This window comes from Gasterosteus aculeatus, chromosome 13 (assembly GCF_964276395.1).
Source record: "Gasterosteus aculeatus chromosome 13, fGasAcu3.hap1.1, whole genome shotgun sequence".
Classification (NCBI taxonomy): domain Eukaryota; kingdom Metazoa; phylum Chordata; class Actinopteri; order Perciformes; family Gasterosteidae; genus Gasterosteus; species Gasterosteus aculeatus.
The window spans coordinates 5344645-5416733 of NC_135701.1; the positions used below are offsets into that span (position 1 = coordinate 5344645).

The 72089-nt window shown below is 44.1% G+C and overlaps 2 protein-coding genes across 5 annotated transcripts; one reads left to right on the forward strand and one right to left on the reverse strand.

The window, feature by feature from the left end:
• Positions 1–26963: 26963 nt before the first annotated feature.
• LOC120830581 (golgin subfamily A member 7) lies at positions 26964–39765 on the reverse strand. 4 transcript variants are annotated; one of them, XM_040195335.2, is made up of 6 exons: positions 39602–39765; positions 38219–38344; positions 34895–35047; positions 34649–34750; positions 32315–32367; positions 26964–28020 (listed from the first exon to the last, which is right to left on the reverse strand). In XM_040195335.2, exons 1-5 carry the CDS (start codon positions 39608–39610, stop codon positions 32326–32328), a joined length of 432 nt encoding a protein of 143 aa, XP_040051269.1. In that variant the 5' UTR covers positions 39611–39765; the 3' UTR covers positions 26964–28020; positions 32315–32325. The 4 variants fall into 4 exon arrangements, with proteins under 4 accessions (XP_040051269.1, XP_077943229.1, XP_077943228.1 ...); XM_078087103.1 differs by having other exon boundaries at positions 26964–28858; positions 39602–39702; XM_078087102.1 differs by lacking the exon at positions 26964–28020 and adding an exon at positions 30412–30554 and having other exon boundaries at positions 39602–39702.
• Positions 39766–59784: 20019 nt separating this feature from the next.
• sfrp1b (secreted frizzled-related protein 1b) lies at positions 59785–70528 on the forward strand. The gene is made up of 3 exons (XM_040195334.2): positions 59785–60877; positions 63556–63636; positions 68996–70528. Exons 1-3 carry the CDS (start codon positions 60355–60357, stop codon positions 69319–69321), a joined length of 930 nt encoding a protein of 309 aa, XP_040051268.1. The 5' UTR covers positions 59785–60354; the 3' UTR covers positions 69322–70528.
• Positions 70529–72089: the final 1561 nt, after the last annotated feature.

Sequence of the window (72089 nt, forward strand, 5' to 3'; positions counted from 1 at the left end):
CCTGCCTTGTCCCGTCATCCCCTGTGATCGTCTTAATAGTTTACACCTGTGTCCAATCACCTGCACCTCCCTTGTGTATTTAAGCCGTGTGTCTCTTGTGTCACTGGTCGCGTCATTGTCTTTTGTCACGCAAGTGCTTGTCTCTTGTTGTGGATGTGCTTAGTTTCTTGCCTGCTGTTTTTCCTCCCGGTTCCTGTGTTTTTTGGCCTTTTGACTATTAAAGGCCTTTTGTTTCCCGCAAGTCTGCGTTTGAGTCCTGCCTCCCACCCGCATCCCCTGACAGAAAGTGCAATAAAAAGTTGTCCCTTAATGAATAAATAATCCTGATCAATAATCCTGATCAAAATAACCGTGATTATGATTTTGGCCATAATCGTGCAGCCCAAGTCCCTTGTCAGTTTGTTAGTCTTTTTGGGTTGCTGTTGCTGTAATCTTGGTGCACGCTTGGCCCTATGTATTCTATAGTCAACTTTAAATAATAATAATAAATAAAAGTTTCTTTTGATTTTGTAACCAGGATAGTTTGAGTACCGTTATATATTGTTTTTTAATTGTGATGTAACAAGATTGATAATCTACGTGTTTCTCAATCTGGTCTAATGTGTTTCCGGTCGTTGAGCATCAGTGTCAATCACAGCAGTTTTACATATATGCTTTTCATTTGTTATTTTGAGAAATGCAGACTCCCGATTGGGTACAGGAAAATGAATCCTACCCCTCCTAGAAAAATATCAGCGTGAAGGAGTGCTAACTTTTTAATAACGGATCAAAAATATTGATGCATTGGTTTAAAAAAAAAATAACGAGGAAATTGTGTTCATAGCATAGCGGTCTGAGATATTTTTGTTGATTCCTGAGATTCAAGTATAGTTCTCCTTTTTGTGTGTGATACAGTGGAGAAAATAAAGCATTTATTTTGCAGGAATGTAACCAAAGAAACCATTTTCATGACTGTGTGATGTCATCAAATGGTTGCCATGGTTACATGCGTGTCATTTGATCGTCAGGAATGTAACCATAGAAACCATTTGATGACATCCGACATCCGACAGTGTCATTTGACCACTGTGTGACATCATCAAATGGTCGCTATGGTTACATGCGTGTCATTTGATCTCATCAGTCATTCCTTTGATCTTTATAAGGCAAGACATTCCATAACTCATAACATAACAGAAGGGGCCACTGCAGAGCTCCTGAGAGCTGAAGTTGAAATGTTTTACCCCCAGTGCAAGGACTGATCTGCACAAGTCAGGTGAGGTTTTCACAAATATGGACAACTCCAAAAGTGAGGAATCATCTTGCATGGAATCCGACTGTGAATCTCCAACCTCATCGGAACCATTGCAGGAAAAAGAGCTTTTCATACACAACAAGTCTGTACAATACAAAGTATTGGAGTTTATTGGAGAAGGATGTTTTGGCAAAGTAGCCAAGTGTGTCAATATGAATACAAATGAGAATACGGCCATAAAGATCCTCAAAGACGTCAATTATTATGCAGAGGAAGTAGAAATGCTGGAAAAGCTCAGGACACTTGACCCAGAGAGAAACAACTTGGTGAGATTCATGGACAGTTTCATAGTCGATGACAAGTCTTGCATCGCTTTTGAGTGTCTAGACAGGAGTCTTTGGGATTTGATGTTACAGAGAAAAAAACGATTGACTCTTAATGAAATCCGTCCTATAACCCGTCAGCTACTTGTAGCACTCAACGCCCTGAAGGGTATCGGCCTCCTGTACACAGACCTGAAACATGACAACGTTATGCTCGTCAACCACAAAGATGAGCCCTTCAGAGTGAAATTAATTGACTTTGGTTTGGCCATGCCAGCCTCCGAAGTATGGGAAGGAATGATTGTACAACCTTGTGCATACCGAGCACCAGAAGTGTCCTTGGGCCTCCCCATATCTGAAGCCATTGACATGTGGTCACTGGGATGTCTCTTGGCATCTTTGTTTTTTTGCAAGAACATCTTCAAAGGACAATCATCGTACGACGTAATGAAAACTATTTGCTGTCTGCTCGGTCAGCCACAAGACCACCTGCTAGATGCTGGAAAATACACTCACCAGTATTTCAAGAGGAAACGCTGCACTCGCAATTCACGATGGAGACTGAAAACTTTAGAACAGTACAATAATCAAAATGATGACCAGCTGCAATTTTCAGAGTGGGAATTCGACCATATCGGAAATTTGGCTGACGCAGTGAACAAATATTCAAATGCAATTGAGGAGGTTGAAGTTGAAGACACAAGGGCATTCTTAAATCTCCTTCAAATGTTGCTCAATCCAGATGCTGAGATGAGAATAACACCTCAGCAAGCCTTGGAACATTCTTTTGTCACCATGAGTCACCTGGCTGACTACGCTCACAGAAGCTCTTATACACAAGCTGCCTTTGAGCTGATGGTCGTCTGCCCTGCGTGTGATTCAGACGAATATCATGAATATCTCAGCGATTTTGAAAGCAAAACAGAATCATCTGACTCAGGAGAGGTTTTCTCAAACATGGACAACTCCAGCAGTGAGGAATCATCCTGCATGGAATCCAACTGTGATACTCCAACCTCACCGGAACCATTGCAGGAAGACGAGCTTTTCATACTCAACAACAAGTCTGTACGATACAAAGTATTGGAGTTTATTGGAGAAGGAGGTTTTGGCAAAGTAGCCAAGTGTGTCAATTTGAAAACAAATGAGAATACGGCCATTAAGATCATCAAAGACGTCAATTATTATGCCTGGGAAGTAAAAATGCTGGAAAACATCAGGACACTTGACCCAGAGAAAAACAACTTGGTGAGATTCATGGACAGTTTCATAGTCGATGACAAGTCTTGCATCGCTTTTGAGTGTTTAGACAGGAGTCTTTGGGATTTGATGTTACAGAGAGAGGAACGATTGACTCTTAATGAAATCCGTCCTATAACTCATCAGCTACTTGTAGCACTCAACGCCCTGAAGGGTATCGGCCTCCTTTACACAGACCTGAAACATGACAACGTTATGCTCGTCAACCACCAAGATGAGCCCTTCAGAGTGAAATTAATTGACTTTGGTTTGGCCATGCCAGCCTCCAAAGTATGGGAAGGAATGATTGCACAACCTTGTGCATACCGAGCACCAGAAGTGTCCTTGGGCCTCCCCATATCTGAAGCCATTGACATGTGGTCACTGGGATGTCTCTTGGCAACTTTGTTTTTTTGCAAGGACATCTTCAAAGGACAATCATCGTACGACGTAATGAAAACTATTTGCTGTCTGCTCGGTCAGCCACAAGACCACCTGCTAGATGCTGGAAAATACACTCACCAGTATTTCAAGAGGAAACGCTGCACTCGCAATTCACGATGGAGACTGAAAACTTTAGAACAGTACAATAAGCAAAATGATGACCAGCTGCAATTTTCAGAGTGGGAATTCGACCAAATCGGAAATTTGGCTGACGCAGTAAACAAATATTCAAATGCAATTGAGGAGGTTGAAGTTGAAGACACAAGGGCATTCTTAAATCTCCTTCAAATGTTGCTCAATCCAGATGCTGAGATGAGAATAACACCTCAGCAAGCCTTGGAACATTCTTTTGTCACCATGAGTCACCTGGCTTACTACGCTCACAGAAGCTCTTATACACAAGCTGCCTTTGAGCTGATGGTCGTCTGCCCTGCGTGTGATTCAGACGAATGTCATGAATATCTCAGCGATTTTGAAAGCAACACGAAATCATCTGACTCAGGAGAGGTTTTCTCAAACGTGGACAACTCCGGGACTGAGGAATCATCCTGCATGGAATCCAACTGTGAAACTCCAACCTCACCGGAACCATTGCAGGAAAAAGTGCTTTTCATACTCAACAACAAGTCTGTACAATACAAAGTATTGGAGTTTATTGGAGAAGGAGGTTTTGGCAAAGTAGCCAAGTGTGTCAATATGAATACAAATGAGAATACGGCCATAAAGATCCTCAAAGACGTCAATTATTATGCCTGGGAAGTAAAAATGCTGGAAAACATCAGGACACTTGACCCAGAGAAAAACAACCTGGTGAGATTCATGGACAGTTTCATAGTCGATGACAAGTCTTGCATCGCTTTTGAGTGTTTAGACAGGAGTCTTTGGGATTTGATGTTACAGAGAGAGGAACGATTGACTCTTAATGAAATCCGTCCTATAACCCGTCAGCTACTTGTAGCACTCAACGCCCTGAAGGGTATCGGCCTCCTTCACACAGACCTGAAACATGACAACGTTATGCTCGTCAACCACCAAGATGAGCCCTTCAGAGTGAAATTAATTGACTTTGGTTTGGCCCTGCCAGCCTCCGAAGTATGGGAAGGAATGATTGTACAACCTTGTGCATACCGAGCACCAGAAGTGTCCTTGGGCCTCCCCATATCTGAAGCCATTGACATGTGGTCACTGGGATGTCTCTTGGCAACTTTGTTTTTTTGCAAGGACATCTTCAAAGGACAATCATCGTACGACGTAATGAAAACTATTTGCTGTCTGCTCGGTCAGCCACAAGACCACCTGCTAGATGCTGGAAAATACACTCACCAGTATTTCAAGAGGAAACGCTGCACTCCCAATTCACGATGGAGACTGAAGACACCAGAAGAGTATGATGACCAGCTGCAATTGTCACAGTGGGAATTCGACCATATCAGAAATTTGGCTGACGCAGTAGACATATATTCAAATGCAATTGAGGAGGTTGAAGTTGAAGACACAAGGGCCTTCTTAAATCTCCTTCAAATGTTGCTCAATCCAGATGCTGAGATGAGAATAACCCCTCAGGAAGCCTTGAAACATTCTTTTGTCACCATGAGTCACCTGGCTGACTACGCTCACAGAAGCTCCTATACACAAAGTATTGGAGTTTATTAGAGAAGGAGGTTTTGGCAAAGTAGCCAATTGTGTCAATTTGAAAACAAATGAGTATACGGCCATAAAGATCCTCAAAGAGGATTTTGAAAGCAACATGGAATCAACTGCACCCTGACCAGAACAGCCATGGTTTGGGTTCACGTCTTGTCCTATTGTGTAGTTTCATGCCTCTAGTGCTCCTGGGTTAACTTCACTTCCTCTAACCCTAATCACCATATAACCTAACCCCTAAACCCCCCTAACCCCAGAGATGATGTCTCTAAGCATTAACCCCCCCCCCAATACCCAACCCCCCTAGGACACCTGACTACTCACTTGATTTAAAAGATGTGCCAGTCAAGTCTACATTGTAAATGCTTAGAGATGATGGGCCTCATTTATAAACATTGCGTACGCACAAAAGAAGGCGTCTGCCCCCTCCCTCCCCCAGCCCATCAGGTGCTCACGCCTCTTCAACTATATCACCTTCCCCTCCCCCACCAGCAACGACCCTCTCTATTCTGGAGAGAGACGTTAACCGGCTCTTTAGAAGACTAAATTCCCGTAAGGCAGCCGGCCCGGACTCCGTTTCCCCTCACTCCCTGAAGCATTGTGCTGACCAGCTGTCTCCGGTGTTCACTGACATCTTCAACACCTCCCTGGAGACATGCCACGTACCAGCCTGCTTCAAGGCCTCCACCATCATCCCTGTCCCCAAGAAGCCCAGGATCACAGGACTCAATGACTACAGGCCCGTCGCCCTGACCTCTGTAGTCATGAAGTCTTTTGAACGGCTAGTCCTGACCCACCTGAAGTCCCTCACCGACCCCCTCCTGGACCCCCTGCAGTTTGCCTACAGAGCCAACAGGTCTGTGGACGATGCTGTCAACATGGCCCTCCACTACATCCTCCAGCATCTGGACTGTAACCTACGCCAGGATCCTGTTTGTGGACTTCAGCTCTGCTTTCAACACCATCATCCCGTCTCTGCTGCAGGACAAACTCTCCCAGCTGCACGTGCCCGACTCCACCTGCAAGTGGATCACAGACTTTCTGTCTGACAGGAAGCAGCACGTGAAGCTGGGGAAACATGTCTCAGCCTCTCGGACCATCAGCACCGGTTCCCCCCAAGGCTGCGTTCTTTCCCCTCTGCTCTTCTCCCTGTACAACAACAGCTGCACCTCCAGCCACCAGTCCGTCAAGCTCCTGAAGTTTGCGGATGACACCACCCTCATTGGACTAATCTCTGGTGGGGACAAGTCCGCCTACAGGTGGGAGTCTGACCATCTGGTGTCGTGGTGCAGCCAGAACAACCTGGAGCTCAACGCTCTAAAGACAGTGGAGATGGTTGTGGATTTCCGGAGGAACAGCGCCCCACCCTCCCCCATCACCCTGTGCGACTCCCCCGTCACTATTGTGGATTCCTTCCGTTTCCTGGGCTCCATCATCACCCAGGACCTCAAGTGGGAGCTGAACATCAGCTCCATCACCAAGAAGGCTCAGCAGAGGTTGTTCTTCCTGAGGCAGCTGAAGAAACTCAACCTGCCAAAGACGATGATGGTCCACTTCTACACGGCCATCATCGAGTCCATCCTCTGCTCCTCCATCACCGTCTGGTACGCTGCAGCCACAGCCAAGGACAAGGGCAGGCTGCAGCGGGTCATCCGCTCTGCAGAGAGGGTGATCGGCTGCAATCTGCCGTCCCTGCAGGACTTGTTCGCTTCCAGGTCTCTGAAGCGTGCTAAAAAGATCGTGGCCGACCCCTCTCACCCCGAACAAAAACTGTTTGTGCCCCTTCCATCTGGCAGGAGGTCCATCAGGACTAAGACCTCCCGCCACACGAACAGTTTCTTCCCGTCGGCAGTCGGGCTCATCAACAGAGCCCGGTCCCCCACTGACTGACTATAACATTCCACCGGTCACTCCCCTTCACACTGCACATGCCACTTTAACTGCAATTCGTCACTTTGTCGTCACTTGTCACTTTGTCGTCACTTGTCACTTTGTCTCTTGTCTGTTACTTGTTCGTTAGTGCACTTTATGCTTAATATTTTTCTTAACTTTTTAATATTTAAAATTTTTTAACTTTATTCCCTTGTTTTATACTAACCCTTAGCCGTATTCTACTAACCCATTGCATTAGCATTTCCATCCATCCATCCATCCATCCATCCATCGTCAAACCGCTTATCCTGCACACAGGGTCGCGGGGGGGGGCTGGAGTCCATCCCAGCCAACTTCGGGCAATTGACAGGGTACATCCTGGATTGGTCGCCAGCCAATCGCAGGGCCAACACAGAGACACACAACCATTCACACTCACATTCACACATCTACGGGCAATTTAAAACAAGGTTTCATTTCAACAGCAATAATAGTGGCATGTATTAATGGGTTAAACCACACTATAACTGCAATAATTACCTATGACAATTTTGGTAACAACAATATAGTATAAAGTGGCAGGTACAAGAAGTTGCAAACCAAGTAGAGATAAGAACCAAGGTTAAGATGGGGGAAACACACACAGTTTCTTTGTTCGAGCGCCCATGAGAGCAAGTTAACTCACTTCTTCAGACACAGCTGCATATGGAAACCTTAAATCTTTCTGCTCATCAGGGTCAAATACAGACACATGAGGCACGGCTTTAGCACAAGACAATGTTATAACATTTTTACCATTACACTAATGACATCAACCCAGAAAACTAAATCAGCGACCAGAGCTGTCAAAGGTATTCACATTCATTACTGAAGTAGAGGTACAGATACGAGGGTTTAAAAAGACTCCTGTAGAAGTTGAAGTACCGACTAAAGCTTTTTACTAAGTAAGTATAAAAGTACTGGTCACACAACACGTCAGTCTGTTACAATGTGACCCGAAGGTGCCTGCAGTTCATCGACCTGCCGTTGGGATGATGGAAACAACAACAACAACAACAACAGATGTATCTGACTTAAACAGATAAAACCACAACCCATTTTCCAGTGACACGAGTCACACACACGTTGTTCCCATTGATGAGGTAGACTGCAGGTTTACTACGTCATGGGGGGGGCTGACTTTTTACGGAGTGGGGGTCGCACCCCTGTTTATATTGATGGGAAACACTGAACTGGCAGCGGTCGGTTATCAAAACATCGGCCAAATAACCAGTATTTTCAGGCTTCATGAGCAAATACAGAATCCCTTTGTGTTCATTAATCAAGCCGCAGTAGGACACACATCACTTTATTTAATACGCTGCTTGCAAGTCGCTGTGTTGTGCCAGACTCAATAAAACTCAATAAGACTCTATAAAACATTTAGGACAAACCCACCATGAAGATGCTCATTTAACGTTACGTGGAATCTGCGTGAGGAAGAGGAGGAGGAAGAGGAGGAGGCTCCATGTCGCTAAATATCAACTTTCCACCACTTTTCCCACCCGGTGTCGCCCCGATCTGCCGGCGCATCGCGGAGAAAACCAACCGGGTGTCTGGATGCTAAATGTTTATATTCTCATCCAAACACAATCACATGCACTGTCCGGATAGCGCCATTTATCTATTATCTATATCTATTTTTTGTCTTTGTGTTGTTGAACTGCGACAAGCTGGAAGTAACAAGACTGTTTTTAAAATGTAAGAAGTAGAAAGTACAGATATTTGCGTGAAAATGTAAGGAGTAGAGTAAAAAGTCGTCTGAAAAATAAATCCTTCAGTAAAGTATAGATACCCAAAATGTCTACTTAAGTACAGTAACAAAGTATTTGTACTTCGTTACTTGACACCTCTGACAGCGACCCTGCATAGCGCAACAGCGTATCCATCCGCCACCCAAAGACACGCTGAAATAACGGATGCAAATGCATGTCATTTGGTCAAAGACAAGGGTCCAATAAATACAGTGAGCAATGAAGGCTTCAGAGAAATGGTCAAAAGACTAATTATTTTCATTTGGTTGCATATGTATTTTTAGTTAGCCCTTTATTTTGGTTAAAGATATTTTTTATCTGAAGCAAAATATACATAATAAGAACCATATAAGTTTTGTTTTGATGTGAAGACCTGTACATTAGCTGAAATGTAGCGCAACTTGCAAGATAAAGCAGTGTTCTTTTTTTGTTTAAACGTGAAAGTGTCACGGTGTGGTTCACTTCCTGTTGTATTTTGTAGTTTTCTGCCACTCGTGTCCCCGGGTAACTTCACTTCCTGCCTTGTCCCGTCATCCCCTGTGATCGTCTTAATAGTTTACACCTGTGTCCAATCACCTGCACCTCCCTTGTGTATTTAAGCCGTGTGTCTCTTGTGTCACTGGTCGCGTCATTGTCTTTTGTCACGCAAGTGCTTGTCTCTTGTTGTGGATGTGCTTAGTTTCTTGCCTGCTGTTTTTCCTCCCGGTTCCTGTGTTTTTTGGCCTTTTGACTATTAAAGGCCTTTTGTTTCCCGCAAGTCTGCGTTTGAGTCCTGCCTCCCACCCGCATCCCCTGACCGAAAGTGCAATAAAAAGTTGTCCCTTAATGAATAAATAATCCTGATCAATAATCCTGATCAAAATAACCGTGATTATGATTTTGGCCATAATCGTGCAGCCCAAGTCCCTTGTCAGTTTGTTAGTCTTTTTGGGTTGCTGTTGCTGTAATCTTGGTGCACGCTTGGCCCTATGTATTCTATAGTCAACTTTAAATAATAATAATAAATAAAAGTTTCTTTTGATTTTGTAACCAGGATAGTTTGAGTACCGTTATATATTGTTTTTTAATTGTGATGTAACAAGATTGATAATCTACGTGTTTCTCAATCTGGTCTAATGTGTTTCCGGTCGTTGAGCATCAGTGTCAATCACAGCAGTTTTACATATATGCTTTTCATTTGTTATTTTGAGAAATGCAGACTCCCGATTGGGTACAGGAAAATGAATCCTACCCCTCCTAGAAAAATATCAGCGTGAAGGAGTGCTAACTTTTTAATAACGGATCAAAAATATTGATGCATTGGTTTAAAAAAAAAAATAACGAGGAAATTGTGTTCATAGCATAGCGGTCTGAGATATTTTTGTTGATTCCTGAGATTCAAGTATAGTTCTCCTTTTTGTGTGTGATACAGTGGAGAAAATAAAGCATTTATTTTGCAGGAATGTAACCAAAGAAACCATTTTCATGACTGTGTGATGTCATCAAATGGTTGCCATGGTTACATGCGTGTCATTTGATCGTCAGGAATGTAACCATAGAAACCATTTGATGACATCCGACATCCGACAGTGTCATTTGACCACTGTGTGACATCATCAAATGGTCGCTATGGTTACATGCGTGTCATTTGATCTCATCAGTCATTCCTTTGATCTTTATAAGGCAAGACATTCCATAACTCATAACATAACAGAAGGGGCCACTGCAGAGCTCCTGAGAGCTGAAGTTGAAATGTTTTACCCCCAGTGCAAGGACTGATCTGCACAAGTCAGGTGAGGTTTTCACAAATATGGACAACTCCAAAAGTGAGGAATCATCTTGCATGGAATCCGACTGTGAATCTCCAACCTCATCGGAACCATTGCAGGAAAAAGAGCTTTTCATACACAACAAGTCTGTACAATACAAAGTATTGGAGTTTATTGGAGAAGGATGTTTTGGCAAAGTAGCCAAGTGTGTCAATATGAATACAAATGAGAATACGGCCATAAAGATCCTCAAAGACGTCAATTATTATGCAGAGGAAGTAGAAATGCTGGAAAAGCTCAGGACACTTGACCCAGAGAGAAACAACTTGGTGAGATTCATGGACAGTTTCATAGTCGATGACAAGTCTTGCATCGCTTTTGAGTGTCTAGACAGGAGTCTTTGGGATTTGATGTTACAGAGAAAAAAACGATTGACTCTTAATGAAATCCGTCCTATAACCCGTCAGCTACTTGTAGCACTCAACGCCCTGAAGGGTATCGGCCTCCTGTACACAGACCTGAAACATGACAACGTTATGCTCGTCAACCACAAAGATGAGCCCTTCAGAGTGAAATTAATTGACTTTGGTTTGGCCATGCCAGCCTCCGAAGTATGGGAAGGAATGATTGTACAACCTTGTGCATACCGAGCACCAGAAGTGTCCTTGGGCCTCCCCATATCTGAAGCCATTGACATGTGGTCACTGGGATGTCTCTTGGCATCTTTGTTTTTTTGCAAGAACATCTTCAAAGGACAATCATCGTACGACGTAATGAAAACTATTTGCTGTCTGCTCGGTCAGCCACAAGACCACCTGCTAGATGCTGGAAAATACACTCACCAGTATTTCAAGAGGAAACGCTGCACTCGCAATTCACGATGGAGACTGAAAACTTTAGAACAGTACAATAATCAAAATGATGACCAGCTGCAATTTTCAGAGTGGGAATTCGACCATATCGGAAATTTGGCTGACGCAGTGAACAAATATTCAAATGCAATTGAGGAGGTTGAAGTTGAAGACACAAGGGCATTCTTAAATCTCCTTCAAATGTTGCTCAATCCAGATGCTGAGATGAGAATAACACCTCAGCAAGCCTTGGAACATTCTTTTGTCACCATGAGTCACCTGGCTGACTACGCTCACAGAAGCTCTTATACACAAGCTGCCTTTGAGCTGATGGTCGTCTGCCCTGCGTGTGATTCAGACGAATATCATGAATATCTCAGCGATTTTGAAAGCAAAACAGAATCATCTGACTCAGGAGAGGTTTTCTCAAACATGGACAACTCCAGCAGTGAGGAATCATCCTGCATGGAATCCAACTGTGATACTCCAACCTCACCGGAACCATTGCAGGAAGACGAGCTTTTCATACTCAACAACAAGTCTGTACGATACAAAGTATTGGAGTTTATTGGAGAAGGAGGTTTTGGCAAAGTAGCCAAGTGTGTCAATTTGAAAACAAATGAGAATACGGCCATTAAGATCATCAAAGACGTCAATTATTATGCCTGGGAAGTAAAAATGCTGGAAAACATCAGGACACTTGACCCAGAGAAAAACAACTTGGTGAGATTCATGGACAGTTTCATAGTCGATGACAAGTCTTGCATCGCTTTTGAGTGTTTAGACAGGAGTCTTTGGGATTTGATGTTACAGAGAGAGGAACGATTGACTCTTAATGAAATCCGTCCTATAACTCATCAGCTACTTGTAGCACTCAACGCCCTGAAGGGTATCGGCCTCCTTTACACAGACCTGAAACATGACAACGTTATGCTCGTCAACCACCAAGATGAGCCCTTCAGAGTGAAATTAATTGACTTTGGTTTGGCCATGCCAGCCTCCAAAGTATGGGAAGGAATGATTGCACAACCTTGTGCATACCGAGCACCAGAAGTGTCCTTGGGCCTCCCCATATCTGAAGCCATTGACATGTGGTCACTGGGATGTCTCTTGGCAACTTTGTTTTTTTGCAAGGACATCTTCAAAGGACAATCATCGTACGACGTAATGAAAACTATTTGCTGTCTGCTCGGTCAGCCACAAGACCACCTGCTAGATGCTGGAAAATACACTCACCAGTATTTCAAGAGGAAACGCTGCACTCGCAATTCACGATGGAGACTGAAAACTTTAGAACAGTACAATAAGCAAAATGATGACCAGCTGCAATTTTCAGAGTGGGAATTCGACCAAATCGGAAATTTGGCTGACGCAGTAAACAAATATTCAAATGCAATTGAGGAGGTTGAAGTTGAAGACACAAGGGCATTCTTAAATCTCCTTCAAATGTTGCTCAATCCAGATGCTGAGATGAGAATAACACCTCAGCAAGCCTTGGAACATTCTTTTGTCACCATGAGTCACCTGGCTTACTACGCTCACAGAAGCTCTTATACACAAGCTGCCTTTGAGCTGATGGTCGTCTGCCCTGCGTGTGATTCAGACGAATGTCATGAATATCTCAGCGATTTTGAAAGCAACACGAAATCATCTGACTCAGGAGAGGTTTTCTCAAACGTGGACAACTCCGGGACTGAGGAATCATCCTGCATGGAATCCAACTGTGAAACTCCAACCTCACCGGAACCATTGCAGGAAAAAGTGCTTTTCATACTCAACAACAAGTCTGTACAATACAAAGTATTGGAGTTTATTGGAGAAGGAGGTTTTGGCAAAGTAGCCAAGTGTGTCAATATGAATACAAATGAGAATACGGCCATAAAGATCCTCAAAGACGTCAATTATTATGCCTGGGAAGTAAAAATGCTGGAAAACATCAGGACACTTGACCCAGAGAAAAACAACCTGGTGAGATTCATGGACAGTTTCATAGTCGATGACAAGTCTTGCATCGCTTTTGAGTGTTTAGACAGGAGTCTTTGGGATTTGATGTTACAGAGAGAGGAACGATTGACTCTTAATGAAATCCGTCCTATAACCCGTCAGCTACTTGTAGCACTCAACGCCCTGAAGGGTATCGGCCTCCTTCACACAGACCTGAAACATGACAACGTTATGCTCGTCAACCACCAAGATGAGCCCTTCAGAGTGAAATTAATTGACTTTGGTTTGGCCCTGCCAGCCTCCGAAGTATGGGAAGGAATGATTGTACAACCTTGTGCATACCGAGCACCAGAAGTGTCCTTGGGCCTCCCCATATCTGAAGCCATTGACATGTGGTCACTGGGATGTCTCTTGGCAACTTTGTTTTTTTGCAAGGACATCTTCAAAGGACAATCATCGTACGACGTAATGAAAACTATTTGCTGTCTGCTCGGTCAGCCACAAGACCACCTGCTAGATGCTGGAAAATACACTCACCAGTATTTCAAGAGGAAACGCTGCACTCCCAATTCACGATGGAGACTGAAGACACCAGAAGAGTATGATGACCAGCTGCAATTGTCACAGTGGGAATTCGACCATATCAGAAATTTGGCTGACGCAGTAGACATATATTCAAATGCAATTGAGGAGGTTGAAGTTGAAGACACAAGGGCCTTCTTAAATCTCCTTCAAATGTTGCTCAATCCAGATGCTGAGATGAGAATAACCCCTCAGGAAGCCTTGAAACATTCTTTTGTCACCATGAGTCACCTGGCTGACTACGCTCACAGAAGCTCCTATACACAAAGTATTGGAGTTTATTAGAGAAGGAGGTTTTGGCAAAGTAGCCAATTGTGTCAATTTGAAAACAAATGAGTATACGGCCATAAAGATCCTCAAAGAGGATTTTGAAAGCAACATGGAATCAACTGCACCCTGACCAGAACAGCCATGGTTTGGGTTCACGTCTTGTCCTATTGTGTAGTTTCATGCCTCTAGTGCTCCTGGGTTAACTTCACTTCCTCTAACCCTAATCACCATATAACCTAACCCCTAAACCCCCCTAACCCCAGAGATGATGTCTCTAAGCATTAACCCCCCCCCCAATACCCAACCCCCCTAGGACACCTGACTACTCACTTGATTTAAAAGATGTGCCAGTCAAGTCTACATTGTAAATGCTTAGAGATGATGGGCCTCATTTATAAACATTGCGTACGCACAAAAGAAGGCGTCTGCCCCCTCCCTCCCCCAGCCCATCAGGTGCTCACGCCTCTTCAACTATATCACCTTCCCCTCCCCCACCAGCAACGACCCTCTCTATTCTGGAGAGAGACGTTAACCGGCTCTTTAGAAGACTAAATTCCCGTAAGGCAGCCGGCCCGGACTCCGTTTCCCCTCACTCCCTGAAGCATTGTGCTGACCAGCTGTCTCCGGTGTTCACTGACATCTTCAACACCTCCCTGGAGACATGCCACGTACCAGCCTGCTTCAAGGCCTCCACCATCATCCCTGTCCCCAAGAAGCCCAGGATCACAGGACTCAATGACTACAGGCCCGTCGCCCTGACCTCTGTAGTCATGAAGTCTTTTGAACGGCTAGTCCTGACCCACCTGAAGTCCCTCACCGACCCCCTCCTGGACCCCCTGCAGTTTGCCTACAGAGCCAACAGGTCTGTGGACGATGCTGTCAACATGGCCCTCCACTACATCCTCCAGCATCTGGACTGTAACCTACGCCAGGATCCTGTTTGTGGACTTCAGCTCTGCTTTCAACACCATCATCCCGTCTCTGCTGCAGGACAAACTCTCCCAGCTGCACGTGCCCGACTCCACCTGCAAGTGGATCACAGACTTTCTGTCTGACAGGAAGCAGCACGTGAAGCTGGGGAAACATGTCTCAGCCTCTCGGACCATCAGCACCGGTTCCCCCCAAGGCTGCGTTCTTTCCCCTCTGCTCTTCTCCCTGTACAACAACAGCTGCACCTCCAGCCACCAGTCCGTCAAGCTCCTGAAGTTTGCGGATGACACCACCCTCATTGGACTAATCTCTGGTGGGGACAAGTCCGCCTACAGGTGGGAGTCTGACCATCTGGTGTCGTGGTGCAGCCAGAACAACCTGGAGCTCAACGCTCTAAAGACAGTGGAGATGGTTGTGGATTTCCGGAGGAACAGCGCCCCACCCTCCCCCATCACCCTGTGCGACTCCCCCGTCACTATTGTGGATTCCTTCCGTTTCCTGGGCTCCATCATCACCCAGGACCTCAAGTGGGAGCTGAACATCAGCTCCATCACCAAGAAGGCTCAGCAGAGGTTGTTCTTCCTGAGGCAGCTGAAGAAACTCAACCTGCCAAAGACGATGATGGTCCACTTCTACACGGCCATCATCGAGTCCATCCTCTGCTCCTCCATCACCGTCTGGTACGCTGCAGCCACAGCCAAGGACAAGGGCAGGCTGCAGCGGGTCATCCGCTCTGCAGAGAGGGTGATCGGCTGCAATCTGCCGTCCCTGCAGGACTTGTTCGCTTCCAGGTCTCTGAAGCGTGCTAAAAAGATCGTGGCCGACCCCTCTCACCCCGAACAAAAACTGTTTGTGCCCCTTCCATCTGGCAGGAGGTCCATCAGGACTAAGACCTCCCGCCACACGAACAGTTTCTTCCCGTCGGCAGTCGGGCTCATCAACAGAGCCCGGTCCCCCACTGACTGACTATAACATTCCACCGGTCACTCCCCTTCACACTGCACATGCCACTTTAACTGCAATTCGTCACTTTGTCGTCACTTGTCACTTTGTCGTCACTTGTCACTTTGTCTCTTGTCTGTTACTTGTTCGTTAGTGCACTTTATGCTTAATATTTTTCTTAACTTTTTAATATTTAAAATTTTTTAACTTTATTCCCTTGTTTTATACTAACCCTTAGCCGTATTCTACTAACCCATTGCATTAGCATTTCCATCCATCCATCCATCCATCCATCCATCGTCAAACCGCTTATCCTGCACACAGGGTCGCGGGGGGGGGCTGGAGTCCATCCCAGCCAACTTCGGGCAATTGACAGGGTACATCCTGGATTGGTCGCCAGCCAATTGCAGGGCCAACACAGAGACACACAACCATTCACACTCACATTCACACATCTACGGGCAATTTAAAACAAGGTTTCATTTCAACAGCAATAATAGTGGCATGTATTAATGGGTTAAACCACACTATAACTGCAATAATTACCTATGACAATTTTGGTAACAACAATATAGTATAAAGTGGCAGGTACAAGAAGTTGCAAACCAAGTAGAGATAAGAACCAAGGTTAAGATGGGGGAAACACACACAGTTTCTTTGTTCGAGCGCCCATGAGAGCAAGTTAACTCACTTCTTCAGACACAGCTGCATATGGAAACCTTAAATCTTTCTGCTCATCAGGGTCAAATACAGACACATGAGGCACGGCTTTAGCACAAGACAATGTTATAACATTTTTACCATTACACTAATGACATCAACCCAGAAAACTAAATCAGCGACCAGAGCTGTCAAAGGTATTCACATTCATTACTGAAGTAGAGGTACAGATACGAGGGTTTAAAAAGACTCCTGTAGAAGTTGAAGTACCGACTAAAGCTTTTTACTAAGTAAGTATAAAAGTACTGGTCACACAACACGTCAGTCTGTTACAATGTGACCCGAAGGTGCCTGCAGTTCATCGACCTGCCGTTGGGATGATGGAAACAACAACAACAACAACAACAGATGTATCTGACTTAAACAGATAAAACCACAACCCATTTTCCAGTGACACGAGTCACACACACGTTGTTCCCATTGATGAGGTAGACTGCAGGTTTACTACGTCATGGGGGGGGCTGACTTTTTACGGAGTGGGGGTCGCACCCCTGTTTATATTGATGGGAAACACTGAACTGGCAGCGGTCGGTTATCAAAACATCGGCCAAATAACCAGTATTTTCAGGCTTCATGAGCAAATACAGAATCCCTTTGTGTTCATTAATCAAGCCGCAGTAGGACACACATCACTTTATTTAATACGCTGCTTGCAAGTCGCTGTGTTGTGCCAGACTCAATAAAACTCAATAAGACTCTATAAAACATTTAGGACAAACCCACCATGAAGATGCTCATTTAACGTTACGTGGAATCTGCGTGAGGAAGAGGAGGAGGAAGAGGAGGAGGCTCCATGTCGCTAAATATCAACTTTCCACCACTTTTCCCACCCGGTGTCGCCCCGATCTGCCGGCGCATCGCGGAGAAAACCAACCGGGTGTCTGGATGCTAAATGTTTATATTCTCATCCAAACACAATCACATGCACTGTCCGGATAGCGCCATTTATCTATTATCTATATCTATTTTTTGTCTTTGTGTTGTTGAACTGCGACAAGCTGGAAGTAACAAGACTGTTTTTAAAATGTAAGAAGTAGAAAGTACAGATATTTGCGTGAAAATGTAAGGAGTAGAGTAAAAAGTCGTCTGAAAAATAAATCCTTCAGTAAAGTATAGATACCCAAAATGTCTACTTAAGTACAGTAACAAAGTATTTGTACTTCGTTACTTGACACCTCTGACAGCGACCCTGCATAGCGCAACAGCGTATCCATCCGCCACCCAAAGACACGCTGAAATAACGGATGCAAATGCATGTCATTTGGTCAAAGACAAGGGTCCAATAAATACAGTGAGCAATGAAGGCTTCAGAGAAATGGTCAAAAGACTAATTATTTTCATTTGGTTGCATATGTATTTTTAGTTAGCCCTTTATTTTGGTTAAAGATATTTTTTATCTGAAGCAAAATATACATAATAAGAACCATATAAGTTTTGTTTTGATGTGAAGACCTGTACATTAGCTGAAATGTAGCGCAACTTGCAAGATAAAGCAGTGTTCTTTTTTTGTTTAAACGTGAAAGTGTCACGGTGTGGTTCACTTCCTGTTGTATTTTGTAGTTTTCTGCCACTCGTGTCCCCGGGTAACTTCACTTCCTGCCTTGTCCCGTCATCCCCTGTGATCGTCTTAATAGTTTACACCTGTGTCCAATCACCTGCACCTCCCTTGTGTATTTAAGCCGTGTGTCTCTTGTGTCACTGGTCGCGTCATTGTCTTTTGTCACGCAAGTGCTTGTCTCTTGTTGTGGATGTGCTTAGTTTCTTGCCTGCTGTTTTTCCTCCCGGTTCCTGTGTTTTTTGGCCTTTTGACTATTAAAGGCCTTTTGTTTCCCGCAAGTCTGCGTTTGAGTCCTGCCTCCCACCCGCATCCCCTGACCGAAAGTGCAATAAAAAGTTGTCCCTTAATGAATAAATAATCCTGATCAATAATCCTGATCAAAATAACCGTGATTATGATTTTGGCCATAATCGTGCAGCCCAAGTCCCTTGTCAGTTTGTTAGTCTTTTTGGGTTGCTGTTGCTGTAATCTTGGTGCACGCTTGGCCCTATGTATTCTATAGTCAACTTTAAATAATAATAATAAATAAAAGTTTCTTTTGATTTTGTAACCAGGATAGTTTGAGTACCGTTATATATTGTTTTTTAATTGTGATGTAACAAGATTGATAATCTACGTGTTTCTCAATCTGGTCTAATGTGTTTCCGGTCGTTGAGCATCAGTGTCAATCACAGCAGTTTTACATATATGCTTTTCATTTGTTATTTTGAGAAATGCAGACTCCCGATTGGGTACAGGAAAATGAATCCTACCCCTCCTAGAAAAATATCAGCGTGAAGGAGTGCTAACTTTTTAATAACGGATCAAAAATATTGATGCATTGGTTTAAAAAAAAAAATAACGAGGAAATTGTGTTCATAGCATAGCGGTCTGAGATATTTTTGTTGATTCCTGAGATTCAAGTATAGTTCTCCTTTTTGTGTGTGATACAGTGGAGAAAATAAAGCATTTATTTTGCAGGAATGTAACCAAAGAAACCATTTTCATGACTGTGTGATGTCATCAAATGGTTGCCATGGTTACATGCGTGTCATTTGATCGTCAGGAATGTAACCATAGAAACCATTTGATGACATCCGACATCCGACAGTGTCATTTGACCACTGTGTGACATCATCAAATGGTCGCTATGGTTACATGCGTGTCATTTGATCTCATCAGTCATTCCTTTGATCTTTATAAGGCAAGACATTCCATAACTCATAACATAACAGAAGGGGCCACTGCAGAGCTCCTGAGAGCTGAAGTTGAAATGTTTTACCCCCAGTGCAAGGACTGATCTGCACAAGTCAGGTGAGGTTTTCACAAATATGGACAACTCCAAAAGTGAGGAATCATCTTGCATGGAATCCGACTGTGAATCTCCAACCTCATCGGAACCATTGCAGGAAAAAGAGCTTTTCATACACAACAAGTCTGTACAATACAAAGTATTGGAGTTTATTGGAGAAGGATGTTTTGGCAAAGTAGCCAAGTGTGTCAATATGAATACAAATGAGAATACGGCCATAAAGATCCTCAAAGACGTCAATTATTATGCAGAGGAAGTAGAAATGCTGGAAAAGCTCAGGACACTTGACCCAGAGAGAAACAACTTGGTGAGATTCATGGACAGTTTCATAGTCGATGACAAGTCTTGCATCGCTTTTGAGTGTCTAGACAGGAGTCTTTGGGATTTGATGTTACAGAGAAAAAAACGATTGACTCTTAATGAAATCCGTCCTATAACCCGTCAGCTACTTGTAGCACTCAACGCCCTGAAGGGTATCGGCCTCCTGTACACAGACCTGAAACATGACAACGTTATGCTCGTCAACCACAAAGATGAGCCCTTCAGAGTGAAATTAATTGACTTTGGTTTGGCCATGCCAGCCTCCGAAGTATGGGAAGGAATGATTGTACAACCTTGTGCATACCGAGCACCAGAAGTGTCCTTGGGCCTCCCCATATCTGAAGCCATTGACATGTGGTCACTGGGATGTCTCTTGGCATCTTTGTTTTTTTGCAAGAACATCTTCAAAGGACAATCATCGTACGACGTAATGAAAACTATTTGCTGTCTGCTCGGTCAGCCACAAGACCACCTGCTAGATGCTGGAAAATACACTCACCAGTATTTCAAGAGGAAACGCTGCACTCGCAATTCACGATGGAGACTGAAAACTTTAGAACAGTACAATAATCAAAATGATGACCAGCTGCAATTTTCAGAGTGGGAATTCGACCATATCGGAAATTTGGCTGACGCAGTGAACAAATATTCAAATGCAATTGAGGAGGTTGAAGTTGAAGACACAAGGGCATTCTTAAATCTCCTTCAAATGTTGCTCAATCCAGATGCTGAGATGAGAATAACACCTCAGCAAGCCTTGGAACATTCTTTTGTCACCATGAGTCACCTGGCTGACTACGCTCACAGAAGCTCTTATACACAAGCTGCCTTTGAGCTGATGGTCGTCTGCCCTGCGTGTGATTCAGACGAATATCATGAATATCTCAGCGATTTTGAAAGCAAAACAGAATCATCTGACTCAGGAGAGGTTTTCTCAAACATGGACAACTCCAGCAGTGAGGAATCATCCTGCATGGAATCCAACTGTGATACTCCAACCTCACCGGAACCATTGCAGGAAGACGAGCTTTTCATACTCAACAACAAGTCTGTACGATACAAAGTATTGGAGTTTATTGGAGAAGGAGGTTTTGGCAAAGTAGCCAAGTGTGTCAATTTGAAAACAAATGAGAATACGGCCATTAAGATCATCAAAGACGTCAATTATTATGCCTGGGAAGTAAAAATGCTGGAAAACATCAGGACACTTGACCCAGAGAAAAACAACTTGGTGAGATTCATGGACAGTTTCATAGTCGATGACAAGTCTTGCATCGCTTTTGAGTGTTTAGACAGGAGTCTTTGGGATTTGATGTTACAGAGAGAGGAACGATTGACTCTTAATGAAATCCGTCCTATAACTCATCAGCTACTTGTAGCACTCAACGCCCTGAAGGGTATCGGCCTCCTTTACACAGACCTGAAACATGACAACGTTATGCTCGTCAACCACCAAGATGAGCCCTTCAGAGTGAAATTAATTGACTTTGGTTTGGCCATGCCAGCCTCCAAAGTATGGGAAGGAATGATTGCACAACCTTGTGCATACCGAGCACCAGAAGTGTCCTTGGGCCTCCCCATATCTGAAGCCATTGACATGTGGTCACTGGGATGTCTCTTGGCAACTTTGTTTTTTTGCAAGGACATCTTCAAAGGACAATCATCGTACGACGTAATGAAAACTATTTGCTGTCTGCTCGGTCAGCCACAAGACCACCTGCTAGATGCTGGAAAATACACTCACCAGTATTTCAAGAGGAAACGCTGCACTCGCAATTCACGATGGAGACTGAAAACTTTAGAACAGTACAATAAGCAAAATGATGACCAGCTGCAATTTTCAGAGTGGGAATTCGACCAAATCGGAAATTTGGCTGACGCAGTAAACAAATATTCAAATGCAATTGAGGAGGTTGAAGTTGAAGACACAAGGGCATTCTTAAATCTCCTTCAAATGTTGCTCAATCCAGATGCTGAGATGAGAATAACACCTCAGCAAGCCTTGGAACATTCTTTTGTCACCATGAGTCACCTGGCTTACTACGCTCACAGAAGCTCTTATACACAAGCTGCCTTTGAGCTGATGGTCGTCTGCCCTGCGTGTGATTCAGACGAATGTCATGAATATCTCAGCGATTTTGAAAGCAACACGAAATCATCTGACTCAGGAGAGGTTTTCTCAAACGTGGACAACTCCGGGACTGAGGAATCATCCTGCATGGAATCCAACTGTGAAACTCCAACCTCACCGGAACCATTGCAGGAAAAAGTGCTTTTCATACTCAACAACAAGTCTGTACAATACAAAGTATTGGAGTTTATTGGAGAAGGAGGTTTTGGCAAAGTAGCCAAGTGTGTCAATATGAATACAAATGAGAATACGGCCATAAAGATCCTCAAAGACGTCAATTATTATGCCTGGGAAGTAAAAATGCTGGAAAACATCAGGACACTTGACCCAGAGAAAAACAACCTGGTGAGATTCATGGACAGTTTCATAGTCGATGACAAGTCTTGCATCGCTTTTGAGTGTTTAGACAGGAGTCTTTGGGATTTGATGTTACAGAGAGAGGAACGATTGACTCTTAATGAAATCCGTCCTATAACCCGTCAGCTACTTGTAGCACTCAACGCCCTGAAGGGTATCGGCCTCCTTCACACAGACCTGAAACATGACAACGTTATGCTCGTCAACCACCAAGATGAGCCCTTCAGAGTGAAATTAATTGACTTTGGTTTGGCCCTGCCAGCCTCCGAAGTATGGGAAGGAATGATTGTACAACCTTGTGCATACCGAGCACCAGAAGTGTCCTTGGGCCTCCCCATATCTGAAGCCATTGACATGTGGTCACTGGGATGTCTCTTGGCAACTTTGTTTTTTTGCAAGGACATCTTCAAAGGACAATCATCGTACGACGTAATGAAAACTATTTGCTGTCTGCTCGGTCAGCCACAAGACCACCTGCTAGATGCTGGAAAATACACTCACCAGTATTTCAAGAGGAAACGCTGCACTCCCAATTCACGATGGAGACTGAAGACACCAGAAGAGTATGATGACCAGCTGCAATTGTCACAGTGGGAATTCGACCATATCAGAAATTTGGCTGACGCAGTAGACATATATTCAAATGCAATTGAGGAGGTTGAAGTTGAAGACACAAGGGCCTTCTTAAATCTCCTTCAAATGTTGCTCAATCCAGATGCTGAGATGAGAATAACCCCTCAGGAAGCCTTGAAACATTCTTTTGTCACCATGAGTCACCTGGCTGACTACGCTCACAGAAGCTCCTATACACAAAGTATTGGAGTTTATTAGAGAAGGAGGTTTTGGCAAAGTAGCCAATTGTGTCAATTTGAAAACAAATGAGTATACGGCCATAAAGATCCTCAAAGAGGATTTTGAAAGCAACATGGAATCAACTGCACCCTGACCAGAACAGCCATGGTTTGGGTTCACGTCTTGTCCTATTGTGTAGTTTCATGCCTCTAGTGCTCCTGGGTTAACTTCACTTCCTCTAACCCTAATCACCATATAACCTAACCCCTAAACCCCCCTAACCCCAGAGATGATGTCTCTAAGCATTAACCCCCCCCCCAATACCCAACCCCCCTAGGACACCTGACTACTCACTTGATTTAAAAGATGTGCCAGTCAAGTCTACATTGTAAATGCTTAGAGATGATGGGCCTCATTTATAAACATTGCGTACGCACAAAAGAAGGCGTCTGCCCCCTCCCTCCCCCAGCCCATCAGGTGCTCACGCCTCTTCAACTATATCACCTTCCCCTCCCCCACCAGCAACGACCCTCTCTATTCTGGAGAGAGACGTTAACCGGCTCTTTAGAAGACTAAATTCCCGTAAGGCAGCCGGCCCGGACTCCGTTTCCCCTCACTCCCTGAAGCATTGTGCTGACCAGCTGTCTCCGGTGTTCACTGACATCTTCAACACCTCCCTGGAGACATGCCACGTACCAGCCTGCTTCAAGGCCTCCACCATCATCCCTGTCCCCAAGAAGCCCAGGATCACAGGACTCAATGACTACAGGCCCGTCGCCCTGACCTCTGTAGTCATGAAGTCTTTTGAACGGCTAGTCCTGACCCACCTGAAGTCCCTCACCGACCCCCTCCTGGACCCCCTGCAGTTTGCCTACAGAGCCAACAGGTCTGTGGACGATGCTGTCAACATGGCCCTCCACTACATCCTCCAGCATCTGGACTGTAACCTACGCCAGGATCCTGTTTGTGGACTTCAGCTCTGCTTTCAACACCATCATCCCGTCTCTGCTGCAGGACAAACTCTCCCAGCTGCACGTGCCCGACTCCACCTGCAAGTGGATCACAGACTTTCTGTCTGACAGGAAGCAGCACGTGAAGCTGGGGAAACATGTCTCAGCCTCTCGGACCATCAGCACCGGTTCCCCCCAAGGCTGCGTTCTTTCCCCTCTGCTCTTCTCCCTGTACAACAACAGCTGCACCTCCAGCCACCAGTCCGTCAAGCTCCTGAAGTTTGCGGATGACACCACCCTCATTGGACTAATCTCTGGTGGGGACAAGTCCGCCTACAGGTGGGAGTCTGACCATCTGGTGTCGTGGTGCAGCCAGAACAACCTGGAGCTCAACGCTCTAAAGACAGTGGAGATGGTTGTGGATTTCCGGAGGAACAGCGCCCCACCCTCCCCCATCACCCTGTGCGACTCCCCCGTCACTATTGTGGATTCCTTCCGTTTCCTGGGCTCCATCATCACCCAGGACCTCAAGTGGGAGCTGAACATCAGCTCCATCACCAAGAAGGCTCAGCAGAGGTTGTTCTTCCTGAGGCAGCTGAAGAAACTCAACCTGCCAAAGACGATGATGGTCCACTTCTACACGGCCATCATCGAGTCCATCCTCTGCTCCTCCATCACCGTCTGGTACGCTGCAGCCACAGCCAAGGACAAGGGCAGGCTGCAGCGGGTCATCCGCTCTGCAGAGAGGGTGATCGGCTGCAATCTGCCGTCCCTGCAGGACTTGTTCGCTTCCAGGTCTCTGAAGCGTGCTAAAAAGATCGTGGCCGACCCCTCTCACCCCGAACAAAAACTGTTTGTGCCCCTTCCATCTGGCAGGAGGTCCATCAGGACTAAGACCTCCCGCCACACGAACAGTTTCTTCCCGTCGGCAGTCGGGCTCATCAACAGAGCCCGGTCCCCCACTGACTGACTATAACATTCCACCGGTCACTCCCCTTCACACTGCACATGCCACTTTAACTGCAATTCGTCACTTTGTCGTCACTTGTCACTTTGTCGTCACTTGTCACTTTGTCTCTTGTCTGTTACTTGTTCGTTAGTGCACTTTATGCTTAATATTTTTCTTAACTTTTTAATATTTAAATTTTTTTAACTTTATTCCCTTGTTTTATACTAACCCATAGCCTTAGCCGTATTCTACTAACCCATTGCATTAGCATTTCCATCCATCCATCCATCCATCGTCAAACCGCTTATCCTGCACACAGGGTCGCGGGGGGGCTGGAGTCCATCCCAGCCAACTTCGGGCGATAGACAGGGTACACACACAGAGACATACAACCATTCACACTCACATTCACACATCTACGGGCAATTTAAAGTCCCCAATTAACCTGATGCCCAGAGCATGTCTTTGGACTGTGGGAGGAAGCCGGAGAACCCGGAGAGAACCCACGCAGACACAGGAAGAAGATGCAGACTCCACACAGAAAGGCCACTGGGCGGAATCGAACCTAGGACCTTCTTGCTGTGAGGCAACAGTGCTAACCACCACGCCACCGTGCCGCCCGCATTAGCATTTCATTCCACTTTATTTTATTACTTGTGCACTGTTGTCTTGTCTGTCTACTGTCGCACACTAACCGCCAAGACAAATTCCTTGTATGTTTGACATATTTTGGCTAATCGATGTTTCCTGATTCCTGATTCCTATAGGCCCCTGAAGCTTTCTGCCCCCATCCACCCCCCCCCTCCCCCCTCAAACACACAACCCCCATTTTTTCTATTTTCTATTAGAACAGACAACACTGTATAACTGACAATTTGGTAACAACAATATAGTATAAAGTATAACAATCAGGCATAGAGCCAGAACACTGTAACGTAGCAATATCTGTTAAAATAATTTTAAAACAAGGTTTCATTTCAACAGCAATAATAGTGGAATGTATTAATGGGTTAAACTACACTATAACTGCAATAATTACCTATGACAATTTGGTAACAACAATATAGTATAAAGTATACCAATAAGGCATATAGCCAAAAATGATATACTGCCACTAAAATGCTGTTGAGATGTGGGTTTGCTTCACCTTACATGTTACCTGAAAAGCAAAAGGCACTGGTAATGATACTCCTGGTTTACTGGGATGGGGTTCAATTCCCTACGCTGTCCTTGCATTTTTGGGAAAATACATGAAAGTTGTGTTTACAGTTGGTAACAGTTGGTTTAGAACCCTGGATTTTCTTTAGAAGTATGAAGTATAACACCCCAAATGAGAATGTACATAACATTTACATGCTGTTGTTGTTACAGAGCAGTACAAGCATGTTGATGAATGTCGTTTGGAGCCGCACAGTGAATCCACAGTCCCGTGTTTTGCAGACACGCTGAAACAGGTGTGACCTGACTGTATAAATTTGGTCTTAACTTTTGAAAAGCTTTCAGTACAGCAGGTCTGTGGCCGACAGGCTAATCTAGGGTCAGTGTGTGTAGGGGCCAAGTTCACATCCCATCCCAGACTAACTTTTTTTGACCGCGTGTCCGGCTGAGCGCTGCCCCCCCGTTCATCGCTGCTTGCAGCTTTAATTCTATTTTGTAGTTTCATGCCTCTGGTGCTCCTGAATTTGTAGATGTGGTGTATCTATGCTTATGTACATGAATGTCTTTTCTCTATTTTTGAAGGGAACACCGGTGATTCAATTTGTCTTTCTTTTTCCTATCCCACTTGTATACACCCATTACACCGCCTCTTGCATTCTTTATCCTGCCAAGACGTCCAGATCCCCCCGTCCCCCCATTCCCATTGTTTTAACTATTATCTTTCATGTTTTACTGTTCAATTAAAAAAAAATGTTTTTCCCTCTGCTCCTGCCCTGCCACTACTGCCTCTGCTATTCTACGGCCCTTTTAACCCCCATTTTTTAATCTCTTTCTAAGTGGATCTCCATGAGATTTTGGTGAGGTGTGCTTTTGTTTGTGGCCACCGGCAGTATATCAGCTGCAATCACAAAACAGCATGATTTAAAATAGGTACACATTTTATTTGTTGGTGTACAACTTTTAGATCAATAACATCTTGGATTTAGACTGAAAAAAAATCAGAAAAACTTAAGCAAAGTTCAGATATATCCGGTACGAGCTAAATTAAAACATTATTAATAAAATGGTAATTACATATTTATAAATCAGGATATTTGTTGTTGGTACAGCTCTGCCATTCAGAAATCTATACTTGTAAATATGGTGATTTCATAACTTTACCAGCCAAACACACACTAATTAATAATACGTTATTGAACAAGGAACTGGGAACGAGCTTGCCAACTTAAGTTAACGTAACTTCTGTTGACTTGCTGCTGGCAGAAATCAGCAAGCGGTTTCAAACAGTTCAAAGCACAGATCTGAACCGTGGACTCCAGTCTCTTTGCCAACTTGTGGAACAGTTTCTACTTCAACTAAATTGAACCGTGCAAATCATAAGCAAATCTACTAGTAGCGGGAAATCCCATTGGAATGAATCAAAATCTGGAAAACCTCTGGAGGAGACCAACCCTTTAGACTTACAAAGGCAACATTCAAAATTACTGCCACTGTCAACAAAAAGAGCACTTTGATGACTTTGATTGAAGGCAGCCTCGCAATATATACATCTATGCTTATTCAACACCAGTCACGCATTAACAGCAAACACCGAACACTACGCATGGCAGAGTTTAAAGAAATCAATCAATTAATATTCAAAAAGGAGTGTCCAAAAAGAAAGATAAAAAAGTTCAAGTTGCTTTTAGTCCACATTAAAAAGGACAAAATGTATAGAAGAATGAGTGTATACATTTTTCTCCACCCAAATAACACTCCTCATTTAATGCACATGGCCGGCGATGTCCTGAATAAAAATAGAATAATTTAATAACAACTTGGCCACAAAGCCATGTTCCTCTGAATGAGACATGCACATGGTAGTTAGTGAAAGGGCTGGATTGTAGAGACGCAGTATTAAGGGTGGAGGTCCGGGAGGGCGGGGGACCCCTGGAGTTGTGCTGCTGCGGTTCTTGTAGCTTTGCTCAATCCAATCAGCTGAAACAGAAGCAGATATTTAGTGAATTACGTTAAACTGTTTGAACATCACCTCGAGCCTTTCTCACAACAGATCGGTTTTTCATTGCAGTGCAGCCGCTGATAACGTTGTCAAGGGTACGTTCTTCGTGTTGGATGACACGTTCTCATTGTATGTTAACATGTTCTGTGCATTAAGGATGCTTCGTAAACAGGCCCCCCACACATGATTACGAATTTTAATCTGTGGTGCACACTCCTGCAGACTCTGTAACTCTGTACAACGGGACCTTTCTAGCGAGAATAAAATATAACATGTTGAAGTTCATAAAGACTCCACAGCTGGTAAAATGATTTTTTTCCCGCCACAGCACACATCTGTACAAACAAATCTGCAGCTCACACACAAGACGCTGCACGTGAAACAAGCATCCGACGCAGAGAACGTCCCTCTTTGGTCTCAAAAGCTTCTGTTGGGTATCGACTGTTAAAGGCAGAAAATATTCACCGACTGAACTGACAAAAACAAATGAACAGCATTCATTTATTTGCCTCGTCCGACATCATGACACTAAGCGGCCTCGTGTGCGCTGCCCGATTGAGGGATGTCTTTTGCTCCTCTACGTGCCGTGGCGAGGCAGCGGGTTCGCACGTGGAGCCAAACAACACCTCGTCGGGAGCAGAGCATCTTCTGATGAGGTGCCAGGACGCCGACTCGGCGCCTCCTGCATCTGACCCGATGCTCGGCAGTCAGGAGCCAAGTCTGCTTCTCCCACAGTGCAGTCATCCCACTGGAGGCCGATCCATCACGCGGCTCAGCCCGTCACCCGGGACGCTGCCTGATCCAAGCCAGCCAAGCCTTCAGCCGTAAGGGGGAAGGAAAGCTTGATTGATGGGTGACAACCCGTTTGTTTTCTTTTGAAACACAAACACAACGCTCACTTAACTGAAACAACATCAATAATTTAGATAGAAAAGAAAACGCTACGCAGACATTTTTTGACGGACATCGGTGCACATCAGGGAAAACCCCGGGACGTCAGTCCAGCGCCTTGAGACGGGGTCACGGAGGGCAGTCATTTTAACGCCGGTACTTTTCATCTGCTACAAACCGTCTGATGAAACAGAGTCTGATGTTTTCCCGACACGGGCCTCATATGTTCTTGTCTCATTCCCGATTGCTGAGCAGTAAAAAGCCAAATCGGCGCCCCGTGTTGACCCGGCGGTGAGGTCACTCTTGAGTTACCAAAATGATTTTTAATAAAAAAAAGGCTGACGTATCTAAGCCTGCAGGAGAGAAGAAGAGAGCCTGGCAGGATAAAGGGACTTGATATGGATGGATGTACTGTCTGCTCGCCGGCTGGGGGGGTTTATCCTGTCTTTGACCGTGGCAAAGCGCCACTTCTCTCTCAACAGGCGCTCAGCAGGAATTTCAAATGAGAAGATAAATCCCCACGAGCTTCTGCATGGCAAGGGATTATCCATCCATTATCCATCCCCCGCCAAACACAACATTCCCCACAGGTGGAATATCTATGGGGTGCACCTTACTCTGCGGGACGCCCGCCCGGTCCGCGCTGCAGCCCCGGCCGCGTCCCGCTGCTACGCAAAGTACTTTTCAGTATGATTCGGGCCTGGCACACCCGAGGACGACGCGAGGAAAACCAACCTCCCCGGATCTCTTTCAGCGCAGAAGAGAAAGCGTTTACTGCGACAGAGATCGAGGAGATTTACTGGAGATGAGCTGTGCTCAAGATGAGGTATGTCGGAGCCATCCGTGGTGAGTGAGGGTTCTGTGCGTTGCCATTGAGGATCGCTCAGATCAAACAGATGAATAGTCCCGTGTTTCTGTGTGTGAGGTTCTAACGTTGTCGCCCATGTACACCAGATGAGTCACAGGAACAGCAATGCATGTGCGCGTAGACCAGCGGTCGCTCACCGGCGGACGCGGTCCAGAAGCAAAAACCAGAAGGTCGGGATTTAAAAGCTGACGGGGCATTTTTGACCGGCGCAACTTTAGTAGCTTAAAGCGGAGACCAAAAACTATCCCACGTGATGCTACTCGACCAATCGAGCCTCTACATTCCAGGCAGGATGAAAAAAGTGGGGGATTGGATGTATATATATATTCTATTAAACTGTTCAATTGTGTTAAAATGTGTGATTTATTATTTAAAATTGTCCGAGAGTCCAAACGTAAAACAGAAATGGGGGAATTTAATGTATTTTCTCTTATTTTGAAAGCCCTACTTTTATTTAGTTATTGAGAGCATTTTTTAATATTTGTAGGCATACATGTTCAGTTCTTTGAATGGTACTGAATTCATTTGATTAAATGCAGATGTCTATCCCTCTATTTAATCACATTATAATCTTCTTGAGCTTTGTTTCTAGAAATATTCTCTAACTTACATTTTAGGTGAATACCTCTAAACGAGGTAACCAGTTTTTGAAAGACTTGCATGGTTCTTCGTTCAAGCGTCACTTGGAGCCATAATGATGCAGCGCTGTGTTCTCTCTCTGACTGTAACGTGCTTTCTTCACCACCGTCCTGCCTAAAAGATCAAAATTGAGATGCAGTATGAAAAGCCTTTGCTTTGGGGACATATTTCATTTTGAAAGCAGAAATAACTGTGTGCCGTTAATTACACCGCAGCTGATACAGACTATTAAAATGTGCCAAATTAATGTTGGTTGGTGTACCATCCATAATAAATAAGGACATGCATTTTGTGATCCTGTAAGTTGTTGCGTTGCCTCTTTCTCCCCAAATGAATACCTACAAAGCACTACAAGTGCCCGTTGTGAAGTGAATTTATTTAGTTTATATTTTCATGTCACAAATCGGATTGGTTGGATTTGTCTTGATCGCGCTGCCGTCTCTCCCCTTTTCTCTTTTACATGAATCCGCGATTTGAATAAACACACCGATTTTTTTACGATGCATTGTGGGACACTTTGAGTCAGCTATGGGGGTTTAATCAAATCTCACTATAATTCTACAAAATGTGGAACTTAGTATATAGGGCACTATTGAGTAAGCAACCACAATTTGACTGATATTGCATTTTACACCTTTGTTCAAAGAATATCCCAAAAGAACAAACGTGTTCCACGTAGACGTCAGCAGGTCTCACCAGAGAGCTACTTTGAATGGATGAAAACCATCCACACAATGGTCAGAATCGCAGCCAATGGCGAGCTGTTCTTAGTGTTCTTTAGTGGATTTGCTGGTCTTGGGTTTCACTCGCATAAACCATATAAAACATGTGAACAATAATCACACAAAAAGAGAGCAATTTGTGCCTCATTTTGTGTTTGGTTGATGGAGACACAAAAGCAAAAGCATCTCACCAATGAGCAAGAAGGTGCTGACACTCTCCCACATGACTAGAATGTGGTAGAAGTGTGGCGGCCTGCGGAGTCAACAATGTGAACATTTTGGATTACAGCCTCTTAAAAAGACATTTGCTGCCTCGCTCAGGCGGTCAGCTCAAATCAATTCATTTGGATTGTACTAAATGGTAAAAGGACTTTGCACAGCTCCTTTCTGGTGCGCTTCATGTCGAGAGGAGAAGGCCATGGACGCTCATCTAAAGTAATCCACATTCACAATCTGGCCAGAGGACACGTCTTGAGAAGCAGGGGATTGAAGCGCAGACCTTCTGTAGGGGATGTTGCCCACTCCTCCTACCTCTGAGCCACAGATTGGTCCTGACTCTTTAAAGTCAAAACCCCTCTAGGCCTCATTTAGAGGGGGGATTTCTTCAGGCGGTCTCCGGTACGGATGCTCTGGAAGCTCAGGTCGGGTTTCTGACTGTGGAGGTGCTGAGCGAGCGAGCAGGATCCGTGCTGCTACTGTGGAGGACAACCGTCCATGGAGACAAGAACGAAATGCGCGGGATTTTCTCATTTCTTCACGGAATATTCCATGTGCATGTTTTATGACCTTCGGTGGAGCAAATGACACAGTGTTCTTCACAACGTCAAGTCATGAAGTCAGCAGAAATCCTGCTTTATCAAACAGCTCTCCAGACTGTGCAGCAGTTGACTGTTATTACTCACAGATGAAAAGGCTTTAGACACTGATGTGGCATTCTGCATGGAAGCAATGTACACACAGTGAGCCCTTCCTTTACTGCCCTTTGACGCGAGCACTTTTTCTTTGCACTACTTTTTAAAATTTGTTTAATAATTGGAAAAATGGACTTGAATGAAAGTGTTTGTTTCGTCCATAGTTTATATGCCAGCATTACATCTGTGCTACAAAGAAAGTGAGAGTTCTTGTTTCACAGAGAATAAGAATTAAACTCACCGTGGCAGCTTTTATCTGGTCAAGCTTCTCTCTTCAAAGATGGTAACCTCAATCTTGAAAGGATTCAGTCAAGAACACAATAAAGCAAGGCTGGATCCATTTTACATTAAATTAAAGCCAAATTCAATCACAACGGTAATGCAACTATTGATTGTGTTTTTACATATTTATACACGGAGCGTGACACAGACCTCGGATGCGTTTGGGGAAACAGCGTCTTGCCTTCAGGCCTGCGTGTGCCTGTTGCTCCCTAACTCAGAAGCACCTGGCTGATAATTATGCCAAAACGATGTAAACATGGAGAAATCTCAGTCCGATCGGACAGCTCGTGTTTGGGAATAATTAACTGCTGTTTAGGTCAGTGATGTTTCCTTTGACTCCGCCAGCCAGCCTACGGCAGAGGAGTCGTTACACCCCAAATCTGATATACCGCATTTTGAGCACTATAGGGCGCACTTAAAAGCCTTTAATTTTCTCAAAAAACGACAATGCCTTATAATCCGGAGCGCCTTATATATATGGATCAATTGGTTAACTGGTAGATCCATACTGGTTGTACGCGGCGCTCAAGGCGCTCTGCCAAACATGCCAAAGCTCGGTCTACGACGGCGAGATGCTGAGCGGCGCTCAAGCGCGTGAGATGTGGAGCTGCTTTCAGAGCGCGTCGGAGAAACAAAGCTGTCGTTCTCGCCGAGCACTTCATGAGATTAAAGAGCGAGAGACGGCGCCCTTTTCTCTACAGCAGCTGAACCATCTTAACGGGGAAAATAGGTTAAAATACGTCAAACGTTTGACTGCAGTATCTTATGCGCCTTATGAGCCGGTGCGGCTTATAGTGCGGAAAATACGGTAAATGCAATCTACAACCTTTATGACCCACTACATTAGGTACATTAAGGATTGTTGCTCTGAAGTTGATTCCTCTTTAAACACAAATAAAACGATTTGCTGATTTGTTTGTTATGGAAGTCAGTCACAGTTGCTTCAAAGGCTGCACTCTTCTCCTAAGGAGAAAAAGCTTCAGCCTCGCAGCGAACGTAACCGTACTGAGCAGCCACATCGGCTCATGTGAGACATGCCCGCCAATCACCCAGCGCTCGGGGGGGCGGAGTCGGCCCGGCTGCCTGTCCGCGTTGGAGAAATAATCTAGATCAGTGCCAGCGCTGCAGAATCCCGGACTGGGAACAACTACAGTCATATTCTGGTATCCATAATCCCCCCATTGGCACCCAGTTCCAATGAATCGGGACGCTGAGTCACCGCGCGCACACGCGCCGCTGCTGCCAGGATGTTGGTGGACCCGCTGATTTTAAACAGATGCTGTGGACTACCTACTCGCGTTTATCTGAGGTTTTTACAGGCTATCCCTACGTAGCGTAAAGCTGACTGGACTGCTGCTGCTTTCCATTTTCAACCAGTAGTTAGAGGGCAAGACGGGATGGGGCCCGAAGACCTGTAAACATTTCATTCATTAGGTCAGTGGTTCCCAAACTGGGGGAAACGGGGGGCGCGGCTTCTGCGCGGCTTTTTGAACAAAAGCAAAGCCACGTTGTGTTCGAACCACGCCGCCCAGAGCGGCCCAGGTAGAGGCAGAGACAGGGACAAGAGGGACAGGGACAGAGGGACAGAGGGAGAAAGAGGCGCGCAGCATTAGAAAGACAGGGAAAGAGACGTGCAACATAGAAAAAGGGGTTTGAAAAACTTAACATACCTACAAGTTCTTGCACAGTTACGAACTTCAATTTTGATATTCAAAGTAAATGGACATAAACGGGTGTAGTTGCTCAAAGGGGCTCTGGACAGAAAAGGTTTGGGAACCACTGCATCAGGTGATTGTGGAAGCTCCTCGTTGGATTGACAGCTGGGGAGGGACTCCACACACGTTTCTTGATCTCAGGGTATGATTCAAATGTTTAGCATAACCCAAATGTTTGACTCATCCTTCCTCTTGGCCGAACACGCTTCAAGACACAAACCTTTTCTTTTGATCGTTTATTGTAGAACACATTGTTTTTAAGTTTGTTAGGACAATCTGACTGGATTTATTCAGTCTTGAAAAAAATATATCTGTGTGTGACTGTGAAACTGGATTTAAAAGGTTCAACATACGTGTTCGCTCAGTTTTATTTAGCACGGTTAGATAGAGTTCGAAAAACGTATAAAAATCGCTTCATTTTTTTTGGCTTCTCAGGATTTAGGGAGATTATTTCTGCCTAATCCTTCCGCAATTTGTTTGAGTTAAGAGTCACCCTACTGAGAAAAAAAGAGCTACTGACATCAGGCGCTTTTTACTCAAATGCCGATTTCCGCTCTGGACACTTTTTGGAAGGATACGACTCGCAGGCCTCTCTCGATGGGATCGGTGAGCAGGAGGCCTTGTGGAGCGTAGATCTTCTCGTTCTGCTCCTGTATGTACTTTGCGATCTTCTTCAGCACCTGAACAGGGCACAGCGAAAAACTGTTTCACATCATTCCTCATGGATGGCGTTAAGTGACCATGTTTACGAGCTCTAAATATTCCAGAAGGATCTCAGAGCACAATCAGAGCATCGTGATATCATCCACTTCTTTGTCTCTCACCTTCTCATAGTGGGTCTCCATACACAGGAAGATGATGTACGCCGTGAGGCAGGCCAGACAGCCCTCAATGTACGACTGGCTTCCCAGCTTCTCCGCTTCGGCGTACAGGTTATTCAGGGTGCGCACCGTCTCCTCGAATTGCTGCTTGTTGATCTGAAACACATAAAACAAAGAAGAAAGAACGGGTTCAAACATTTAGGCAAGGCGCACATCAAAACGTAGAATTGGACGAAGCGGGTTATGGGAGCTTTCCGTCTCGGCTGAGACGATTGATTTCCTCCATTCGTTCCATCTCTGGATGAATGAGGTGTATTTTCTTGGGCTGGTCATACTTCACGGGATTGATGGGCCGCCTTCCTGTGCTGGAAGCATCCCCTGAAATGATTCGGATGCTTTGGAAAAATGTTCGGTGAATGTTTTCACTTAATAACTGATTGAGAAAAAAGGTAAAAAGTGCTACAAATGGGACCCAAACAGTGACGATCCAGGACGGACTGTTGATGGTTTCCACACACACCTGGTTTACATATCTACATGCACATATCTGACGTTCGGAACTGTAGGCGAGACATCAGTGTTTTCAAATCGCCTTGACTGACGGCCGGCTGGAAGGGTGAACAACTGCTGGACTCAGAGGCTGTTTTGACTGGGATGTCGACACCATTTCGCATGCTGGTGTCCAGAACGGATCTGATGAAGATCCTGAGGTGGAACCAAAAAGGCGCCTGTAAGGGCCTCCTGACCCTCCGAAGGAAGGCAACAAGCTCCAACACATCAGTGGTCTACGCCGTTGTTTAATACCCCCCCCCCCCCTTTGTTCTACTTCTAACGTTGCGATTTCAAGGCTTTGATTAAAACCACATTTCAGTGTCTGAACATCTGTCCATTTGTCTAGCATTCCGAATTGTTAGATGGGAGCGCGAGGCTGACCAGGGCTTGAAATTCAAGCGAGGATGAGGGTTCAATCCTAATGCCTGCAGAGGTAACATTAGATAAGATTTAGCGAAATTAGATTAATTTAGCTTAAATTAATTTAGATTAAACAGATTCAACAGGAAAACCTGACAAAGCCCAACTCTTGTCAAAGGAAGAGAGTCGGCAAATCAATCCAAAGCCACGCCCCCAAATACTGAATATAAACAAAGATAGATATTACATATTTGAAGGAAGTTCAGTGAACACTGTTGCTCCCAAATTAATGAAACTCTCTTGAATGGTTTGGCAATCCTGCTGTCAAATCCAGTAACAACACCGCGTGCTTTCCAAGCTCTTGAGTGCAATTCTCCCAGAGAAACAAAAATGATAGTCCACAGCCTTCCATAATTATGTGCAAGAATGATGATGATGTTACGGCGAGTAGTCCGAGAGCCAAACTGCACGATGAAACCGAACACAGGGGTGAAATATGTTGGCTGAGAGGAATTGCACTGATATTTCAACATTAGGTTCTGCAAACATCTTACAAAGAGATATAAATGAAAAATGGAAGCCACGGAAAAGCTTGGCACAATACTGCATATTTCTGTAAGTAGTATTACAGTAAGAAACATTAACAAAATATACATGGGAAGACATTTTTTATAGGAGAGCCTTGAGCGGTTGCCCTCCAAAAAGGGGAGCGTTCTTTGTGTCTGTGCACTGAATCCTATAAGGGAAGTGCCAATAAACCACCAGTGACCAAGTGTTTCGACGCAGCTCTTCACATGTGGCGCACGCATTTAAAAACCGAAGCCTCTTGTCCTTGGAACTCCGAAACATTTTCTTGGCTGTCACCTTCTCTAACGTGGCAGGAGAAGCTGTGGAGCCGCAGCGCCCTGATCCACGTGCCACACATCGCTGCCGGTAATTGCTCTTTAATGGACTGACGACCCACAAAGCACAGCAAAACCAGGCCAGGCCGGGCTTTTGTGTTTGAAGACGGGTCGGCGACATTGGAGCCGGCTCAGGAGAGTCCACGGCACCAGCAGGCGGTGTGGCTCGGGGGTGTAAACGATGTGCTACCGTGACCCGCCTTACGCCCCGCGCCTTTAGAAGCCCACCTCGAAACATTATGACAGGTTGCTCTGACAAATGCACCATTTCAGCAGCGTTTTGCTACCTCGTATATGCGGGTAATACTTTTCTTAGTGATGATGGTCTTTTTAGTCGGTGTGGATGTTAAAGGACCTGCTGTCACGCCACCATACCTGCAGGGTGCCCCATTGGCTGATATGTAGGTGTTTAGTTCTCTTTAACATATTAAAATGCATGATGAAGAATGCAACTCTGTACCTTTTCCCGTGAGAACTGAAAGCAGGTGGAGTTACTCCAGAAAGCCCTGCTCTGCTGCTACGTGGGTTTCCTCCCGCAGGTCCAAGACAAAGGAGTGTGAAGAGCAGTGTGAGTTCTACAGCTGCCTGCCATGTTGTGTGCAGTGGATATCAGGATGAGGAGTAACACACAAATATCAAAAGCATGTGAATTAGAGTGCAGAATGTTCTTTGCTGAAACTGGTTATTTAATGTATGAACCCGTATTTTCCTCGTAAGCAGGATGATGTATGTGTGTGTGTGTAAGGCGTGTTGTTTGAGGTGTGTGTGCGTGTTTGTTACGTTGTTATTCTATTTGGTAGCTGTAGTTTATATAGCGATTGAAATGGGCGCTCCTACATGTTCCTACATGTTTGCCATCACAGCAAGAAATGAAGTAAAAGAGGGAAAATAAGAGCCACTGGGTGCTGCTTCAGCTCTATAAGAGGGGAAGATCACAGAGACGGCGCCTGGACGCGGGCGACTAATGTGATGCGAGACCAGATTATCGTTTTATCTCTTGAAATTTCAGGTTTCCAAATTCCAGGTGCGAGCTTCTACTTCATAATCACGAGCTAGAATCAAATCACACTGAACAATACACAGTGTCAGTGTGCAGCCGCAGTAACAGCAGTTACCTCTGTACTCTTTCTCAGGGGAAAGAAAAACATCCTTTAAAAGCCCCTTCTTGTTTTCATGCACAATAGAATCCTAATCATAAGGAATCTAATAATGCACTATTAGAGGCTATGGAACTATAAAGAGATATACACAAATACAGGCACTACACGCAGAGCCTGTATTGCAGTAAATAAGCGGAAATACTAGCTTGTTAGCTTTAACATATATGTTTTTATCAATTGATCTTGGTATTTAAAATGGCATTTTCGGGACACTTGGTCCTACCCAGGGTTGCCCTAAAACCGCTCATCCACAAGACAAGTGAGTGTCCTATAGATGTGATGGACAGATTAAGTTACCATTTCAACAAAGTCAGTGAGTCGCTGTGATTGAACGCTGAGCGTCCGTGTCCTACCCGGGACTCCAGCTCCGAGGGGAACTTGGTTTGGAAGTGGCACACGGTGCCGTTGGTGTAATCTCTCTGAATGAAGACTTTGGCAGCGACGGACGCCTGCTGCCTCATGTCCTGCAGGCTGTGAGTCTGGAAAGACAGGAGACAACAATGAACACGCAATTGCACATTGATACACCGGCCCTTTACTCATCGGGAAAACAGTGAGCAGGTTTCATTGAGGGTGAATTTATGTTCGTAAAAGTAAAAACACCTTTACGTACGTAAAGACGAAAGACTGCCAATGAAAAAGGTACAAAGACAACTTGGAATCAAGTGTGTAAAGTGTTAATAGGCCCTATTATAGTTGTATTTTTACATCTTCTGCTGTATTTGTAGAGAGTGAAACAATATTCTGTATATCTTAAAAAGCTCTTGTATGTTAAAATATGTTTCATATTTCAACTTTTTGACAATTGACAAACCATTGATTCGGTTGTGTGGCTACATAAATGCTGAGGTAAGACATATTTAAAAATATCAAAAATAAAATGTTTTACTAGAAAAGCAAAACACTTATTAGCGTGTTACAAAGATGTGCATTTATCTCTACACTGTTTTGACATTTGAAAGGAATAACATATCTCTGTCGTACACAGATGTGTGACACAGTCCTGGTATTACACAGACTTACTGCCATTAAACGGTTCACATTTGGCAACCCGGTGATGTTTTCATAAATACATATATTTTGTAAACGACTCAATGATTAAATGAGTGTCTTTTCATTTTCTGGCATCAATCCGGCCAATCGATTGGGCAACTCATCTTCTCTGCGGGGGACCAGCAGGTGATGGAGGTGCAGAGCTGCTGAGCTTCATTTCACGTCAAACGCTGCTTTGCGTCACCTTTTCAAACCGGCGCGAGCTCATTCTGGTGTTTAGGAAGACGAGGACAGCAAAGGACGTCCGTCATCCCGTACAACGTGTCTCTGGTTCGACATCAGCCGAAGCCTCGCCCATCACCTGGATCCCAGTGGGTTAACGTCTGGGCCAGATGTGAAGCCAGATGTGTCATTAGCACGCTGCCAATTAACTCGGCGAAAATGCGTGAAAACCAGCCGTGTTGGCGGATAGAAGTGACGTTGCGGTTACGCAGTTTCTCTACAGGGTCGCGTTTAATAAAGATACCACTAATTATTTAGGCTGGTGGCCACGATTAGCATTATGCTAACATTAACCCGTCAAGTTTACACACGGACTGGGGAGCTACCAGGTTGTCACCGGACAACCTTTTGACGTTTTTACATCAAACGCACAGAAAAGCGGAATTAAATTAGACATCGGGAGAGAGATGCTCACACTTCTCTGACGTACGAAAAAGTAAAGTTTATCAACGATAGTTTACCTCTGCCATGTCGAACAAGATTTCTGTTTATATTCCGTTAGAAGCTATTAGCATGTACGACAAGATAACCTCTCCGGGTGGAACCTTTGTGTCAAAACGACAGTTCCGGTTGTACGCGAGCCCTCAAAACAAACGAGTTCAGGACAAGAACTTTTTTAACGATTGGAGCACAAGATACAGTATAACCAATGTTGGAATTTATCTCAATACATTTACTCAAGTACGAGGGCAATTCTGAGGTGTATTATTTTATTGTGCGATCTACACTTTGACTCCACTACATTCAAATAGTATTATACATTTAGCTCCACTATGTTAATGAAAGCTATAAGTACTTGTAGATTTAAATGTAAAAGAACAAAATAAAATAAAAATCTAATAATGTGTAAGAACATATTTCTGACAGAAGGCCTTTAGCCTGCACAGTCAGTACTGTTGTTACCTTCTTTTCCTTTAAATAAATAAAAGTCCGAGGACGACAGTGAACTCATTTCGGGTCGCAGCATTAGGCCGATACCCGAGAGAGCCAGATGTTTCTGGCCTCGTCCATCACCGACTCAAACAGCTGCGGTTTTGCAACTAGATGTACTTTCAAAATTTAGCACATTCCCATCTTTGGTAAAGGCTCTGAGCCTAGAAACAATTAGGCTTCCTGTTTTGAAGAAAAATCTGACCGCCATGCAAAATATTGCTATTACTTCGATATTTTGGCACACATATTGAATCCATCCAGCGAGGTTTGTTGTTTGAGAGGCAGCCAGCCACTAAAACCCTCTAAAAACACGGTGTAGTGTAATTAGTTTGACAGCGAGCAGCAGAGCGACGGCCCTCGCTTCATGCCTCTCAGGGAATTAGAGCAACAGTGTAACAACTTTGGCAAAGTCAAGACTGCAATTCACAGCCTGTCAGGAGTTGGTGTTCCGCTCTGAGATGTAAATGCTCTGCCTGTGAGGAATGTATTTTTCACAGCCTGCCATCCCACGCATCACAAGGCCTGATCCCAGCTTTCAGCGGGTAATTAGTGCATCTGTATACATGTAAAAATGCAACTATTGCTCCTGAACTGGGCTTGTTGGTCCCATGGCATGGGGCCGGGCCTTTTAAGCCCCTCTCCTCGGTGGTGGCCGGTGCGGGAGAGACCACTAATGAGGGCCATTTGGGCCATTCATTTACAACACATGCTGATTAACAGCCCACGACAATAGTTTAACTGCAGCTCAGGCCGCGCTGGCTCAAGTGTCTCTAATAGAAACACTATACATCTTTCCTAGAGCCACAGCTAGCCATTCAGCTCAGGAAATGTCCTTTTAAAAGGATTATTTTTAAGAGCCACTATATATATATGTGTGTTCATATAGTGTACATTTTAGACTCTATACATGAATTAACTTAACTCTCACAGTGCAAAGTGGAAGGAAAACAAGAAGAAGCATTTTTTGTTCTGATCTTTGCCCGAAGCGTTTGTGTTTAATCACAATCACCCACATCTTGACTCAAAGCGTCGAGCGCTTACCACCAAAGGTAGAGAGAAATTAAATCGACTACCTCACTCCGAAAGATTAAACAAAAGGGGGATTTTTGCTTCTCCGTTTTAGAGATCTCCCCTTGTGCAGACTCACTATCCGAACATCAAATCACGCCTTGACACAATTTATCTCTCAACGGTGGAACATAAATATCTCTTTCAGAACCATACTTCAGGACAATTTTCATGTACTTATACCGAAGTACTTTTGACTACTTTATTTAAGTTACTCCCAGATTTTACACATAAATCATCAACATTAGTGTAATAAGACACAATGCCAAAGGTAAAAAAGTATTAACTCTCTGTGGATCAGCTACGTATAAAAAATGCTTGAATACTGATGTATTGGAATAATTAGCCCAAGATATCATAAACAATGACATAACACGACAGGAGGATTTCTATACCACCACTTCTACTGTGATGTTTTGAAGTACTTCATGCTGAAAGTACTTCTGAACATTTCCAAATACCCTCTTAGTACATTCCTTTGTGTCTGGTTTGGTTCGATGACATGTGCTCCGCCTCCCAATCTGTTAATATGCAAGGTTTCATTTCTAAACCCGCTGTGAATCAAGAATATTTTTGTCCTTCAACAGATAAATCTGAAAGACAGCCGTTTTGTATAAAAACTCAAACATTCAAGTTGAGTAACAAGAAGCAAAACACATGTGTTCCCCCTGTACAAAGCGGGACACACACCAGCATTACCAGGAACATTCACTGAAGTGGAGGGCAAGCGTGTGTACTGGCCTCTGTATTCCATCTTCTCATTCTGAAGCGATCCAGCGCTCGGCGAGGCCTTTCATGCAGGAGTCTAACCAGACACGAGCTGGTTCCTTTTACTGAGATTTATATTCACTTCACTAAGAACTGAGGCTCTACAAGCGGAATGCCTTCCAAAATGCATGTCCTTGACAGATAGTTGCTTCTTTACTGCTGCTATTTGAAATCCTTAATGTACCCTCGAGACCCAAAGCCCCGAGCTGCCTCCCTGTGAACAAGAACCGACAGCCAAGCAGCGAAGAACGTGGCAGAGCTGTTCCTGGCAGCCGCCAGCGTGCTCCTTTTGTTCTCGCTACATTACCACGCTCACGTTGTAAAGAGGTCTCAAGGAGTCTGCACCGTTGAATGACCGCTATTGGCAGCCTGCAGGAGCTGCAGCACTCGGCGGCGATTTGGCACATGTCGGCGCGTGAGATACACGACCAGAGATCATTAGTATTTTTACTTTACTTAATGCTTTTTAACCGTTTATCACATTCAAGATTCACTTTTAAAAAAACTAATATTAGTTACTTTTGTTTTTTTGCTATTTTTTTTAAACAGAAAAAAAGAGTTTAATTGAAATTCAAAAATAACTATAAAGTCTGTGCCACATTAACCAAATAAATATCACAATTACATGACCAAAGAAAATGCTATGTTAATAATAAATGCTTACATTGAATGCATTGAACGCATGAATGTATACATATTTGATAATTGATCAGACGTCTATTCTTATATTTACATTTATTTATTCCTATATCTCGACATTTCTATTTTTTATTTACAACCTAACTTATTACACGAATAATAAATAAATAATACATGTGTTGATTATCATTTGTTCCTCAATATGTTTGCCGTTTAATATTTAATGCATAGATTTTTTTGTGTATGTATGGATTATTCTTTTTCTTACATAGACAGCTCTCTCTATTGCTGATCAGCTGAATAGTCAGCATGTGGAGGATTGGGTGAAATTGCAGCATGTGTGGGCTCAAGTTGGCAAATAAAAGCTAGAAATCTCAGAGGCTTCCCACATCATTATTTAGTCATTGGAATTTTATAAAAACACATTAACCAGCAAATGTCAACCAGCCATATTAACTCGGGGTTAAATCGATCTTTTCATTTAGGCTTTTACAATTAAGGAGTGGAGATATTAATCAAAGCTCTGCATAAATGAAAGAATTAATCCTTTGACTCTATTTCACACATGAGTTACAGGCTTTAGTCACACGTGGCTTATATGTACCAGGAGTCCCTCATGCCACCCCAAATTGCTAGTCTAATGTCACAACGTTATTATCTCGCCTCCGTATGACTCACTTGCAGCAGTTGTGGTGAGAGGTATGCGTTCAGCAGAGCGTGGAAATTCAAACAATCACTTTCCTCCCGATGCCTGCAGGAGGAACATATATGCCGCTAAATGTTTATTAGCTGTTTAATATCCTGTTTAGGGTGCTTTTTAATCATTTTAGTGTTGTTAAGTCCCTTGGTTAAGTCACCGTTTCCTGTATAGGTACCGGTGCTCTCAAGCCACCGTCTCACTGGCCCTTGAAGAGATGCAAATGATCCACACACCGTTTTCAGCCCAAAGTAATATCATACACTTTTCTTTTTTATGGCAAAGAAATGTAATCTTTATCCTGTGGCCCAAAATGAGACACCGAACGCCAAAACCTCCCTCATTCATTGTAGCAGGATGTGGGTTGCCCTCATGTTGGGCATGTTTTGACTGGGATCGGGGAGTCGGATTACCTCATATTTCATTCTGCAGTCTGAGGGGCATTCATCATCCCGTTAAATCCAGACAGTTTTATGGTGTTGTGTGTGAGAGTGCTTATAACCCACATAACTCTGTGGCTCATTTAAGACCTATGTACCCAAATGTCCAACTTAACAATCAGACGTCTCTGCAGCTGGCTATTCCTTCACAGATTCAGTGACCAAAACCTTCCCTCACACAATGTTCACATCCATGAAAAGTCATTTCACTTCTTTCTTTTACTTGAAGACATGTAGGGTTACAACTATCGAACTAACTTACTGCAGGAACATACTGTCTCTCCTGGCACAGTCAAACCTTGTTTCCAATGATTAAAAGTTGGCATACAGGTAAAATACATTCACATTTATCCAAAAATAATTAATATTGGGACCATATTGTGAGGAAAAACACCAAATTAATACTTGCCATTTTTAACACATGCAAAGTTAGTTGTTGTCCAGGAAATTAAAACTTTTAGAAAACTCTTTGAGATAAATAAAGCTTTCGTTGAATAATTAATATCTTTTGGCAGCAATACTAACATATAGATTACAAATAAATAAATATGGTTAAATCCGATTCCCCTACCTGTTATTAGTTCCGGATGCCGTGGTTCCTCCAGGATAAAATCGCCGAAAACATTATTAAGAAATCAGGAAGCCATAAAATGAAACTTTACCACAATGGTGACTGAATGACTTTGGTTCAACCTTTCCTTGTGAATATTGCCAAACTGCATCATTTCTTTGTGGAAACTTTCTAAAGTGTCCAACCAGTAAACCAAAGGCAAACGCCAATAATTGAAGCTTTACCTCATTTGATAATTTGATGGGATTTGGAGGGACATTTTAGGATATGTTGATAATTTTTGCATACTGAAATCATATTTACAACAGATGTGAAAATATGCCACATGCCAGTGAATTGACAGTAAAAGCTTGACTGAATGACTCAATTCCGTAGTTATTCAGTCTTACTGATGCTACGTGTCTCCCTCTCACCCTGTTTCTCTCTTTCTCTCCTATTGTGGATTATTATAACGAAACTGACAACCTGGTTCATAAACTAGACCAATTAATAAAATGCATTAAGTTTACACCAGGGCACTCTCATTCTGAAAACTATGTAATCAATAAAGAAATGAGAATAGTGTAACACCAATGTCATTTCAAAACTACTAATGTACTAATTTAGTACTAATGTACAGCCATGATTGTAATGTAATGTCATCAACCAAAGATCATGCACGTAATCCTTGATACCACCACGTATACTGACCGAAAGAAATTCGAAAGCAGAGTTATCCAGTGTATTACTTCATTGCACCGCCATATTCTGAAAAAACTCTGAATTAGTAGTCAACCTGAACGCACCAGGAGGCGTCACCTGCCCTGGGGCGTGGACACTGTCTTTCACACCTTTACTGACCTGCATGAATACCTGTAAGCACCCATTGTTCTAGATGACAGCGACCATGCGGTCAATGAGCTGCTCTTGATGCAGAAACCAGCACATCCTCAGCTGAGATGTTCTTTTTTTTAGCACAACACCTTTTCCTTTATGAAATACTTTTCAAACCAAGATTTCTTCTGTCTGTCTGGAGTTTCTTGATTTTTGGACACAACGCTCTTTGCTTCGCTCGTCCGCTCTGGGGGCCGTGGTTCCAACACAACGCATGTCCTCATGTCGCTTTCGCTTTTGTTTTTTTGTTGTTTTAAAGGTTGGTGATGAAGCCCTTGGGAGTCAAAACCGCCAGTTGCCCCCTGTTGCCGTAGCTTACTGGGCTTTTATTTAAAGCTCACGCGGGCTTTAGCTTAATCTTCTTTAGCATTGAAAATAAATACAAATAGTTTTTGGTCTGATCACATGTTAACAATAATACAAATACTGCATTTAAAGTTTACGGTATCCCCACATGTGGTGTGGGACAGAACTCTTGTTAGAGCAAAAGCACTCTTGCAATTAGTTGAAGATAGAAGGCAGAAATGAGAAGCTTGGCAGTGTATCACAAAGAAGAGACCAAACAATCATGTGCTGCTGATTGGTTGGATACACACAGATGTTGCACATCAATGATGTTGTCTATGGCAACACAACCTCCCGTTAAACAAAGCACGCCGTATGCAAAAACTGATTCTACTCATGCATTGATGTGTTCAGCAAAAACAGAACACATCAATGCATGAAATGTGTGATGAGCAACACAGACGTCGGTTAAGTCGGTTACCGTATAACTGTATAACTGCCACATCTGGTCTTGTTCCAGTCCAGAAATATTATCGCACCATTTACCTCTGCAAACCTGCCTCCAGTGTATGTACCGCATGTACTATGCGTGTACTGTTCTTTTTTTACGCAAAGACTCCCTTGATTAATGGGCCAAAGTTGGTAGCTTGACAAAAAAAAGTGTTAAAACGATTTTTGTCTTTGCAGCATGGAGGCTTTAGTTTTTGAGTTTTACGATTTGTATCCGTCTCTGTCTTTAATTGTTGTTTTCATGAACTGATGGGATTATTTTTTCCCCAGTGCAGGTCTGTTTGTAGAAGCAAAAATTCAATCTGCCCCGAGTTTACCCTCAATACCCCAATGATTTAACCACTCATAGTTCACTCCCGTCCCTTTGGTATGATGTGACAGACTGAGAGCGTTCAGCCAGCACAGCACATGTTGCACAATTTCAACTACCACAGGGACTAAATGCATTGCATTGTTTGGACTTCTCATTGCTCTGTTTCTACTCGTACCAAATGCAAACACTCGCAAAAATTCTCACCCGTCTCAGAGCAAATTAGACTGTTCAAAGCCAACCGCAGTCTTGGTACAGATCTGCCTCCCAACACTGTCGTAATTATGAGTTTCATAAGAGGGATGACAGACAAGCCAAATGAGTGACTTGCGCAAAGCAAGCTGTCTAGAAGACGGATTGTGTTTATCCCTCATAAAAACCACGTCATGGTCCAGGATTGAATCGTCTGCTCCCTCCCCGTAAACTGGATCTGGTCATTTTGGGGAGCAGCCATGTTTCCAATATATTTACTGCCACTCGATGAAATCAAAAGTGCTCAAATTTTATGACTACATCCTGAATAAAAACCAGTGGCGCAGTCACAAATTCATGAGAAACTGTAAACATCACAGTGCAGGGATGTTGGATATAATTGTCCTATTAGCGATGCGCTAAATGGCTTTATGGATTTTATTCTATTGTTAACAATAATAACAATTCTCACATGCTGTGTAAGTCAGGAGTTGGGATCGCTGTCCCATACTCCCAGTGAAGTAATCCCTTAATAGTGGGACTTGTTCGCGTAACATCATGCCAGATGTTGAGAGTTGAACGCTTAATGCCCACACTGCTGAGTGTGCCAGGAGCCTGATGTGCAGAAATTAAAAAAGTTTCAACGTTTTCACAGATGTCGTAGTAAGAATCACTGTGGTTTTCACCCTCGAGTGAAACAGAAGTACTGCGCCGACTTAAAAGAAAAGCAGGACGTTCATTGTCTTCAATGAGGTCCTATACAGCTTAAACGAGCTGTGAATTTGCTTTCTGCAAGTGAACCCCTGGCCTTTGGTGGTAATATTAACAAGCATAACTTTTCAATCAGAGCTGCTTAGCACAACCCACAATCACAAGTAGCCTCAGGCTCGCAGTGCAGCATCCACATCATTCAGACGGTAGTTACGAGCCACCAAGGAGGAAAGATTGTACACATCAGCCACCAAGTTGTTTTCCTGAGTGAGTCAGCGTGGTTACATGGATTCGAATAACTGGCTTAGTCGGACTGAAATCGAATTATCCATTTCATGTAAACACCTTTGTCCGACTATCCGGCTGATCCGACTACGATCCGACTAACACCCCTGGATAACTTGATCCGATCCAGTTGATAGTTCGACTATTGCGGCATGTAACGGTGAATCGGATGAGGAACTGGACTTTGCGTCTTTGCGCATGCTTGAGATCCCGACGGCGTCTTCTCTCCGTTATCAAATCAGCCAATAGCGCCATTCGCATTCGCTGTACTCCTATTAACATCATGCAAACATAGTAGAGGGATGTAGCTTCACCTTGCTCTCCGTTTGCCATCTTTCTCGTAATGTTGACGTTGTTGTTGTTGGTTGTTGTTGGTAGTGGTGAAGCGGTCAAGCGGAAATGGCTGTATCACAACTGGTTGTAATGAAAACAGCGCCACCTATTGTATTGGATATGACATGCTTTCGGCCAATGATTCGGTTTCTTCACTGCCATCAGGGCAACACAGTGGAGGGTAAACGCACGTAAACACCGTTTACGCACCTCTGGAATTTTGGAAATAGCGTTTATGCACCTCAAAGTTCCCTGCGCCTTGTATTCTTCCGTTGGAATAATCCGAAATAAACTTGGTGTAATTTTAAAACAGAGACAAAGACAACGTTTCCTATTGTTGAACATATAAACGCCGTAGTCTGAATCATGTTCATCTGCGCTGTATTACGGTCTGTGAGCATCCAATCAGTGCCTTGCGGCTGCACATACTAGCAGCGACACCAATCAGGATCCAGGAGGTGTGTAAACACACACACGTTGTGGATCAGCCTGTCTGTCTACCTGTTCGGAATGTGTAATATTCGTGTGCGTGCACTGACATTTAATTGTCTAAGTACGACACGTACCAGTGAGTTTCTTTTAGTCGGTGCTGTATGCGTCCAGCTTTATTAGTGTATATTTACTTCTGCGCATAAACGCGCACCTTGATGACCTCATCACAACATGACAGACATTTGAACCGGAAGTATCCAAGATACTACAGAGTGGATTACAGCCGGTAATTAGCAATGGATATCAGGCGATATTTGAAGAGACCATCGAGTGCTCCCACTCCCACAGATGCCCGCAAAAGTACAAAGTAAGACTGAAGAAGATCAATTCACGTTTTTATAGGTTGTTTTGGTTCGCACAACATCGCATTAAGACAGGGACAAACGCTACTAATAACGTGCTTTCAAATACGATGATGCAGGTAACAAGCCAGCCTTCCCGGTCCCGTCTAAATAGGCCTAATAAAATGAGTAATTATCCTCACGCATATTGCTGCAGATTAGGCTAATTCATTGAAAAATTGTCAACAGATTATGTGCAAGCCAGTTAGACATAGCTAAGAGAAATGCTAAGTGAAATGTTTTAGTTTAGCTAAAGAATCTTCAAATTTCGCGGTCAAAGTCAAATAGATTAGTTTTTTACTTTCATGATGACAACCTGTCCTGCTCTCGCATAGAAAACGTGAGCAGGGAGCAAAGCTGTTGCTTCACTGAATAGGCCTATATGCTTAATCAAGTATTTGAAGTCATGAGAGGTGTAGAGTAGCCTGTAAGCGAAATACACTGTAAACATAGATTATTTGAAAACAAGTCAGTTCTCAATGTGAAAAAAAACATGCTGTATAGGCTATTTATGATGACATAGGTAGTACATGAGTGTTCCTTTAACTTGTGTTGTCAGTGTAATTGACAGACTGCTTAACTGGTGTTCTCAGCCCCACAACTCTTAAATTCAACATATTTTTTCAGGCAGTGATATGACAGGCAATGATGCAGAGAGCACAGGGAGAGGAGAAACACCAGGTCCAATAGAGAGAGAGGAGAACGGCTGATGAGAGAACGAAATCACGACAGTGGAGAACCAAAGAGTGGAGAAGAGGAAAGGGGAGGAAATGAAAGAAGACCAACTGAGAATGAAGAAACAGAAAGATGAAATAGAGGGAGGAGAGTAAGAGAAGAAAACAGGGGTAGGAGAGATGAAGAGTGGAGAATCTGAATTAGAATCTGAAGTAGAGGGAGATACAGAGGAAGAAGAATCTGAGACTGAAGACACAGTGAGAGGAGAAATAGAGAGCAGATGCCACCCACATATCTGGACAGAAAACATAATGCAATATAGCCAGGACAGCCTCACAGAGTCGCAACGCTTTGTGTTGCGTTGCATCGCGTCGAGGTCTGTATGATCACAAAATTCAGAGTTTACCCACCTCTAATTTTACCACTACAGCACTGACTGCCATGTATATTGGGATAATAGCACTTGCCCCGAAAGATAGCATAGTCCGACTAAGCAAAGATTCAAATTATACCAACATGTAAACACACTGCGTGGTACCTAGAATTACTCACAGCCCTGGTATCTCCCACATGGTTAAAATACCTACAGGAATTACTTCAAAGGTCCTCGGCAAAGTGTTTCCTCCTTGCAAAGTACGAACTCGCAAGCGATGGAGGGATGATGTTATCCAAAATTGTGAGTGGTTCCTTCAACAATAAAAAAAAACTGTTTTTATTTATTCTCGTTAATTTACTACTGTAATCTGAGATACTTTATACTTTATACTATTATATCTTTCTTAGAAATACACGACTGGAATCTCAGAATGGCCAAGCTCCCCTTTGCTTCCCCAATTCTTGTTTTTTACACACACCAGAGCTTGACGCCATTTTACAGAACTGTGTAAAACAAACGTCGAAAAAACACTGCTGCGAAGCTAAAAACTATTTTACCACAAATGCAATAACTTGTTTGAATCCACTTTTGCTTGATAGCTAACTACTACAAATATGTAACATAAAACAAATGTGAATCTGGGCTCTTTAAGAGGCTAGCACTTGGGGAAACCATCTTGCCATAAAGCACAAACACTCCCAATTTGGAATAATTGGCAGCTGTTCTTCCCATTTTGCTGATATAACAAGAAACTGCTTTATGGATGGATGTGTGTGTGTGTGTGTGTGTGTGTGTGTGTGTGTGTGTGTGAACGCTCAATAAGGAGCTGGAGGAAAATCCAGAGTTCGTGATACTTTCAGCAATGCGTTATGAAGTTTAGCCAAAGTTAAGTTTGCCAAATAAGGTTATCTTACAGTATAATCGTTTAGTATGAAAGTCCTTTGTGTTTCCACCTAGCGAGTAAACACTGTTTTGGGAAACACTGAGAGGACATTTCATCCATGGAAGAGTGGAACTTAAATAAAACACTTAATTTAGCTTACACAAGCATGCACGTTTGTCTGTAACAAGAACTCTGTAGTTCTTACTTTGTTCTTTATCTTATTTCTTCAAATGAATCCCCAAAAAGGAACGTCTTGAGTTTGTTAACATACTGGAGGTCAAGGTCAGCCACATACGGTAATGGCGGCCTCTTGCTCAAAAGCACTACAGCGGGATGGATGCAGGGGTTTTAAAACAGAACCTGTTTGCACACTGCTCCGATTCTACATTTTAAAAAAGCATTATGGATTATTCAGCATGAAAGCCAATTGTTGAGCTTGACAAACACAAGATCCGCCTGCGAACTTTCAGTTGCACTTTAAGTTGTCAAGGAAAGTTGGTAACATTTGACATACTTTCATACTCGAGTGATAATAACTGAGCTTCCTCCTTGACAAATGGTGAAACTACTTTTGCTGACGAAGATTGTAAAATGCAGTTGCGATTGCACAAAGTAAATTGTATCGGCCAGAAAAACAACAGCAGTACTTCTACCGACAGGACTGTCCGCCACGAGACAAATGCATCATGCTGTTTGCTGCCTCCGGCCTTTGCAAAGCAGAAAGGTATTGGCATTGATTTGTTAAACGTGCTATGTAACTAAATGACCGCTTTGTGAGAGTTTGGGTTGTTTGGCTGCAGGTAAACTTGGTTGAGCGGGGGCTAACAGCGGACACATACCTTGTAGGAAGCAGTTAAAAAGCACCTCAGTGGTCCATGGGGAGGAGAAAAGTCTCATTGATCGGTGAATGGTTATGGAAATGCCATGTACAATGACCCTGGGATCAGCCACCCTCCAGCCCCTAAACAAATCCATTGGTACTGACTATGGGGAGCTGGGTAGAAGGCAGGGGGAGCAGATGAGGGAGTGTGGGGGGGAAGGGGGGTTCATATCCATGTGAAACCAGCCCAAACAAAGACTCCCTGTTTCTGGGGCCAGACTACCCCCAACCTCTCCAAGCCAGATAAATAAATAAATACAAATGGAAAAAGAAACCATGTACGCCTACTGAAAAGGCTTGCAAGAGAGTGACTGACAGACAATTGAAAAGACAAATTGTTGCATTGTCTTTGGGTGGGGGTGGCCGAAGTGTTGATGCGCAAAGGTAATTACGAGGAGATGTGGACCGGGAGGTCAGGGGTCAGAGTATGTGTCTGACCCCAGGTTTTAGGCCATCCCTGGGGAAGAAAGAAGCTCTGAATTGGGCCAATGTCTCTCTTAACCCTTTAGCTTACTCCTGCAATGGCCACTCGGTGACACTAAATATCTCAACTCTCTTTCGAAAAGGTTCTCTTTTTCACTTTCTATACACTTCTTTTCAATGCCCCTTCTCAAGAAAAAGAAAAAAAAAAAACTCCAGCTTTTCTCTGGCCGAGCTGAAAAACGCTGACTAGGCGTTTGTCCCGCAGCTACTCACCCATGTTTGATTTAATTGCTTTTCCACCCCTCTATGCCACGGCTCTCAGCGGCACAGCCCTGACGGACAGTGCTGGAAGCAGGAGGGGAAGGTACTGTTATTTTGACAGTCAGGCGAGGAGACAAGGTTGACCTGACCCACACTCACTTGGCTGGCTTTCCCATGGTGCAGAAGGGGCTGGGAACTGGAAGGCTTGGGAACAGCTCCACTCACCCCTGTGTCTCCGCTACTTGGATATTTTTTTTGAAAGGGCCTCCTTAGGTTAAAGGGAAGTTTGGGTTAAGGCGAGAGTGCATCAACATTAGGCTTCATCATTCATTCAAGTCCTCTTCTCCCTGTTTCAACACTCTGTCCTGGAGGTAATAAGTGGACCTGCCCATTAATTGTTGGGAGGAACCGTCGGGGTGCCTCTCCTCTCCTCTGCAATCGGTCATTGTCAACGAAGAGAATCACACAGCTGTTGGCTTTAACATGTGTTTATGTTTATTTGTGTCGTGATCATGAAAAAACGATTTGATCAGCAGACTGGGAATCATTAAATGCTTCGTATGATATGTATCAATTGAATCTATTGCTAAAATAAATGAAACATATTGATTGAGGAAGCTTGAATGCAAACAAACTAAACGTTTGGGATCGAGGCGCGTGTCATGTGAGGCAAAGAAATGTATTGATTCATAACTCGGCAAGAAAAGCCCTGCACAGCTTTTTAGAACCATATATTCCCCCCAAAGACAACAGCACATGTTTCTGTCACATGAAATGCTAATCGGATTGCAGGGGTTGGGAGTTGGTGCGTAACGAGGGAAAGGAGGGTTAGGGTTAAGGTTTGGGTTAGGTTGGGGGGGGATTTACAAATATGCCAGTGTACAACAGCAACAGCAATAAGGGGAACGGGGAGCGCGCTGAAGAGAAACTGGATGGCTGAACTCGGAGCAACATGCCTTCCTGATTAACTGCAGCGGGTTCCTGTTGAACCCACACTGGGGTCGGTTTTGGGGGGGGGGGGGCAAGCAACTGGAAGGATTCACATTTGGTTGTTCTAAGACAAGAATGATGCATTTGGCAAAGAATCAAACCAACTTTGGGCAACAGCTGATGGTAAAAAAAAAAAAAGCAGCCAAACCCGCTAGCCTACCGGCACTCTGTTTAATGCTCACTTACCTCGGCTGACTCCTGTTGTTTAATGCTCCAACAACTGGACGGACCATTTAACATGGATTTAATGTAATATGGAGGTGAAATTGCAACTTGGGGCCTTTCGGACATGTGATCGGTTTACATGAATCATCTGCTGCCCGCATGTGTAATGATGTAGAGTTTTTGAAAAGCAAGTGGATATTGTCAGTGACCACAGTATGGGCAGTTTCCATTTCTTCAGTTGGAGTGAGCAGAAGAAAAGGCCCCACACAGTCTCTATTTGGGTAGCAGAGCTACCAGTGTGCATGTGTGTGTCTGTGTGTGTGTGATTGAGCAGGGGGAGTGCAGCTGGGATTGTTTATCGTTGCACATTTTAGTTTCGGCGTCAGTCTCAAGGTGAGGCATGGCCCACAATCGATCACGTGCAAAAAGTCTGTAAATCTGTTAACGAGAGGGCGGGTGGGTGGGGGGGCTACGGGGAGAGGGGGCATCTTAAGTATTGCTGTCACAAAGGCTCATTAATTGTAATGTTTATTCATGCTAATGTTGGCCAGAACACCTCGGGAGCCCTGCTTTGTGTCAAACGGATACCATGCATCACGGGAGAGGCTGCAGGGCCCGTGTGTGGGTGTATAGGAAAGCCGGGGGCCACAGAGCCCATCTCTGTGCCCGCTGCACAGGAGAGGTCCTCGGCTGCCTTCACTCAAATGGCTTCAGCGGCACTGGGAGAGTGCTGCAAAGATGGAAAGTTGCTACGAGGGCCCCATTAGGCCCCAGCAGACCGCCATCCATCTGGGCTGTAACTGCTTTTCTCGAGTCACAATGTTTAGACGTCGAGTCAACGCGGGACACGTTGTTAGAGAATAAAATGGAAACGTAGTGTTAAAGCTTTGTTTTACATGTGAAAATAAACCCGTTCTATAAGCCCACATCACCACCTTCAGAAACCATGTCGCAGAGCACAACGCTGAGCAAAGGCATTCCATCATTGCTTAGGAATACGACTTTAATGGGGCTGGTGGGCTTCAAACAAAGTGCTTTTTTTGTTTCCAAGCAGGGCCTGAAACCCCCTCCCCCAACACCTTTCCAATGTTGGAATCTAATAGGCTGTTTCTGTTGAATTCTATAACTTCAACCGCAATCAAAAACCCAATGAACCATCCTCTCCATTCACACAGTGTGTTCTTTCATTATTTTCTAAACTACTTTCTTATTTGGTGAGCGGACCACACACGCGGTGGAGGTGAGAATTAGCTTAATTCCATCATAATATGGTTTTCTAGCAACAAGTAGTGACTCCAGGGATTCACTGCTCTCAGCCAAGAACTAGTGCAGCACTTAACCCGTGAAAAACAACGATTCATCGTTTTTCCACTTTGATATTTGCAGGCCGAACATAATGGAGCATTTTAATTAGCATGTATAAGGAGTCAGACTAGCTGTTTGTCCCTGTTTCCAGCCTTTATGCTATGCTAAACAAAGCCACCCATCTGGCCTTGTCTTACTTTTTACAGACATGGCATTGGTATCAATTTTAACAAAGGTTTCGATGTAACACTACAGCACACCTTTGTATTACCACTCGACTAAGTGCAAACTATCTCATCATTCAGGGAAAATGGCAACATTCTGTCTCACAAAATAAAACGTGTGTGCTATTCAGGAGTGGCCATGTGATTTGAAACTGTTTCAGTGGTGCAACATTGCTTACACGATAGATTTCTCCGTTTTCGCAGGGCAGCATTGTTACATGATCTCTTATTGACAGCAACGAGAAAAGGGTTTGTGTGACGGCTGTCTCAGTGACATCAGATCGGGAGATTATTTCCTCATCCGAGGAGTCACTGAATGCTTCTCCGTGGAATACATTCATTTGTTTTTGTTCCCCTGCCCACTAGCTTCTGCAAGAGTTTGATTGACGGATGATTCATCCAATCATCTGCCAAGTATTTTTGTAAAATGCTTTTCCAAAAACTTTACAAAGACAGCTCAAAACAAAGAAGAAAGAAAGAATTACAGCCAGCCGTTGATAGACCAGACTGAGATGTGAGAAGGCATGTGATGTCATTTTTGATGATCACATTTCCACAGACGTTTCCTCCAAATGCCGCTTGAGTCCACCGGAGTGCAGAAGTCACCAAACGCAGCTTAAAAACATTGAATACAAAATCCTGGTTGATTAGGACTCATGCTGAGTGATTAGAAGACAATTACCCAATTGTAGTTTAATGCCTTCAATTATTATGATGAATGGCGCATTGCTGGAGTGGAAATTAAGCACAGACGGATATCTTTAAGCTAAAGAACCCTTCTCCTAACCGCATGCTCTCATTCTGGACTTCCTTCAGTGTGATGTCTCAGTTTTTTTTACTGTAGCCAGTGTCTTTCAAGACTATTATTCATGATGGCTTTCTCATGTTCTCATGGAATCTTGGCAGGTCTGGAAGCACAAACAGAATCACGACAAAGTCATTTCACCGGTCGTCGTTACAGCCTCACTGTTGCAGCGGAAATGGAGACCATGTGAAAGAGGAAAGCTGGCTCCGAATGTACATATGTGTAAATAGAAGAAGATGCACATAATAAGGCCAGTTCTGCATTCTGAGTGTTGTGGTTTTGCCGGACTGCGGATCAGTGATTCTTGCACGCACCAGCTTAATAACGCGTGTGCGTCCGCGTATGTGTGTACAAACACATTTCTCATCAATCGATCCCTCGGATAAAGGAGCAGCACGCATTATGCAAAACACAAGGTTTCTTCCGTGCTTTGTCATACTCGTCCACTACGGGACGAGTTAGGGGCGCCGCTCCCATATTCCATCCGCAGCGGTTACTTGGGCAAGTCATGCACACACGGACTAAGTGAAAGTAAATCCCTTGTTGAGTATGAAAGGGTTTCGCCGCAAACCTTCAACAAAGCCACCATGCATCAGTGTGGGACGCAGCATCGTGACATGTCGAAGCCCACAATGTGGTGTCTCTGAGAAGGACTCTCTCTCCCTGTGGGCTGGATGAGCATTGAACCCCCCCACGCTGTGCCTCCACAGCACGAGGTATGATTTATGTAAGAGGTATTTTGGCCTCAGTCTTCAGGCACACAGAAAAAACGGAATGCCTCGCTTCTCCTTCTTCTCGTCCTCTTCCGCAAACGAAAGTCACAAGTTGCGTGTGTTGGCCCCCCCCTGAGGGCCGTGCATCCAGGCAGGTCATCGCATCTGGCCGAGCACATTGGCTCACCTTCTTGCGAAACTCCCTGGAGGAGAACGTGATTATTCTTGATTATCAGAACTGGAAGCTGAACAGAAAAATATGAGGCATTTGAGGAGGATGAACATTTTTAAATGCATTTTTTTTAAAGCGTTCTAAATTCTTTTCCCCTTTTATGTGTGATTATTTATTCAAACCTACAGTTGCAAAAAGTTTAGTTTTTCATCTTGCAGTTTTAATGTGGAGGCCACACTGAGACTGAAATCATGTGAAACACTACAACACACAACAATACCAACTAGATTATATAGAATAGGAGAATCTGTGTTATTTTAATAGGCACTCCAGTGATTGCCCTGTATATATCTTTGGCACCCGGATCCCATTACCAATTATTATTATGGGCAAAGCTACAAAACACATTTCCCACAATGCAACCAATTGTATGTCGTTACATAGACGACATACTTGGTACCCGTGTTTTTCAACCTTAACACCCCAAATAACATTCTAGCCGGCAAACCCGAGCCCAGATAAACCCCAGATTACGTCCCGAGGGGGTTATAATTCTCAGAACTAAAGTATAACTTTGGTATTTTGGGACCCTATTTGTCCATATTTTTGTGTCAAAGAGACAAATGGGTCCAGCATGGAATTCTGTGGTCTCGTAGTTCTCTAAACAAAATGACAGAAACAAGGTTTCTCGGTTCTTGATTTTTTTCTTCATTTTACCAGTTATAATACATTTTTTATTCTAATAATGTATCCAATTAGAATGTCAAATCAATGTGACGATATGGTTCTGGGCCTCAGGGGGGGATGAACTTAAAGACTGAAATTGGCCGCTCCTGCTGGCTTCACGGAGGTCCATGGTGAGTTTGATCAGCTCATTGATTAGCTGTCGGCGGACTAGATAAAGTTCACCGTCATTTTCAGATCTCCCTCGGTTGGCATAGAGAGATCAAAAAAGGGAGCTCAGCATTCATCACGTGTCCAGCGACACCCCTCCCAATGATTGATGGTGTTGCTGTGTAACTGCTGGATGTTTACAAGCGATTGTTTGGTGACGACGTGTCATTGCAAGAAGGTTCAAACAGTATGTTCTGTTTTAACCGTTGCGACCCCGTTGGGGGAGCTCAGTGGGTGCGAAGGTCAATGAGCCTGAGGGACGAGTGACGGGAGACTTTTGCATGACTTCATAAGGAACACGCTCAAATTAGTCAAAGGAAGGTTCGCTGGATCGACGTCTCGACACACTTAACTATTAAGAATTGTACCGTTTCAAGTCTGTTGCCAATCACCCACAATGTAGCAATTCCGACTAAATCAAATGAAACAAAGTGATGCAGTACAAGAATATAACTCGAGTGCGTTCTTCTCTGGCGTTGCGCGACGCAAAGCAGGCGCGCTTGTTATTTCTATGTTCCAGCATCCGTCATGCGCACGCACCCCGTCAGTCTACGGCTGACTCTAAAGCAGAACCAGTGTTTAGCCAGGGCCCGGCTGACGACGGACGCTTAACGACACACATGTTCGTTCTGTCTGGGCCCAAAATGCCCTTTCATGGCAACACGTGCGCCGACTTTAAACAGGAGTGAATGGAGATGGATTCATCTTTGGGATAAAAGACAAAAGACGAGTCCCGGAGGCCTGGAAGTCCAAATATTTAGCCGTTCTATTGTTAGTCACGCGCTGTCAAAGCTCAGCGTTTGGGAAAGTGAATTTGGTCGTGATAACAGTGACATCCGGCCCTAAATAATCTACTTTTGTTTGCAGAAGCTTTTTGTCGCTTTCTTTCCTTTCCAGTTCCCTGTCGTACACTCGCGTGGAGAAGTCAAAGCAAACCTCAGCGCTCGCGGCGTTCCCTTTGTCTGGCTGAGGTTTTGGCTCGCTGCTGTCCCGCTGGTGGTTTTTAACAGGTCTATTGCTCCTGACAGGGAGGGTTCCTCATGCATGTGAGCAAAGCCAGGTGTAATCTGGAGGAAGAAAAGAAAAAACCCTGCTGTCTCCTAAATGTCAGGTTCGCCGTAGCAACCATCTATGAACAAACTGTTGTTGGATGCCATCAACCCATAAAGCTGTCTGCGTATCACTGCCAAAAGCACAGCCACCCCTTAATCAACCGTTCGTGTTTTTAAAGTGCTTTGGAGAATCAGCTGGCCTTCCTCTCGGGCACACATCACCACTTTGGCCCACAGCTCGCTGCTAGATAGTCTTACTGGGCAATCCAAGCGCTCGATAATGGTCAAAAGCAATCGCGCTGACACTTCGATTTTTTCACGTCGACCTTTCATCAACCAGCGAGCTTTGATTACGGTGCCATCTGTGGCCCTCCATCCATCCATGCCGCGTAACGCATCCACCTTTCAGCAGGCTGCTGTAGAAGTTTTTTTTTTCCTCATGGCCTCGGTTCAACAGGCGGAAGAAGACGAAGGTGAGCGGCGTCCTCTGAGGTACGCGGAGACAGCTGTAGAACACATTCGCTCCCCGGGTCCCTAAAGCGAAGCCATCGCCCTGAACGGTCTGTGTTTGCTGCCTCCACACTTAAAATCAAATTAAGAGTGCTGCGTGTTTGTCCTGCTGCTGTTCCTCCGCGAGAACTCTTACCAACACAATGGAATTCAAATGGGCCCACATTTAAATAGAGGGCGTTCACACCTTTGGCGAAGCCGGCAGGAGATGGACACCTGCGGCTCAGCAAAGGGACTCGAGCCTCCAATGTTTGCATGTCCAACAAGCACAAACGGAGCTGTATTAGATCCCCGATAAGAAGATAAGATATTGTGCACAAGATCTACTGGCGACGACTGTTCATTGTCAGAGAAGAAAAACAAATCAATTTGATTTATTACATTCTCTTGCAGGACCAGTCCATTTTATAATAGTTTATCTTCATTTTGTCAGTCTCTCTTTTCGGTATCCACTGTGTTCCTGCAGCCATTTTGGGAAGCAGAAGAGTGAATTGAGGCCCTTGAACCAGTTTGTCACCCCAATGTATTACCATTAAAAGTAGGTACATTTTAATAACTAAAATGCACTGCAGAGGTTTTAGAATTAAGACGTTTTAGAAGCTAAAATAAGTTTTGTTAAACAAGTGACAGGTAATACAGCAGAGGTGGCATCAACAGCGGCGTTCAATCATCTTGTCAGAATATTAATCTAATCATCATCATTAAACAAATTAGCCTTCAGTTACTGGAGTAAACCTCCTCCCCCCTCACCAGAGACTCGCATTGTTCCCTGCACCACACTTTGGGACTGAAGTTATTCTGGGCAATTTACATGAGAACTACCCCATGAACCGGTGCCCAAATGCGCGTCTATGTGTGCGCCTCCGTTTACCATTCAGAGTCTCTCTTTTCTGTGTTGGGGTTTTGACAAAGGAAGCAGAAGCAGGGGAGTGAAGGGAGGGGGTGCGGAGTCTCCTGGAGAGTTTTTAACACGCCGTGTAATTAAGCGTTTTTGACTGACAGCCGAGTGCCAAAAGGCGCAGACGCATTCCGATTGGCTGGCGGCGAGCGTTCACAACGCGCTCTCGCCTCCGAGCTGCGCGCGGGCGGAGCGCTTTACCTCCCCGAACCCTCGCCGGAGCCAGACGCCACCGGAGGAGCGCGACGGCGGCCGCAAGCCAGAAGGAGAGAGCCCGCAGACCGTTGCACCGCGAACCAGGGAAACCAAAAAAAAAAAAAACACACTCCACGCGCCTCGAGCGCATCGATCAGCAGGGTTCGGCCTCTTGCCCCCCCTCCCCGACCCTCCCTCCCTCCCCATCCATCCCCTCCAGCCCTCGCAACTTTTTTCTTTTTTCGACTTACTTCATGAAGTAAGTGCGCTGCGAGCCGCGGCTGAGTTGCATTCATTAGATTCCCGCTGCTGCTGCTGCGAAGAAGAAGAAGAAGAAAAAGAAAGATGAGGCGCGCGTCCGATTCGTGCTGGAGGATGATCCGACTGGCGGCGACGTTGGCGCTCCTGTCGGCGTGCAGCGCTTCAGAGTACGAGTACCTGAGCTGGAAGTCGGACATGTACACCGGCGGGCCCGGCTACGGCAAGCCGCCCCAGTGCGTGGACATCCCGGAGGACCTGCGGCTCTGCCACAACGTGGGCTACAACCAGATGCTGCTGCCCAACCTGCTGGAGCACGAGACCATGGCGGAGGTGAAGCAGCAGGCCAGCAGCTGGGTGCCCCTGGTGCACAAGAACTGCCACCCGGGCACGCAGGTCCTCCTGTGCTCGCTGTTCGCGCCCGTGTGCCTGGAGCGGCCCATCTACCCGTGCCGCTGGCTGTGCGAGGCCGTGCGCGACGGCTGCATCCCCATCATGGAGGCGTTCGGCTTCCCGTGGCCGGAGATGCTCACCTGCGACAAGTTTCCCCAAGACGACGTGTGCATCGCGATGACGCAGCCCAATTCCACCGAGGCCACCAAGCCGACAGGTAAGCCGCCACCCTGAAGAGGGAAGAGAAGTGGTGGGAGTCCAGCCACATAAAAACTTCCTCCCCTTTGTTTAAATGTGGGTTTTCGAGAAGCATTTTCCTTCACCGAGGTCTAAAGTATATATGGACATTCTCTGAGTGGTGTGAACTAGTCAGATGCAGATATACAGTCTAAAACAGAGAAAAGGAGCAGTAAGTCTGACTTACAATTCATGTAGACAACTGAATTCAGCTGTTTTTGCATGAGAAATAACTGAAACAATTTGTATGTTTCTTTCAATAATTATTACCAATTGGTTAGCCGTCAATGGGCTCCGATGCAGCCATTTGTAATTCCTTAATACAACCAAAAACCGAGTGCCTAACTCAGAGTTACTACCTCACTGAGAAAACAGAGAGCCTCCACTTTGGCCCTGTGTAAAAGCTGACACCCGTGCAGTTAAATGGGCCTGAGAACGTTGTTTCAGTGCTGAAGGTGTGTTTGCACATGCAAATCCCAACACAAACAAACCACATACACCCTTTCGGGGGGGGGAATAGGCTGTGACACCCTGGATTTGATCTCGTTTTAACAATGTCGCCCCCTCCAAGCAACACTGAGAGATTCTCATGCATGTACAATTTATTTTTTCGATCTCTAAAAAGCCAAATCCCGGCTTCCACGTGAAGTTTCTTGCTGTTGACTTGAAGTAATAAGTTGGAAAAGCTCTAACAGATGGTAGTGATTTATTACAAGGTATTTGTTGAGCTGCAGGACAATGCTGGGAGCAAGTCCAGCAACAAATACCTAGATATATTAATTCACATTTTCTACCACAGCGTTACTGACAAACGTGTTAATTGTCAAACGTCGAACATTCGAAAATAAAACACAAGTGTCCAAATTACACTTATTAAAATCCACACTGCAGGGTATCACTAATGGCTCCTTGGCTGAAAATCCCCCAAATCTGTTGGCGCTGTGTGCTGGTATGAAAAGGAGTGAGACACCTCGTGCCGTGTGAGTGAAAGCGGGGGATGTAAGCAAGGGAGTCCAGAAAAATGCTCTTCCAGAACAAACCCAACGGGCCAAGCTGACAAATACCAGACGAAGCCCGAAATATGAACAGGAACATCGTGTGCGAGGAGGATAAAGCTCGGGCTGATTCCCAATAGTTCTGGTAACCGCCTCAGCGAAAGTGTGCACCACCAGTGAAGGAAACGCACAAGCGCCGTGTTCACCTTCCCGATGAAGTAGAGCCGTCGTCATCATCTTTCTTACGCTTCAACCCTTAAGCCGCAACTACACCGCTTGGTGGGCATTTTTGGCCGAAGAAGCCCGTGGGTAAATGGGGGGACTGTGTCCGTTCCAGCGCTCTCACAGTGCTCACTGTATTTGCGGATTGAGCACGAGTGTGGGGGGGGGGGGGGGGGGGGGTTGTGGGTTCTCACCGGCTGACATGGTGGTATGGACGGACAGAGGCCGCTTTTCTGGAAAAGAGGGACCACACAGAGCTCCTCGCTCCCCGGACATCACCTGCTATCATCCGTCGTCTGCCCGAAAAGGCCACAGATTCAAGCCCTGTTTACCGGGGACGGTCACATGATTGGTTTCAGCTCTTTTTGTTGTAAATGCACATCATGTCGATCGAGGTTGATGAAGACGAAGGCAGAGCGGTGTAATCCCCCCCCCTCAGTCGTGCTCCTAATGATTGTTAATAGAGGTCAGCTGAAGAGTGCTTACCGTGGGCATAATTGATTTAAAGGGGAACCAGGCTGATGGGACCCTGTGACTCTGTAAACACGCTGTGTTTTCATAAGCTCTTCACACCTGGGCGTTAGCTTCACATGCTTTCGTTAAACACATGTAGTGGACAACTGGCAGCCCCCCCTCCCACACCCACCCACCCACCCACCTCCCACACCCACCCACCCCCGCTCAATGGAGCATTCGGCTGGAATTAGATGCTGCAATCGAGTTGGTTGGGAAAGTGAACTCAGTTCTTTGGCACAAAGATACTTGAGATAGAAAAATAGAATGAAGAATTGTGACGGTAAATTATTCTCAGATATGCATTAAGACGGAATTACTTTTTGGGTGGAAACACATTTGAGCTTTTTGGCTTCGAGCCGGCTGTTATTATCTTTTTTTAAATTATTTATTTGAACGTAGGAGCGTCCTTCAAGCTCAGATTCAATATCCCAACCGTTTACTTGCTCCACATTTGGGATCCTTTTGTTTTTGTTGTTCTTTTAAGGAGTATACATTGCCGTTGAGCTTCATGGAAAGCTCCATTAGAAATACTGTCTAAATGAGTGAAGAAGAGTGTTTACTGCAGCTCTTAGTTACAGCTGGCTATAAAAGCTGAAGACATTCCTCACTGAGGTCAGGTCATCAGAGCATACGCGGCCCAGCAGACCAGACACTAGATAGGATCTCTAGTCTCTGGAGGTTAGGTGTGTGCGCAGAAATGTGAGTTTAGACTTAAGAGGCAGTGTGGCTGTGCTTTTTCACTAATTTAATTGAACTTGTAACCGTTTGAAACATTAGAAATAAGCGCTTTTGTTTCTCTCCTTATTCTGGCTTTTTTTCTTTTAACCAAATGCCAAATAGCTGGTGAAGTGAATAATATAATTTTAATGATTTATTGCTGGTTCCACTGCAACACGCATTTGATATTTTGCATCATTTCCCACAGGTTTCTCTCTCGTCTGCCCCCCATGTGACAACGAAATGAAAACCGACGCCATGCTCGAGCACATGTGTGCCAGCGAGTTCGGTAAGCGTCCTCTCGACCGCCAACGCAACATTGCGCCAATCCGACACGCAGATACACACACACACACACACACACACACACCCTCTCTGATACACCTCGACATGGATCACAGCGCTCCATGAAATCACAAGAGTGGCATCAGTTGTATCTCCTTAAAACAGTCCTTCACAAAGCATGTAAAGTCCCAATTTCTGCGATTTCTGTTCCTGGCTGGATTAATGGAGGTGATTTTGTTCAGGTTGCATGCAAGGTATTATCTCTTGGTCAAATGTCTGGTTTGGTTGAGGATAATGTTCTGTGAGTAATGAATTGGGGTCATTAAAGTTTTATGTGGCAGGTCCTCGCGGTAATAAAGTAGGATGTTTGTTCTGCAGTCTGGACGAGCTTTTGCAGGATGACCTTTGAACATGGGGGCATCAAATGAGATTCAAAACTAAATATACTAATGATGAATAAGACCACCTTTTCTATTTCAAATATGTATTTTTATATCATTTTATTATTAAATGCTGAATGGAAAAAGTATATTTTTGACCACCTTTTACTTCGATTTCCCCTTAAAACGCTCTTAAAATTCCAGGCATGTCATATTGCTTTTTCAATAATTCAGGCAATTGTTACCTTGTCTACTGCAAAAGGACAAAAACTGATGTGACATAAATATCAGAGAAATAATTCATTTTCAATATCAAAGACAGGACAGGTAAAAAAAACATAATAGAATTATGGGGGTACAGACTTTTAAGAAATAACTTGTTAGGACGTGTCTTGTATTCCAGTGATGGTAACTCTTAAGACATAATCTCCTCCTAACCCAGTGCACGTCAGTTGCAGATGATCAAATATTGCAGATTTGAATAAAGTCTGTTTCCATGACACATAATTGGCCAATGGCCTCCACACCAATATTGTCAGTTAAGTGATTGTGTAGTTTTTCAATTTGAACAAAATGTGTAAACAGTAAACTATTAGGTTAATTCATAATTCCTAATTTATATATATATAACCTTAATAGAATGTCTGCAGGGGAACTGGATTGGTAACCAGTAAGAAAACCAAATGGACAAACAGGGAAAAGAGGATTAAGCTGATGGGCGCACTCGATGTAGTTTGTGAAAATGAGCGCATGAGCAAGGCAGTGACTTTAATTAAAAACACAGACAACAACTGAGTTGCGCTTCCAGGAATGATATGTGCATGATGCATACACGATGCAAGATGTTAGGCTTTCATTTTTTATTTCATTCCCTAGCAGCTTGAATTCCAGGTGCTGACTTTTCTCAATGTTTTCAGAAAAAAGTTGGAGGTTGCATTTGTTTAATGAATTGCCTTTCTGTTTATGCTGCGGCGATCGGGCTCGCCCCCCCTTTTTTTTCAGCCCTGGGTCCCGGTTTGCCGAGACACAGAGTGGCACATAATGGGCTCGTTTCATCTCGGATGAAGACAGATGTTGTTTTGCCTGCTTGTCATAAGCCCCCTAACCAGCTGACATGTGTAGTTACACAGACGGATTTAGCGCCACGCTGAGGATGAGGCGGTGTGAGGCTCACGTTGCAGGTTCGAGTCTCGGGGGGGGGGGGGGGGGCTGGAATGCAACAGACGCCGCTGTGATTTCAGCGGGGTTTTGGAGCTGATTGCAGCGGGTGAGGCGTTTAATGCACGGAGATAGCATCACCGCTTATATCACCAGCTAGGCTAAAGGATCTGTTTGTTGCTTTTCCCAAGCGGCCAAAGGAATTCAGTTTTATATAAATACATCTGACAGCGGCTGAAGCCAAACATGAGCAAATGTTTTGTCTTGAGGAAAAAGAAAACATGTAGATGGGAAAAAAAGAAGCTTTAATCATGATGGGATTCATCCCACCAACAAACGATTAGACCAGCATTCTGATCGCACACTGCTACTTTGGACCTAAGTGGACGGACGCTAAAAGTAGCAGCAGTTTAGCACCAGACTTTTGTCTTTTATCAAGAACACAAAATAGAGATGGCAGATTTCTTGCTCTTATCCATGAAACACTGGGAATGGAAAACCTTGGAGGCTCGAAGAAGGAATCTGTGACATGCACCAAAAGTCTTTATTAATCTGCACGGACCAATCATGTGTAAAATCTCCCCACCCTGGCAGTGAATTTGCATTTTTCTACACTGAAAAACGGGCTTACTGGAAGTTGCGAAAGATCTGTTCTGGGTTAAGGTAACAGTTAAGTGTGAGGTATTTTCTTTCTGATAATACCCTTTCCATCATTTGACACCTTGTATAATCGCTTCCCATCACTTGCTCTAGTGCATTTGACTTTTCCTTTCCTTGTTTTTCCCTGATAAAAGTGCAGAATGCTGCAGCAAGAAAGGCTTTTGACTCACGGTTTTTGGATTTGGAATAGTTTTGGCAGAGGAGGAAAGATTCTTGTAAGTTAAATTGAGTTGCAGTAACAAGTAACAGGTTTTCAGTCCTGGTCTTTTTTTCTCCTTCTAACAAACAAGACACCCACACATGCCATCTTGAGCGGCGGCCGGCCGGTAACAGATTTACAGCTCATCCTACTCAACACTTTGTTCCCACTGCAATTTATCCTTCTGCTTAAGGTTTTATGGTGCCTCATTGTCCCAAAAAAATCCAGTGCCCTTCAATTAAATCTCTCCTCTGCCTCGGACAGCCCACTTTGTTGTCGATGCCAAATGGCTCCTTTCCTTTGCTAATGCTGCAAACAACAGGGCAGCCCAGCACTGATCACTTCGGATTATCAGATCACTTGAGCTTCCATTATTGTGAAATGGGGGAGCGGTACTCACCCTCCTGCTGGGTTTATGACTCCCTGGGAGCTGGAGGTCTCGTCTGTGCCTCTGAGCCGGCAGAGGAAACCAGGTCGGGGGGGTCAGGGAAATCCCCCGAGCCAAACAAGCATTGTGACATTGCACAACTTGAGGTTTTTAAAAGAAACGTACAGCAATCTCTAAATCGTATGCTCAGGAAAACTAGCCATTGCAACTTTGTCGTCTTTTTAAAATAAGAGTCGAAATGAGTCCTTACTTTAAACCCAGGTCGGGTGTTTATTTCACAAACCTCTAGAACTCTTCAACTTGCGTACAGTCGTGTTTTGCAGGCTACACAATCCCACTTGGCGGGAGATGAAACCCCAAACCCCACTACGCGTGTGCACTTCCTCGAGTACGGTGTCTCGTAGCGTGCATGCAGAGCGCGCACATAATCATTCACCAGAATGATCTACAATCAGGTTTTGGAAATATTGTTGTTTGGGTTGAATAAACATGGGCGTTCTGGTACTGAAGTACGAAAGACGCGCGGCATGAACATCACCGTTGATTCGTCGTTTCCCGATCCCGTTTTGGTGGTCAGATCCATCTTCCCTCGCCCCCTTGCGTGTGATTCAACAGTCTTAATGCGTCCTCGTGGGATATCTACGATCTACGGCGCATTCTTTTCTGCAGCTTGACAGATAACGGTCATTGTTTACCAAACTGACGATGAAACACAAAGCATACAAGTGAGACAGAAATTGTGTTCGCTATTAGCCTCTAAAATGGGATTCTATGAACAGCTCTCGATACTTCCAGTTTGTCAAATGAGCTCTTAGAAGGTTCCATGTTGGTGTTTCCTGAACTACACGGTGGATTTTCATTGCATACATTGAAAATAATTGTGGGAAGATTTCTCCAGCTGTTAGCAAAAGGCAGCATTGTTAGAACTGTTCAACCTACTTCTTACTGGATGCAGTTGCCGAAGCGATTAAGCTCTCGACCAACACAAGGTGCAAAGAAAGTTCATAGCATCAAAAGATTATTGAGGATGGAGGATTTATCAAGACAAAGTACTTTCAGGGGTGGGCCAGGGTTTGTCTTTTTTGACTCGCTAATCATGACTGCTGCCCATTTTTATTTCACTGAACACTAAGCCTTCTCACACAGGGCATTTGGGAAACTAGAGACAAGGGATAAAAGTCTTAATCCCTAGCATGTGCACTCTTAATACTGGGAAAAAAACGGTCCGCTCACACTTTAATTAGCGATGTGAGATACTTGTGCCAACCGAGGAATAAGTGAGACGCTGGAAGCCTCTTCAAGTGCCAATTCAGGTTTTTTATGTCAGGCACAAGTCGGTGAAAAGTGAGTCAAGACGCATTTAGTGCTGAAATTTGACAGTCGAAGTCGAAGTCGCATCCAGATGTCTGGTCGAGTTTGAAAATGATTTATGGCTGTTCCCTGCAATGTAGACGTCACAAGACTTTGTCTCCGGTGTAACCGGCGATCGACACTGACACCGGCGCCGTCACCAGACACGGCATGCTTGCTTTTGCGTTGTCGTGTCACAAGATCGTACACGCATCCCTATGTGTCAGTGGAAAACTGGAGGACATACCGCGTGGAGGGGAGGCATATGGACATTTGGACCACCAAAGTTGGACTCGTGCTCTGTTTCAGAAGGGGAACCGGAGGAATGAGAGATTAGAAGATTACATAGAGTTCAGCGAACAATCAGGAGCATTATCGTCAATTGTGAAACGATTCTCAGAGTCAGTGGGAGGTAAAAGCCCAAATCTGGACTAGATTGTAATAATTCTCCACTATATATAATTTTTATTAAATAAATATGCACTTAAGGCCCTTAAAACTGGGGCCTGATAAACATGTAAATGCAAAATACTTGCCTGTGAATGTTTGCATCCAAACCAGTGAGGAGAATTTGTGACAGTAAAAGTTAAATATGTTTATGCAAGCAGGGAACCAACTGGCTGAATCCTTTTGACAGTGAATAAGCCAATCTAGCTTGAATAATGCTCGATTGATAACTTAATAGCACTTATGCTATATTTCCCCAAAACGTGGCGTAAAGCACAAGGGTAGGTAATCTAATACATAATGTTAATATCCATATATTCATCATGTTTCCATGACTGTCTGTTTAAGTTCAATTATTTCACAAAATGTTTCTTAATTATTATTACAGTAGTATAGTAATCGTAGTATAAAAAGTCAGCCATACCTACAGTTGTTTTGATTCAGTGAATGGTTCTCTTGAGCAAGGCACTCAAGGAGATGTGCTTGGTGGCATCAGCTGTTGAGCAACCATCCGTGAAGTTAAATGGCGCTCAATGAGAAGGAATAGGCTGTGTGTAAATTAGGTTGTTCTACTAGACCAGTATACCTTTACAGAATGCCATTAGAATACTTGTCCCCAAAAATAAGGTGTTGACACCCTTTATTGTGTTTAATTTTGCTAGAGCTCATAAAACATTGCCTAACCGTCTTTAGAGGCAACGGTGTGATTGGACCACACATTCTGTGCAAGAACTCATTCACCTTGTAACTGTGTGTTTGTTCTTCCTTTTCGCCAACGCAGCTTTCAAAACCAAGATCAAGGAGGTGGTGCGAGAAAACATGGACCGCAAGGTGATTCTGCAGAAGCGGAAAAAGATGTTGAAAGAGGGCAACCTGAAGAAGAGGGACATGAAGTCGCTGGTGCTGTACCTGAAGAATGGCGCCGACTGCCCCTGCCAGCAGCTGGACAACCTGGGGAACCAGTATCTAATCATGGGCCGCAAAGTGGATAAGCAGTACCTCCTCACGGGCATCCACAAGTGGGACAAGTCCAGCAAGGAGTTCAAAAAGGCCATCAAGAAACTCAAGACCTACAAATGCCCCGCCTTTGAGAATGTTTTCAAATAAAATGCAACCCCCTTCCCCCACTTTCGGTCACATCTCATCCTACATATGAACTTGCACAAGCATTCAAAATCCCAAACTTTGCTTTCTATTTTCTTGTTTGTATATCTATCTATCTTTGTATATTTACAGATGTTTGAAATGTCTGTGATTAGTTTATTGGGGTGTGCCATGACGATACAAACCATTTTCACTAAATGTAGATAATTTGCTACACAGTTTGGTGGATTTTGCTTAAAGGGATGATTGGACAATTTTGAAAATTCACCTTTGTTTTATTGCTGAGAAAGAGAGGATTCATACCACACTCAAGGTTGTACCACAGATATGAAGGTAGAATCGGGCAGGCAGAAGCAGGATGTTAGCGTAGCCTAGCATGAGGACAAGAAGCACGGTTAAACTGTTAACCTGTCTTTATCCAACAAAATGTAAAGCAATGTGTTCAGATTTAACCAATTCAACCATGTTGTTTAGTTAGTGAGCTTGTTTTTACAGAGCAAGTTCAGCTGTTTCTTCCTGCTTTAGTTTTAACACTAACATAAGCTAACCATCTGCTAGCATTAGCTGCATATGGAGTAGACACGGTGAAAGTGTTACTATGCCTCACATTAACGCAACAATAATATTCAGCCTTTTGTTTTACATCACTCTCAATATGATAATGTGATAATAAATCATAAAACAAGTCATTAGTTGGCCTGCACAGGTACACACTGTGGGCTACAGAGCAGCTCTGCATGGGGTACATTTGGAAAAAACTAATTCACTGCTTGATGAGGGTGCCACCTTCTGATTGTTTTTTCAAACTAAAGACTGCACTACCAATGTTATATTTCCTTTTAATTTCATTCATTCTTTTCATTACTTGTGTCATGAATTAACGTGTTGGCCTGTAAGACAGATTTCCTAATTTCCTGTCAGTGAAGACTTTCGGCCGCACAACATTTGGCTAATATTTCCTTTTTTTCATCGCTTCAGTCTCCTTAGATCCAGTCTAACTGCAGTAATCAGTATTGCCTGGAAATGACCAATGTTTCGATGTCACACATGCTTAAGAAATGCATTAAGTATTGTCAACTCTTTTGTTCTCCAAGTTGTTTTGTCCAATTGTTGCTGGTCTTTTTTTAGCACTATTTGATTTTGAATGTCAGCTGTCATCTTCTGCTTATTACATGTACATACAAATTTTACATAAATATGGAAAAGTGAATGGTGTCTGTTATGTTATTTAATCTTCAATATTTCACCAACTAGAGGACAGAAGGTCTGAATTATTTTTTCTAGTTTTAACTCTTGTTTTTATTAACTGTTGTTTTAATCCTGGACAGGGGTGTAAAATCAATTAGTGCAGCGGAAAAAGCATGGTCACCTACAGAGGAAAAAAAATTACAGCATGAATGTTAACGTTTATTTACTTCCTTTTTGCGTGCGTAAGAGCCATTTCAAACTGTGTTAGGTATTTCGACACTTGGCATCTTATAACTCTCGCCTAGACCTCTTTTATTACCGTAAAAAGTTCAGTCTTGCACGTGCGATGTTGCTAAAACATCATTAGACATAACAGACAGCAACAATGTCAAACAGCTCAGCCAAAGAAACACTTTAACGCTTTTTGCACAGATAAAATGTGGCGTTGCCGGATCTCCGCACCAAAGTATCTCTCTTTTCGCATGTTTTTACATGCTCGCTGATGAGTTCATGTTGGTTTCACAAGCTGTTGGTGCCTCGGTATGTGGTGTGTAAATGCGAATCCCGTGATATACGATACATCATTAAAAGCCAGTAGTGAACTCCAATGCTTTCTTAACCAAATGGTAGCGCTGTCCAAATAACAAGATTTGTTTTCACAAAGTCTGCGCTGATGGATATGCTTTTCGTGTTGAGCAGGCCCCGCTTTCCCCATTCCATTCATGGACAGTAACACGCAAATGACAGGCAGCTTGTATTTTTCCCTGCACATGAAACATTGATTTGAGTAACCCGATGGTGACGGTTTTAATATAAAAACCTTTTACGAGCTGAAATCCATCATTTCAGTGCAACAAGCGTAAACAACAAAACATGAAACCCTTCTGTCAATAAAAAGCCTTGTTAATACCAGGAAGTATCAAACGGACCAACGTATTGTCACATCTGCTTCCAGTAATGGCTTTGGTATTGGAAAATACATCTCAGATGTGGATCTAGCTTTCTAATCATTACTTCAGCTGCCTTCAAACAAGGCCCAGAAAACTAGGGGCCAAGATCCAGCTTTGTCCTATTAAGAGATGATCTGCACAGAACGTACTGTTGGATTCAACGTATCAACAAAAGCCTCGTATTGACAAAGCTGATAAAGTACTATTTTGATTGTTTACAAATCAGAGGCTGGGAAAGTTTTCAATTACCCCTCCAATAGTACACACTTGATTTCGGTTTGTGTGTTGACGTGCTGCTAAGTTGACGACCGAAAGTTCTAACTGAATAAAGAAAAAAAGACAAAAGATGCATGCGGAAGAATATTCATATTTATAGTCATAAATTCAGTTTCAGACAAGACTGCTGACTGATACACAATATTAATTTATCCTGTCGCACTATTGACCGCAGGACCAAAATGATGTTGTCATTATCACCGGTAGCGTGTCTTTAAGTTAAAAAATAGAAATTGCTGAGCCTTTTTTTTTCAAATAGAACAATATTTGTTAATCTCTTTGAAATATTAGATTGTCAGTATGAACTCAAACTCGATTCTCAAACTTACAAGTGTTCCGATTCAATTTTGTTTTTTT

Bases quoted from the DNA above. Each gene is read 5' to 3' on its own strand.
- LOC120830581 (XM_040195335.2), bottom strand. The intron at 34,751-34,894 runs GTGAGAGACAAA...TGCCCTGTTCAG, and splicing joins TGGAGACCCACTATGAGAAG to GTGCTGAAGAAGATCGCAAA. The intron at 32,368-34,648 runs GTATCCTTCCAA...AATCCTTTCAAG, and splicing joins TCGAGAGAGGCCTGCGAGTC to ATTGAGGTTACCATCTTTGA.
- sfrp1b (XM_040195334.2), top strand. From the start codon at position 60,355: ATGAGGCGCGCGTCCGATTCGTGCTGGAGGATGATCCGACTGGCGGCG. The intron at 60,878-63,555 runs GTAAGCCGCCAC...CATTTCCCACAG, and splicing joins CGAGGCCACCAAGCCGACAG to GTTTCTCTCTCGTCTGCCCC. The intron at 63,637-68,995 runs GTAAGCGTCCTC...TCGCCAACGCAG, and splicing joins CATGTGTGCCAGCGAGTTCG to CTTTCAAAACCAAGATCAAG.